Source organism: Dendrobates tinctorius, unplaced genomic scaffold (assembly GCF_039654945.1).
Source record: "Dendrobates tinctorius isolate UK_male_01 unplaced genomic scaffold, ASM3965494v1 ptg000160l, whole genome shotgun sequence".
In the NCBI taxonomy this organism is placed as follows: Eukaryota; Metazoa; Chordata; class Amphibia; order Anura; family Dendrobatidae; genus Dendrobates; species Dendrobates tinctorius.
In genome coordinates this window covers 8,303,768-8,375,535 of record NW_027361827.1, presented here as the reverse complement: position 1 = coordinate 8,375,535, position 71,768 = coordinate 8,303,768, and the positions used below count along the sequence as shown (strand labels likewise).

The 71,768-nt window shown below is 46.6% G+C and overlaps 2 protein-coding genes across 4 annotated transcripts; one reads left to right on the top strand and one right to left on the bottom strand.

Annotated features, from left to right (window-relative positions):
• Positions 1–32,787: 32,787 nt before the first annotated feature.
• On the bottom strand, positions 32,788–35,630 carry LOC141052393 (uncharacterized). Its single transcript, XM_073549627.1, has 3 exons — positions 34,352–35,630; positions 33,989–34,145; positions 32,788–33,873 (listed from the first exon to the last, which is right to left on the bottom strand). Exons 1-3 carry the CDS (start codon positions 34,464–34,466, stop codon positions 33,345–33,347), a joined length of 801 nt encoding a protein of 266 aa, XP_073405728.1. The 5' UTR covers positions 34,467–35,630; the 3' UTR covers positions 32,788–33,344.
• An 838-nt stretch (positions 35,631–36,468) lies between these two features.
• On the top strand, positions 36,469–66,585 carry CLTA (clathrin light chain A). Of its 3 annotated transcripts, XM_073549648.1 has the most exons (7): positions 36,469–36,814; positions 43,118–43,146; positions 44,661–44,778; positions 47,426–47,537; positions 48,290–48,343; positions 62,873–62,908; positions 66,122–66,585. In XM_073549648.1, exons 1-7 carry the CDS (start codon positions 36,640–36,642, stop codon positions 66,291–66,293), a joined length of 696 nt encoding a protein of 231 aa, XP_073405749.1. In that variant the 5' UTR covers positions 36,469–36,639; the 3' UTR covers positions 66,294–66,585. The 3 variants fall into 3 exon arrangements, with proteins under 3 accessions (XP_073405749.1, XP_073405750.1, XP_073405751.1); XM_073549649.1 differs by lacking the exon at positions 62,873–62,908 and having other exon boundaries at positions 36,471–36,814; XM_073549650.1 differs by lacking the exons at positions 48,290–48,343; positions 62,873–62,908 and having other exon boundaries at positions 36,478–36,814.
• The last annotated feature ends 5,183 nt before the right edge of the window (positions 66,586–71,768 follow it).

The following is a 71,768-nucleotide window of genomic DNA, read 5'->3' as shown; positions in this document are numbered from 1 at the left end:
AACCAAGGTAGGCAGAAGAGCATCTCTGAACGCACAGTGCGTCGAACTTTGAGGCAGATGGGCTACAGCAGCAGAAGACCACACTGGGTACCACTCCTCTCAGCTAAGAACAGGAAACTGAGGCTACAATTTGCACAAGCTCATCGAAATTGGACAGTAGAAGATTGGAAAAACGTTGCCTGGTCTGATGAGTCTCGATTTCTGCTGCGACATTCGGATGGTAGGGTCAGAATTTGGCGTAAACAACATGAAAGCATGGATCCATCCTGCCTTGTATCAACGGTTCAGGCTGGTGGTGGTGGTGTCATGGTGTGGGGAATTTTTTCTGGGCACTCTTTGGGCCCCTTGGTACCAATTGAGCATCGTTGCAACGCCACAGCCTACCTGAGTATTGTTGCTGACCATGTCCATCCCTTTATGACCACAATGTACCCAACATCTGATGGCTACTTTCAGCAGGATAATGCGCCATGTCATAAAGCTCGAATCATCTCAGATTGGTTTCTTGAACATGACAATGAGTTTACTGTACTCAAATGGCCTCCTCAGTCACCAGATCTCAATCCAATAGAGCATCTTTGGGATGTGGTGGAACGGGAGATTCGCATCAGGGATGTGCAGCCGACAAATCTGCGCCAACTGTGTGATGCCATCATGTCAATATGGTCCAAAATCTCTGAGGAATGCTTCCAGCACCTTGTTGAATCTCTGCCACGAAGAATTGAGGCAGTTCTGAAGGCAAAAGGGGGTCCAACCCCTTACTAGCATGGTGTACCTAATAAAGTGGCCAGTGAGTGTACATCTTCAATTCTTTATTCAAATCTCTCATCTCTGTATCAAAACATTTCTAATTCTATATAAAAGCCATTTCCTAGTTACCAATACTCTTATAAAACACATCATCATCAAATACTTCACATTAAAACTTTTCAATAATTCTTGTAAGTGCTGGACACCGCTCCCAGTCGGGATTTCTTGCAGTGTCCTTTAATTGGAGTCATGCTCCAAATGAGGTAGACGTTATCTTCGCAAAGTGTCTATATGTAAAACCAAGAGAGGGCACCTAAAGAGGTGCAACTATTTACAAACACAGTTTTTGGATCACTCCAAGTTCATGATCGCTCAGTTCAAATGTAAAGGCTGCCAACAACACAGGGCAACTCTGAAAAAACAAAACCAAACCATGATGGTCAAAAATAGAACAAAAAGGCACAACGGTGCAAATAAACCCTCCTGGATAACGAGAGTTAGTGTAGGTTACTAGTGCTAGTCCCCTCCTGGGGTTCTGGAAGCTGCTGATTGGGAACTGCTACCAGATGAAAGGAACGCACGGGCAGTCTTTAGGTACTCCTCTTCCAGTGGGGTGAAACCTGTGGCTTTCTGTACCTTTGGCACATCTTGGCACATGGGGGCAGTAGGTGGTCTCTGCCTGCAGGTCTGGATGAGATCCTCTGGGATTCGCCTGAAGTTCATGGCATAACAGCCTCGAAGACCTTCATGTCTGGTGAAGGTCACATGGTCTCCCGGGCTCAGGTTCTTGGCAGGGTGTCCTTTCCTTAAGTGAGGCTCCACGTCTCTCCGATTGAAAAACAGAGATCGGAGATTTGGCTAGGGTCATGAATAAAGCCAAACCCCCTCTCATGGTTCACGTTTAGGACGTGGCCCCAACCTGCCGCATCTTTGGGACCATAATGACCGGCACGGACCCGCTCCTTCCGGTCCAAATCTGGGCCTAGTACCGCTTGCCGGCGCTGATCCCTCTCCCGGTGTTCAGCTGCCAGTTGCCGGATGGTAGCTTGACAACTAGCCCAGTTCTCATCATCCTCCTGCTCTTCCCGGGACCGATCCAGACGAGTTTGGTACTGTGCCGCCACTTTCAGGGGTTCCGGTGTTCCCCATCGGGGACTGGTATCCCGGTCCCAGAACAGATCTAGCATGACCTGGCCAGCCGCTGCGACCGTGGTGCACCCTAGGGCCTTCCCAGGTGTCGGGGCATCGGACAAACCTGGAGCCTCCTGGCGGTGAGATCTCTGCTCCGGTGCCGGTGGAAGCAGGCCGGTGGCAGCGGGTGGTGGATCCGGGTCTGCGGGGGCCACCGGTGGGACCTGCGTGGCCGCGTCAGGTCCAGGCGGGAGCTCCTCTTCCTCTGCCTCAGCTCCCGGGGGCTCATAAAACTCTTCCTGCGGTGGCAGCAAAGGGGCTTCGGGTGCTGTCGGCGATGCGACAGTGGCAGGCTCTACTGAATCTGCCTGGGGAAGCTCCGATGCAGCGGCGGCGGTCACCGCAGATGTAGGCCCCTCCTGGGCATGCTGCCAGTTAAGCCTCCACAAGGCCTCCTGCCTCAGCCGCAAACATTGGAACAGCCGGGCGATTTCATCCTCCAGCTGCTGACGGTTCATCTCCACTACAGGGTTGGAGCCTTCAGCCATGGCGCCGGGGAGATCCACTTCCCCGCGCTGCGCAGGCCTCCTTCCCTCTCTCTCCAAGATGGCGTTCTGGCGCTCTTCTCCCTCCTCTCTCGGCCCCTTTCACGCCACTGGCTTCTGCCCCTCCTTCTTGGGGCGGTGTCTTCTTCCAGCGCCTCCATACCAAGCCAGTATACAAACCCCTCGGGGGGTGGGCCATGGTGCTGTCACATAGTAATTCAGGCAGGGGAGGCCCAAGACTGTTCGCGGTCTTTTCCTAGGACCTCCCATCTCGTCACACCCTTCTTCTCCACGCCAACGGCCATTTTTGATGTTCATTTTACAGTCTATTAAATTGGGTCTTCTGCACATTCTCAAAAGTTTTAAGTCAACAAATCTTAGGCGCACAGAACCCGGTGGCATCGGGTCTCGTCATCCTGTTCGTGACGCCAAGTTGGGTCACCCTCCCAGGGCTGTGGGGTACTTGGTACCGGGCCGGTATCAGTGGGATGTGTCAAAGCAGCGGTGACCCGGACCATGGCCCTGGGCGCCCAAGTAATAGGAAGATGTGAATGGTGGAATGTAGTTAAATGAATAGTTCGTGACGCCACCTGTGGCGCTCGGCAAGGGAGGTGTTAAGCCGACGCTGCATGCAGATCCTCCGGGACAGATCGTGGGGTGCAACAATGACGTTATAGCCCTCCACAGGCAGGGCTATTGTCCCAGGGCAGTGTAGATGAGGAGACACTTAGATGGTGTAGTGTTTGGCGCAGGGGATGTAGCAGTGCCAAGCGGACGGACGCAGGAAGGAATGGAGGATACCAGGGCATGTAGTTCCAAAGCTTTACTCACAGTCCGTAGTGCCCGCTTCTGTGCCGTGTCCTCCGGGTCAGGGACTCAGTCAACCTCTAGGCAAGATGGAATGCTCCCTTCCACACTCCGCCAACTTATGTGCCTTTTCCTGAACGTCTCCTCTATAGCGCCTTTAAGTGTGAAGATCTCCTAGTACTGTGTTACACTGGAGTTCCTCCTGACAGATGTTGCCAAGAACTCTACTTGCACAGCAGACAGCTGTAGCCTGCTTCGGGGACTCTCTACTCCCAGTCCCGGCTGTCTATCCGTGTTGCTGCTGTGCCCTCAAGTCTTAGATGGGAGTAGTGCATTTACAGCCCACTACTCCACCGGTGTCCGCTGCAGAACCACTAGCATCCACACAACCTCGGGGACCGGGCCCCGGCCCTGCGCCTAGAACCTCTAGGCAGGGTTCTTCCTCTAACCCACGTCCTCAGTGTTCCCTTTTATTCCCATGTTCCGTACTTGTCTTTTCCCTTCTATGGAAGCGCAGGCTTCAGTTCAATGTCCTTCTCCTTCTTTCCTTTCCCGTGCCAGCTGGCTCAGATCACTGAGGCAGCTGCAGCACTCCTTCCTCCATCCCTCTTCCAGGGATCCCCACTCCTCTCAGAGTGGCTTTCTCTCTCACTGACCTCCTGTCAGACTGACCTGTAATCCTAAACCATCCCGCTCATATATATATTCTGAACTCCACCCACCTCCCAGCACGTCTAGTGTTCCAAGCAGGGAACCACCAAAGGTGCTCTGCTTCTCTCTAAGCAAGGAGCCGCAATGTGGTTTTGCTGAACTACTCTATTGTGTGGGGTGCGAGTGTTGGAGCGTGGTCAGGAGCCTCGAACTTACCTGGATGGTGGGGCACCACACCTTAGGAGAAGGTGCAGTACCTCTGTGGCGACTGAGCCTCAGGGGCGCCACATAATGCGTTGGTTCGTGTCTGTCTTTGTTCTTTTTTTGTACTTACTTCCCTTGTTCCTTTTTCTTTTTTTCTTTATTATTCTTTAGTCTGTAATTTAAATGAAATTATATGGTATACTTATTTAACAATAATGTTTTTTCATATAAGTGAACACGATCTTTGAAAATCATGTAAAATATCATAGGTCATTTGTATGAACTTTGACTTTTCTTTGACTTTTTTTGGTGCCAGATTCAAATGTTGAATGTATTTAACCAGCATGTAACTGTATCGTATATCTATATCATTTCCTGAGGAAGAAGTCTTGTACTTCGAAACGCATTGAGATTGTGAATATACCATCAAACCTTTTATGAATTGTTTGCTCCTTAATCCTATACGGCAGCGCAGGAAATTATACCACGAAATCACCACTAATTTAACTACGATTATGGTCACTAGTTTGAACTGTGGATCTGCGGCAGCTGTTAGATGACTCTATGTGCCTCTAATTCTCATATATCATGTGAGTGCAATCTGACTACTATTTGTAACATATCTGTTGTATAAGACCCTAATTGGCGCTTCTTTCTCCTACAATGTGAATTATCTACTATATAATCGTCCAATTCTGTCTGTCTGTAACGGAAATCCCGCATCGCTGATTGGTCGTGGCCGGACTGCGCCTGTCGCGACAGGCGCAGTCCGGCCGTGAATTGGTGCGACATTCGAAAGACGCATGCCACCGCTACCGCCGGGAGATCTGCGGCTCTAGCCACTGATCTCCCGACGGTTGCCACGGGTCATCTCCTGCCAGACAGAGGTCAGCGGCAACGCAGCTGGGAAATGACCGGCGCAGCGCTCAATGTGCAGATGGTACCCAGGGTCCGGAGGAGATTCTCCTCCAGGCCCTGGGTACCATAAACCTGTAAAAAATAGAATCAAAATAAAAAATAGTGATATACTCACCTTCCGACGGCCCCCGGACTCTTTCCTTCCTCTCACCACACGCCCGGCATCTTCCGGTCCCAGTAATGCTTTGCGCGAAAGACAGCTGATGACGTCACGCTCTCGCGAGAGTGACGTCATCTCCCGTCCTTCGCGCTAAGCATTACTGGGACTGGAAGATGCCGGGAGCGTGGAGAGGAGATCGGGGGCCATCGGAAGGTGAGTATATCTCTCTGTTTGTAACGGAAATCCTGCAGGGCACTGTGCCCTCGCATCGGGCCTCCATCTAGTTCCTTTATAACAACTAAGCATACTCATTGATATGCTAAAGGGCACATGCCTATATTATATATTTGAATCCTATTTCCTTGGTTCTATGGATCTTATCATACCCCTGAAATTGACTATACTGCTGGATATACAGTATATTCCTAAGTGTTATGAAGAGGGGCATGTAGCACGTTATTATTAATAATTATTCATAAATGTTGGGGTTTAGTTGGTTATTAATAGCTTTTATTTCTGTATCCTACAACCCTTTGCGCTTTACCATTGCATCTCTTTATATATCTAAGTATCTTAGATAAGGACTTTTTACTTTGGTACATCTATTATTAATAATTGTTAAAAACACATGTGGCATGCCCAAATGTGAACAGGTCAGTCGGACAGTGTTCACACCACCCACTGACTGAAACACAGAATGACAAACATGCAAAAATACTCTGCAATAAAAAATATAACAGTAGTCAGCTAGTGCTGGTAAAAAGATGATAACAAATACAGGGTATTTAGTCAATACTTTTTTTGCAAAAAATGTATACCAAGCTACTCCACCTCGTCACGGTAATCCTTAACGGAGCAGTCCCTATCTAATGTATTTAAAACCTGAACATGTGAACAGTACCTAAATGAGCAGGACTCAGACAGGCGCTTCCTAGTATGGGCACGTGGTGTAAGATAGCTCTTTATGTGCATGCCACACAAGAGAGGGGCGGGGATCTCCCAAACCAAGGAAATAATGGATTAAAAACATGTGGTATGCACAAATGTGAACAGGTCAGTCGGACAGTGTTCACACCACCCACTGACTGAAACACAAAAAGAAAACACAGAATGACAAACGTGCAAAAATACTCTGTAATAAAAGATATAGTCAGCTAGTGATGGTAAAAGGATGATAACAAATACAGGGTATTTAGTCAATATGTTGATACGAGTCCTGCTCATTTAGGTACTGTTCACATGTTCAGGTTTTAAATACATTAGATAGGGACTGCTCCATTAAGGGTTACCGTGACGAGGTGGAGTAGCTTGGTATACATTTGTTGCAAAAAATCTATCAACTAAATACACTGTATTTGTTATCATCCTTTTACCAGCACTATCTGACTACTGATATATTTTTTATTACAGAGTATTTTTGCACGTTTGTCATTCTTTTTGTGTTTTATTAATAATTGTTGTTGCAAATTCCTTTACGCAAAGTAATATCTTTTCATGACGATAATTTAGATCTATCATTTGGTAGGAGTTTTCACTGCAATAAATGAGTCAATAATGTGCAACTTCAAACTATGATTTCTTTTTTTATACCACTGTGCTGGTGCATATTATCCATATCCGCATGCGTCTTGATCATCAGATTCTGTGTTGCATTGTTGTGGTGCCAACGTTTTATATACCTAGACTCTACCGTACCTACTACGCATGTGCTACCTCTTATTCTTTCACGTTTAACAGTGAGCACGTATTGCGCAAGCGCAATCTTCATCTTTATCACAACGTTCAATAAATTGTTATTGAAAATTCCTTAATGTTAAGTAACATCTTCTTATCCATATAATTCAAGTTCTTTCATTGGGTGGGAATTTTCACCACAACAAATGAGTCAATAATGTGTAACTATGACTTCTTTTATCATACCACCATGCTGGTTCCTATTATTCACCTTGGCATGCGTCTTCATTATCAGGTTCCGTGTTGTGTTGTTGCGGTGACAACACTCCACACACATAGACTCTACCGTACCTACCACGCATGCGCTACCTTTCATTCCTTCATGTGTAACAGCGAGCACGTAATGCGCAAGCGCAATCCTCACCTTTACCACGCCGTTTCCATGACAATGTCTGTCGTCACTGCAGTTGGAGACTTGTGAGCTGCGCACAAGCAGTATTTGATTCCAGATGCTGTTTCCATGGACACATTCGTCGGGGTGTCATTTAGTTATGATTATTAGGTGTATATATAAGATATGCATTCGGTCAACGAGTCCACTCTTTCTTTCTTGCCCAAGAGGAAGCCACGCAAAAGGTGGCGATACGCGTGGGGTCCTGCCCACCCGAAGCATCACAATGGTAGCAGGTTATAACATTTTTATTATACCATCATGACGCCTCACGTGCCTCCACACAGGTTTTCCTTCCACTGCATTAAGTCTTTCATAAGCGTGTTCATTTTAAATGCTTCTATCTATAGAGCATATCCTACTTTATTTATTTACCTTGAAAAAATTATTCTAACCATGTTTCTGTGGTCAGGTGTATAGATTTTTTTCATTAGTTCTGACTTTTTGTCATATGGAACTTTTTATATCAGGTTCCATATAGCTTTATCGCAGAGTGTTTCTGTGGAGTCGGCAGGTGTAGCCATATGTAATCATACGCTTCAGTCTTAGGAATATTACCATATTAACAGCACAATATTTGGCACATTTGCTAATTGGTTTGGTTTACCAGTGTGTATGAATACCATTCTAACATTTAGGCTGGAGTCACACACAACGAATAAAAAATCGGTCCCATTTTAACGGTCCAAAATCGCACAAAGTTATCTTAACCAGTGATGCGTTTTTTATGCGATTTTTCTTCATTGATGCGATTTTAATCGCATGTAAGGATCCTTTTGACATCCGTCTGGCGAGATTTTCTCGCAGGGTAGCTAAATGTACAAATAATAGAGCCCAAGGACAGGTTTCCCCACACAAACGAATTAATAGATCTAGACACATATATATATATATATATATATATTTTATACATGTCATAGAGACACATTTATACATATATTTGTAATTCATACAGTTCATCAAAGCAGAATAGCCGCAGAAACATTTGCCGGCTTTTGGATATTTATTCTCCTGCCCGACATGAAATGACACATGGTTTACATATAGTTAACCATTTCATTTCATGTTTTTTTTGGTATGTCTATCACTATTAATTAGATGAGTGTTTGTGGGTAAAATTATGGAGTTGTAGGGGTTAATTTAAGGGGTTAATTTGTTGTATTAAATTGCAGGGACTCCTGCTGACGTCACTGAGGCTGCAGGGAGTCCCCGTAATTTAATACAACGAATTAACCCCTTAAATTAACCCCTACAACTCCATAATTTTACCCACAAACACTCATCTAATTAATAGTGATAGACATACCAAAAAAAACATGAAATTAAATGGTTAACTATGTGTAAACCATGTGTCATTTCATGTCGGGTAGGGGAATGATTATACAAAAGCCGGAAAATGTTTCTGCGGCTATTCTGCAATTAGCAACTGTATGAATTAGAAATATATATATAAATGTGTCATGTGTCTTTATGACATGTATAAAATATATATATATATATATATATATATATTGTGTCTAGATATTTTCTTTATTTAACCGGTCTCTGTGATTTTACTGTATTGGAATAAAGAATTGCCGGCTTTTGCTAAAGGACACCGGGTGCGATTTTATCGGAACTCACACATCGGGTCCGTTTTTAGTCCCATTTTTTTTCGCCCCCATAGATTTGTATTGTCGAATCCGATCCGAAAATCGGTGACAATCGCAGCATGCTGCGATTGTCTCGGTCAGAGGATCAGATGCGATAAAAAAATCGCATGATGTGAGCTGCCCCATAGAATAACATTGGGACGAATGCAATGCGATTTTTTATCGCATTGCATTCGTCCGTTTTATTCGCCAGTGTGACCCCGGCCTTATTCACAAATTACTATAAAAGCATTTAGTCTCTTTGTTCAGATGTATATAACCTGAAACCAGCACATGGGAGGAGGTCACAGATCAGTCCCTACACGGACTCTCAGTAGTGTGTGTTTTTTGTACAGCTGTTTTGGCTATTTTAATTGTTTTTATGTCAGTGTTGTCCGGCATGTTTTTTTCATTGATAAAACTTATACATTTATGTATCTGAGTTTATTCTATTTGGGTGATCCTGGCCATCATATACAAGCTACATTTTGTCACTTGTTCCTCTACAGTTTGCTTATTGTGTGGTTAGTGATCCCCTCAGTAATTCTAGTGCCCTCAAGGGACTTTCATATGTGTGGTTGTGTACCATGTGACTATTCCTCCTGCTGCCCGGGGTATGGCAGCCAGTCACTGTGTAACATGTTACTATTAGTGATGGGCGAGCACTAAAACGCTTGAATGCTCGTTGCTCGGATTGAGCAAATTGGAATACTCAGGTACTCGGCAGAACAACGAGCCCAATGTAAGTCTATGGGAGACCCGAGCATTTTTACAGCGATTTCCCCCGGGGGTCCTTTAAAGGTCTAAAAACGTCTGAAAATGATGGAAACACTGCTCAAATGACACAGGGACATCATGGGGATCACCTCTGGAAGCATTCCTGACTCCCAGTTCACGGTTTTAACCAATGTTGTCAGAGTTTCATGCCATTTTTACCAGTGCACCAAAAACCATACCAAAGTGAAACCAAAACGGATTTTGCTGGGAAATATGTAAAGGTACATCCTTTCCAGGTTAATGACTTGTGTATAAGGCGAAATAAATAACCCCAGACAAAAATGTTCCTCCCCAACTTGGGCTATGTTCAGACGCAGCGTATTTGAAGCGTTTTTCAACTTTAGCAGAGTTTTCAACCCATACAAATGCATTCACTGGGAAATGTCATTGTAACATTTAACAACCCTAGCTGGACATGTGGTGTGTGTGACACATAAGCAGACACATCTTGTTTTATTTATGAAGGAGGGGCTCTTAAAGTCGCAGAGCCTATTTTTACCGGGGCATCAGGCGGCATTAATCTTCTTAGAGGGCCATTATTAAACAGTGGGTCTCCTAAACTGTTATTGCCTATGCAGTGAGTGGATGGGCGGCCAAGAATTACGATGCTCCCCAATACCCCTTTCACAAGAGGTCCAGGAGGGCTTCCAGAAAAAATGTTGCATTGAATGCAAGGTCTGGCTTGCCCCAAAGTTACTTGCACAACAATAAGCTTTTCAAGACACTGGATGGGCCCAGGAAAATCTATTTCACATTATTCATTTTGGACTCCCATTCTGTTTTCCTATGCAATGACTGCAAGGCCTGCCCTGCTACCAAGTCATATGTGTAGGGAAGCGGACTGACCCATGGACCTGTCTGCAGAGGAAAAATGAATGTAAGATGGGCAGTAAATATACTTGACGTGAATTTGTATATACATATGGGAAATAGGTTGAATTAGGAAGAGATGGTGTAGGACAGGGTTTTGTCCACTAGGGGGAGACTTAAAATAGCAGGAAAATGAGACGGTGCAGTACTGAGGTTTGGCCACTGGAGGGAGACAAAAGAAAGCAGGGAATGGACTTAACAGCAGCTAATGCTTATGTGGCGCCCTGCGTCTTTATCGCCACAAAAGGGCTAAATATGTACTGTTCTGTATGTGTTTTGTGAGCAATGGGAGTTATGCTTTCTCTGCTAGACACACACATACAATTTGCCTCACTCCCCCACTTGTCTGAAGCTGAGGGCTTTGCAGACATGCCCTAACTGGGAGGGGGAGGGGCCGACTTGTTGTTCTTAGTGTGAAGATGGAGCAAGTACGCTGGGATGCCATGATGACATGTGACTGATCCAGGAGTGAGAGCTAAAAAAACAGGGAACTAGCCCCTAGATCATCCATGCTTTCAGAGCAGGGTGGTAAGCTGAGAGACTGCGTGGGATTACACAACCAGCAGACAAGTGTTTTCCCTCAGAAATACTGCAATAACCTGGAATCAGTGAAGGACAGTGCAAGTGGGAGCTTGAGCTGTGTCACAAAGGATTCAAGCTGCAAGTTGCTGAAGGCGAAATACACAATGAATAGAGGCAAAACTGGGAAGTTCTAAACTTCAGAAAGCCTTGGTCCCAAAAGGGATTAGAATAGCAGGAGGTTACACTGAGTCACAGCAGAGAGAAGGATAACTCCCATTCTCCACAGCAGACTGCAATCTGGTGAGAGTTGTAATATCTCCTCTGAACTGCACCTGAACTACAGTAAATGATAAAGTGACTTTCCTTGTCTCCTGCCTTATTACTCCGTGCCTTCTACTTGCATCACAATCTCTGGGGGTCCTGCCCTGGTTGGAGAGGGTTTTAGCATCTGCACTGCCATCACCATCTACTCCCCCAGGGATCATCTGCAGAGCCGGCTATACTACAATCGAACACTCCAACTGGCGTCACAAATCACTACATAAACTTTATCCTCATTCAATTCTACCCCTTTTACATGACCGCCTGGGGCCATGGGCGGGTCACCGCTGCTGTGACATCTCCCATTGAAGTTAACGGGTTCGGTACCGAGTACCCCACGGCCCCTCGAGTGCATCATTTTTGGCATCTACAAATAAGATTCGAACAGTATTACCATGCGTGCCTAAAGTCTTACAGGAGCAACGACCCGCAGCAACTGTAACAGTGAGTCGCACCCCTGCAAAGGTTAACTAGGGGGAGATGTCTAATCCCAGCGACGCTCAGGGTGCAGCAGCTGCAGCTCTCATATTGCCTCTCACCATGCCTTATATACCGGGTGCGACATGGCTGCCACAGTACAATGGTGAATCGCACACCTTAAGTGACTTCAAAGGGAAGCTGCGCAGCATGTTTGAAATTTACCCTCTGTCAGAGGAGCAGAACTAGTCAGTATACTTACAAGTCAGCTCAGTGGCGCTGCCCAGAGAGAAGTTAATCTTGGCCAGCGACTGATAAAAAGACTGTAAAAGACATTTTTGCTAAGCTAAAGGATACTTTTGACACCCGTACTGCTTCAGAAATAAAGATGCGATTTTTCAGCTGCAGACAAAAACCACAGGACACTGTTAGAGACAAAGGCCTCTTTCACACTTCCGTTTTTTACAATCAGTCAAAATCCGCCAGGTTTTGAAAAAAATGGATCCACAATTTTTTTTTTGCGGATCCGTTTTTTTCCCCATTGACTTTCATTATTGGCGGATCTTGACGGACTGCCGTCCGTTGCATCCGTTTTTGTGCGGATCCGCCGTAATGTTGCTGTCTGTCAACATCCTCAAAGATTTCCAAACGGAGATTGCAACGCTTTTTTGGCCGGCGGATCCTCCAGACACTGAATGAACCCGAAATTCTGTCTGGGTGCCGGACAAAAAAAAAAAAAATTCTCTCTCTCTCTCTCAGCGGTTCCTTTAAATTTCCTCATTTTGCGGATCCATCCAAAAACGGATCCGGTGGCATCCGTTCACATCAGTTAAGAACGGATCCGCTTGTCCGCCTTTTTGGCGGATTTTAACTGACACAAAAAATTGAAGTGTGAAAGAGGCCTAAGCCCTTAACCTGCAGGAGGCACTGCAAGCCATTAAACAAATTGATCCAGACAGTGTAAGAGATGAGAACAAAATGCTGAAAGAACAGTTTATTGAAGGTCTTCTGTCTGACTCCAGTAAGGCACAACTGTGCATGATGTCATTACAGAACCCTGACATGGACTTTGTTCAGTTTAAGGACAGATCCATCCGGATCTTAAAGGTACTGTCACACTTAGCGATGCACCAGCGATTCCGACCAGCGATATGACGCGGTCAGGATCGCTGGTGCATCGCTAAGTGGTCGCTAGTGAGCTGATAACTGATAACCAGCGGGGGAGCGGGTCGTAGGTAAGTATCACACACAGTGATATCGCTAGCAATATCGCTATAACGTCACAAGTTATAGCGATATTGCTAGCAATATCGCTTAGTGTGACAGGCCCTTAAGAGAGTCTACCCATGTCTGCACTGAGCCAGTTAAACATCGAGCAGTTACATACCACCAGGGGGCAGTATCCTCACCCCAGGTGCCTGCAGTACAGCACATGCAGACTCCAGTTGATAATTCCATTGCAGATTTACAGCTGCAAGTACAGGAACTGACTAAAAATATGGCTAGTCTATGTAAAACTGTTGAGACTCTCCAGACTTATTCCCCCACAAAGAGGATCCAACTAGCATTAAGCCTGGATGATCTCCCATGGTGACGGCCAAAGAGGATGCCACAACATCAGCGGCGACTGACTCACACCGGCCGGAGAACAACAGACCGATTTGAGTCTTCTGGGAGACCCATCTGCAGACGGTGTAATAAGGTGGATCACATTGAAAGAGAATGTCCTTTAAATGGGTGACCCCTGGGGCCGAGGACCAACCCCCAGGAGTAAGACAATCTGGTCCAACTAACTGGAGAAACAGGTTTGTTGGAGGACGTCCACTTATACCCGTGGTAGTGGATGGTATCCCCTTCACCGCCCTCGTGGAAACTGGATCACAGGTAACCACAATGCCTCACACACTGTACCAAAGGTATTGGACTGAGACTGATTTCACCCAACTTCCTGATGGTAACTTGTCTTTAATAGCAAGTAATGGTCAACCTCTGACACAGGTGGGGTACAAAGAGGTTGTCATTAGAGGTGAGCGACTTTGCCTTTTTTATGGTCGAGTCGGGTTTCATGAAACCTGACTTTCTCAAAAGTCGGGTCGAACGAAATCGGCCGACTATAGGGAAAAGACGGAGGCCGACTGAAACACGAAACGAAATGCAAGTCAATGGGGAAGCAAAGTCGGCAGGGAGTGGAGGACAGTAAACACACCTACAGTGCCCATTTCAATGCCAAAAACATCAATTCTTATTACTGAAGCTTTTCAACCTTAATTTACTTCATAATAATAGTTATGCATTGAAAACTGGGGGTCATTTGGCTAAAGTTGTAGGGGGGGGGTAGGGCTGGCTCCAGGTTTTCGTGTGCCCTGGGCCAAAGAGAGTCAGTGCGCCCCTTTAACACACCACAACTCATGATGCTCCGATACGGCACAGATATATACGTAGGTATAGTACACTGCTTACATGACATGACTGATATATTTTAAATTGTACAATAGCGCAAAAAAAGGACAGTATATTACTCCATACAGTATTATGGCCACCACATTGTGCGCCAAACAGAATAATGAGCCCCATATATTTCTCCATACAGAATAATTGGCTACATATAATGTTATAATGTTCCATACAGTATATGATGAGCTCCACATAATGCTACAATATATGGTGGTCCCCATGGACGATACTCCAGTGTGTTATGGGCCCAAATAATGCTCCATATATAAAGGGCTCCATTTCTAATGCTCCAGTGTATAATGGGCCCCGTAAATGCTGCTCCAGTGTCTGATGTCCCCCATTTGGAATGCTCCAGTATATGATGGGCCTCATGGATGATGCTCCAGTGTCTTATGGGCCCTAATAATGTTCCATACATAATGGGCCCCATTTTGTAATGCTCCAGTGTATCATGTACCCCATAGATGCTGCTCCAGTGTCTGATCTGCCCCATTTAGAATGCTCTAGTATATGATGGGCCTCATGGATGATGCTCCAGTGTCTAATGTCTCCCATTTGCAATGCTCCAGTATATGATGGGCCCCATTTTTAATTAACCCAGGCATGGTATGTGAAAAGAGATCCATGGAGTAATCTGAAGTGTGTGCTGCCGCATCCTTCACTTTTGGTGTGGGTGAAGGACACAAGGAAAGTGGTTGCTCCTGACCAGAAGCCCACACTTACAACTCAGTGCTTGCATTTTTTTAAACTTCAGAAGAGGAGGCGATAGAGCTGGAGGCTGTTTCAGCAATGTAAGCCAAAAACAGTTACTGATGCTCCAGCTTTAAAAGCAGTCTACCTACTCCCAGAGCCTTACAGGCCTTCCAGAGCTACACCATGACGCAGGCTCAACACCTCCTGACTTAGCTGCTATTGAGTTTTTGGCACTACCAGCAGAGGCACCACCACCGTCAGTACCAGGTGGCCCCCACGCGAACGTCCACGTCCTCTTCCACCATACTTCCTCATGCTTTAGAAAATTGACCCAAAATACCAGCAGATATATGGTACCGTATCAGAAGCGTACAGCTCTATACAGTCTGGGGATAACACTTAATCTCCGAATATATTTCATGAGTCATACACAGACGCTCACGGGCTCTGTATGGATTACCCAATAAAATAAAAAGGTGAAAAAGGGTACAGTATCACCAGATACAAAGTATATATAGTATAGTGTCAACATTCTGAATGTCCGTATACATTTCAGGAGGCAGACACAAACACTCTCAGGTCCAGTATTGATTACACAAGAATATGAAAAGCTGTAAATGGGTAATGTAACACAAGCATACAGCTGTATACAGTGTTGGCCAAATTTGAAATCTCGGTATATATATTTCCGGAGTCACCCTCAGACGCTCACTCAGTCTGGGTTTGACCATAATAAAAAATGTTGTAAAAAAGGTACTGGATAACAAGAAAGCAAGTATATATATTATAGGGTACAACTGAAATCTCCATATACATAGTCCCGTAGTCAGTCTCAGACGCTTACTCAGTATGGATTTGACCGTAATACTAACTGTCGAGCAAAGGTTCTGTATAACAAGATACAAGCTGTATCGAGTATAGGGTAAAAATTGGTATCTCCGATTCACCGTATATAGAAGGCGTAAACCACACACGCTCACTCACAATGGATGATACCGTAATACAAACTTTTGAACAAAGGTACTGTATCAGCACATACCAGGTGTATCCAGTCTAGGGGTAATTTTAAATTTCTGTCTATACTTCCAGAGTCAGACACAGACACTCACAGGCTCAGTATGTATTACACCAGAATTTAACAAGTAGAAAAAGGGAAATGTAGTCGAAGCATACAAAAGTATACAGTGTTGTGGTACTTAATCTTCGTATATATTTCAATCTCAGTAAGCCAGTCCAGACTCTCCACTACTGGAAACTACTTTTTGGTCCTCACTGCCTATCATGATGTGTCTGGTCATTTTGGAGTGCAAAAGACAGAAGCCACAGACCGTAGACGATTCTATTGGATTGGCATGAGAGGAAACACTGAAAAATGGTGGCAGGAATGTCACACGTCTGTGACTATCACAACTGTGAAAGGTGATCATAAAGCACCACTGCATCCACTTGTAAGTTGATGTCCATTACAAAAGGTAGCCATTGATCATCTGAAGGTAGAGGCCAGCAGGAAAGGCCATAGCTACATCTTACCCATCATCGATCAATAAACCAAATTTCTAGTGGCCGTCCCTGTGAAGGATTTAACTGCCCAGACTACACAGCGGTGGAGCAGGGAGGGGTAAGTATTGCAACTTGCAAGTGCTGTGGCCATGAGCAAGCAGGGGGGCACACTCGTGGTCGACGGTACTGGCACAGGGCCCCTCATAGTACACTGGTGTGTCTGACGGCAAGTGGACCCCCAACCATCAGAGACACTGTATTGTACTATGAGGGGCCCTGTGCCAGTGCCGTCGGCCATCTGTGGGCCCATCCACCTGTTCAGAGCAACGGCACTTGCCCGGGTGCGCCAGGTGTTGACCTGAGCCATTGGGGGGTGGGCAGTCCACTTAGGGAGGTTTAAAAAATGGCATATGTTGATGTGTTGGCTGGACATTCAGTTGCTGCAAAGGGCGGAATTGGGCAAGTCCGAGGAAGAGGAGGACAAAAGCAAGGCAGTTTTCTGGCAACCTATGTGTCATCAGGGGAAAGTGGGACAAAATCCTTTGAAACCCATGCATGGTTCATTTTAATGAAGGTTAGATCATTAACATTTTGGGTAGACCGACGGGTCCTTTTTTCTATCAGGATTGATCCAGCAGCACTGAAGACTCTTTCAGATAACACACTAGCAGCAGGGCAAGCGAACTCCTGTAAGGCATACTGTGTCAATTCAGGCCAGGCGTCCAGTTTAGAGGCCCAATAGTCAAGGGGGAATGACCTGTGAGGGAGAACATTGATATGGGAGGAGAAGTAGTTTGTAACCATAGTTGACAACTGCTGTCTCCTGTCACTTTTAATCGATGCAGTATTAGCAGTCGTGTGAGCGGTACTTGAGAAATCATTCCACAACATGGTCAATAAACCCCTGTCTCCAACGCCACTTTGACTGTGTGCAACACGAACACCTCTTCCATTGTGCCCACTATGGCTCGTGGGAGAACCAGCACCGCTGCTGTGTGCTGGAAAAGCCTCAAACGGTTTACCAGAGTTGCTTGTTTGTTAGCCAATATTATCTCTAGGTTCTCCTGTGGCATGATGTTGTGTAATTTGCCTTTGTAGCGTGGATCGAGGATGCTGGCCAGCCAGTAGACATCATCCCTCATCATTTTGGCAATACGGGGGTCCCTTTTTTGGATCCGCAAGGCATAATCGCACATGTGGGCCAATTTTCCAGGTGTCAATGTTGCACTGCCAGTGGTGGGTGGAGGAGAACTTTCTGACAAATCCACATCCTTACAGTCATGCACAAACACTGTACCTGACCTTGGAACGCCAACATTTTCTCTTGCCCCCTGAGAAGCATCCTCCTGCCCAAAATAATCATCCCCCTCATCCTCCTTCTCTTCCTCTTCTTCCTCCACCTCATCCAAGACAGTTCCCTGACCAGACAATGGCTGACTGCCATCAAGGCTTCCCTCCTCCTCCTCCGCTGCAGACACCAGATCCTTAATGTGCGTCAAACTTTGCATGAGCAGACGCATAAGTGGGATGCTCATGCTTATGATGGCCTCGTCTGCGCTTACCAGCCGTGTGCATTCCTCAAAACACTGAAGGACTTTACGGAGGTCTTTCAACTCTGACAACTGCACACCCGACAATTCCATGTCTTCCCTCAAACTGCCTGTCCGTGTATACTCCCACAAATGCATTACAGCCTGCCTCTGTTCGCACAGCCTCTCAACCATGTGCAGGGCGGAGTTCCACCTTGTTGCAACGTCTATGATTAGGCGGTGCTTGGGGAGGTGGAGCAATCGCTGCAGCTTCTGCATACGAGTGGAGTGGACATTTGAGCGACGGATGTGCGAGCACAGTCTTCGCACCTTATGGAGCAGGGATGTTAACTCCGGATAATTATTAAGGAAGCACTGCACCACCAAGTTCAAAGTGTGAGCCAGGCAAGGTATGTGTGTGAGTTTTGCACGGGCTATGGCTGCCACAAAATTACGGCCGTTATCACTGACTACCTTGCCTGCCTCAAGATGTAGACTGCCCAGCCATGACTCAGTTTGTCGCTACAAGTAGTCGGCCAGTACCTCCGCGGTGTGTCTGTTGTCGCCCAAAGACATCATCTTTAACACAGCCTGCTGACGCTTACCACTAGCTGTTCGATAGTGGGACACCTCGTGTGCAACACTGCCAGCTGCGGATGGAGTGCTCGTGCAACTGCGCTCTGTGGACGAGCTTTCGCTGATAGAGGAGGAGGATCGAAAGCCTACAGCCAACTGTTTCCTATACTGTGGGCTAGGCAGCACTGTTCCTCCACCGCTGTGCCCAGTGGAGCCTGCATCCACCACATTATCCCAGTGCGCAGTGATGGACACGTCACGGATGGCTTTTCGAGAAAAGAAGTGCCGACTGGGTGGGTCATAGCGTGGGACAGCGTAGGCCATGAGGTCGCGGAAAGCTTCGCTTACAGCCAAACGGTAGGACATCATCTCTAATGAGATTAGTTTGGCAATGTAGGCATTCAAATAAAGTGTACGCGGATGAGAGGATGAGTAATATCTTGTCCTACTCAGAGTGTCTGGTAGGGTAAGCTGGACTGGAGGGCTGCATATTGGGGAAGTAGCGGTGATGGGGGTTGGTGATGGTATTGGTGCTGATGGCCTAGATTCAGTGTTGTGTTGCAAAACCATTGTGATTCCCTGAGTGCTTTGGCCTTGCGACAACACCTCCACAGTTAGTGCTAGTGGTGTGCTTAACGGTGGCGGTGGTCTTACAGTGGGGGAAGCGATGGAGCGTTGCTGGCTACCTTCAGTCGGAGCAGGTGCACATGTGCTACCTGAGGTTTTGTAGTCCGTTCACGCTTGCAAGTGCATGCTGATTAAATGTCTAAGCATGCAACTGGTATTCAAATTTCTGAGCGCTTTACCTTGGCTAAAGGTCCTTCCGCACTTCTTACAGGTAACCTTTGCCTCATCAGTAGGATTTTGGACAAAGAAGTGCCACACTGCACTCTTTCTATGGTATACATTTTCTGGCCTTTCACGCTGTGCTAAGTTCACCATCTGGCCAAGCTGTCCTGCAACTCTTTTAGTTTTTGTTCCACGTTTTTAGACAGCTATGGGCCTGGCAGATAACCGCTGCTGTGATGTCAATGCCTGCTGCGGATCCTTCGTTTTATCTGAACTATTGCCAGCGCCACCCTCCTCCCCCAATGGATGCCAATCTGGGTCAAGAACTGGGTCATCCATCACCTCCTCTTCAAAGTCATCTGCACCTTCCTCTTTACCTTCCTCTCTGTCACCGTGTAAGGTGGTATAGTATGCGGGAAGGGGAACCGGAGTTTCATCAGGGTCAGATTCTGACTCAATAGACTGCGAGGGCAATGTAGTGCTCTGGGTCGATGTACCAGCAGAATCATCTAGCAGTGGCTGTGCATCAGTGCACTCCATGTCAGATTCGTCTTGGACTGGGGAATTCTGGATTTGACTGGATAACCCAGGCATGGTATGTGAAAAGAGCACTACCGACTGTGAGTAAAGCATTGGAACTACATGCCCTGGTGTCCTCCATTCCTTCCTGCGTCCGTCTGCCTGACAGTGCTACATCCCCTGCGCCAGACACTACACCACCTAAGTGTCCCCACATCTTCACCACCCTGGGACAACAGCCCTGCCTATGGTGGGCTATACCATCATTGCTGCACCACACCATCTGTCCCGGATGATCTGTTTGCAGCTTCGGCTTAACATCTCCCTTACCGAGCACCACAGGTGGCGTCACGAACTATTCCATTCCATTAACTACATTCCCCCATTACTTGGGTGCCCAGGGCCACGGTCCGGGTCACCGCTGCTGTGACACATTCCCCTGACCCCCGGCCCGGTACCGAGTACCCCACGGCCCTGGGAGGGTGACCCAACTTGGCGTCACGAACAGGATGATGAGACCCGATGCCATCGTGTTCTGTGTGCCTGAGATTTGTTGGACTTTGAACTTTTGAGGGTGTGCAGAAGACCCAATTTAATAGACTGTGACATGAATATTAAAAATGGCCGCTGGCGCGGAGAAGAAGGGCGTGAAGAGCTAGGAGGTCCTAGGAAAAAACCGCGAAGAGTCTTGGGCTTCCCCTGCCTGAATTACTATGTAACAGCAACATGGCCCACCCCCCGAGGGGTCCGTATACTGGCTTGGTATGGAGGCGTTGGAAGACGCCGCCCCCTGAAGGAGGGGCGGAAGAAGCCAGTGGCGGGAAAGGGGCCGAGGCGGGGAGAAGAACGCAAGAACGCCATGATGAAAACAGAGAAGTCAGAAGAACCGGGGGAGGAGAGGCCACTCACTCCCAGGCCGCCCCTGCGGAGGCTGCGACCGCTGATACACCCTCTGCAGCGACCGCCACCACCTCACACCCGATACTGTCATTGGGTGAGCCCCGTTCGGAGAAGATATATGAGGGCACTAGAGCAGAATGGAGGCCCAGGACAGTGTCCCCGCCTGGACCAGGCGCGGCTGTACAGACGACCCCCGGCCGAGACCGGTCTGGCCCCGGCACGGATCCAACTGCGGTCCATCCCATCAGTCACTCCAGGAGTTGCGGCTGCAGCCATCTACCACCAGGTACCGGAGCCGGAACCGCGGCAGGAAACGCCAGGTACGATTACTGCCACGGGGTTGACCCTAGCTCTGGGAGCGGAACCCATGGATAGGAATGGCCCAGTTGACCTCTGCCGATGATCCCCGACTGCGGTACCACTGACTGAAGTCCCAATGGATACTGAGGAATCAGACCCTGAGGAATTAGTGACGGCGCCGGCTGACTCGCCAACAGCAGCAGCAGTGCTGTCAGCGGATGCGCCATCCCCGCAGGCAATTGATGTTTCAATGGCCCTTTCCATTACCCCGACCAGTCCCTATCTCACCCTGTGGGAGGCAGAATACATGCGTTTAGCAAGAAACCAGAATCAAGATGAAGATATCACATCTGGTAGCAGTTCTATCTCAGCTTCTAGAACCCCAGGAGGGGACCAGCACTAATAACTTGCAGTAACTCTCGTGACCCAGGAGGGTTTGTTTGCACCGTTGTGCTTCTTGTTTTATTATTGACCATCATGGTTAGTTTTGTTTTCCCAGTGTTGCCCTGTGTTGTTGGCAGCCTCTACAATTGAACTAGCGATCATGAACTTGGAGTGATCTAAAAACTTTTACTTGTAAATAGTTGCGCCACTTAAGGTGCCCTCTCTTGGTTTTACATATGGACACTTTGCGAAGATCATGTCTACCTCAAGGACACTGCAAGAAATCCCGGCTGGGAGCAGTGTCCAGCACTTACAAGAATAATTGTTGAAAGTTTTAATGTGAAGTATTTCATAATGTGTCTTATGACAGCTTTTATATAGAATTAGGAATGTTTTTGATACAGAGATGAGAGATTGGAATAAAGAGTTGAAAATGTAAATGGTGTTTGAAAGAAAGTAGAAAATGTGCACTAGAAAGAGAAGAAGAAATGTGTACTAGAGAAAGAAAGATGAAGAATATTGAAGTGATAGTGAGTCACAGATAATAGCACTTAGAATTACGTAAAGTATGAAAAATTGCACTTTTGGACTCAGAATTGTAGGTAGTTAATTGATAACTGTTTGCAACATTCAAGAATGAGTGCCTCTCACATTGGGAGGTATAGTATAAGAAATGTTTATTCAGCATTGCAAAAATTTGTATGTTCCTGTACTGTCAACTTTGTTTACCTTGCAGCCCGCTGATGTGCTGTGTTTAACGGGGGGTATGTGGCGCCACTGAGGCTCAGTCGCCACAGAGGTACTGCACCTTCCTCTCTCTCTTTAGAGGTGCGGTACCCAACCATCCGGGTAGGGTGGGAACTCCTTTCCACACTCCAACACTCGCACCCCACACAACAGGGTAGTTCTGCACAACCACATTGCGGCTCCTTGCTCAGAGGGTAGCAGAGCACCTTTGGTGGTTCCCTGCTTGGAACACTGGATGTGCTGGGAGGTGGGTGGAGTTAAGATACATAAAAGAGTGGAAAAGTGTAGGATGACAGGTTCAGTCTGACAGAAGGTCAGTCGGGTAGGAAGTCACTCAGACAGGAGTGAGGATCCCTGGAAGAAGGGATGGAGGAAGGAGTGCTGCAGCTGCCTCAGTGATCTGAGCCAGCTGGTACAGGAAAGGAACAGAAGGAGAAAGACGTAGAACTGAAACCTAAGCTTCAATAAGAAAAAGGACAAGTACGGAACGAAGGAGTAGAGAGAACAGAGAGGACGTGGGTTAGAAGAGGAACCCTACCTATAGGTTCTCAGCGCAAGGCCGGGGCCCGGACCCCGAGGTTGTATGGACACTTATGGTTCTGCAGCAGACACCGGTGGAGTAGTTGGCTGTAAATGCACTACTCCCATCTAAGACTTGGGGCACAACAGCAATTGAATAGAGAGCCGTGGCTCAGGAGAAGGGAGTCCCCGAAGCAGGCTACAGCTGTCTGCCGTACAAGAAGAGTTCTTGGGAACATCTGTCAGGAGGAACTCCAGCGTACCACGGTACTGGAGCTCTTCACACTTAAAGGCGCTATAGAGGAGACGTTCAGGAAAGGCACATAAGTTGGCGGAGTGTGGAGGGGAGCTTTGCATCTTGCCTGGGGGTTTGGCTGGGTCCCTGACCCGGAGGACACGGCACAGAAGCGGGCACTACCGACTGTGAGTAAAGCATTGGAACTACATGCCCTGGTGTCCTCCATTCCTTCCTGCATCCATCTGCCTGACACTGCTACATCCCCTGCGCCGGACACTACACCACCTAAGTGTCCCCACATCTACACCGCCCTGGGACAACAGCCCTGCCTGTGGAGGGCTATACCATAATTGCTGCACCACACCATCTGTCCCGAAGGATATGTTTGCAGCATCGGCTTAACATCTCCCTTGCCGAACACCACAGGTGGCGTCATGAACTATTCCATTAACTACATTCCCCCATTACTTGGACGCCCAGGGCCACGGTCCGGGTCACCGCTGCTGTGACACATTCCCCTGACCCCAGGGCCCTGGAAGAGCGACCCAAGAAGGGCGGGGATCTCCCAAACCTTGTGTGAGCAAGAAACTAATAGATTAAAAACACACGACATGCATAAAAGTGAACAGGTCGGTTGGACAGTTTTCACACCACCCAAAGACTGAAACACAAAGAAGAAACACAGTATGACAAACGTGCAAAAATACTCTACTGTAAAAAATATATAACAATAGACAGCAAGTGCTAGTATGAACTAAATACCCTGTTTTTGTTATCATTTTTATACTAGCACTTGCTGTCTATTGTTATATATTTTTTACAGCAGAGTAGTTTTGCACGTTTGCCATACTGTATTTCTTCTTTGTGTTTCAGTCTTTGGGTGGTGTGAACACTGTCCAACTGACCTGTTCACTTTTATGCATGTCACGTGTTTTTAATCTATTTATTTTCTTGCTCACGCAAGGTTTGGGAGATCCCTGCCCTTCTCTTGTGTGACATGCATATAAAGAGCCGTCTACACAGCGTGCCCACATCAGGAAGCGTCTTTCTGAATCCTGCTCATATACAGTAGGCACTGTTCACATGATCAGGTTTTAATACATTAGATAGGACTGCTCCGAGATGGGTATACCGTCACATTGGTGAAGTGGCTTAGTATACATTTTTTGCAAAAAACGTATCAACTAAATACCGTTTTTGTTATCATTTTTATACTAGCACTTGCTGTCTATTGTTATATATTTTTTACAGCAGAGTATTTTTGCACGTTTGTCATACTGTGTTTCTTCTTTGTGTTACCACCACCAGCATGCAGCAGCAGCATCCTGACCCTGCCAGGACATCCTTCACCACCACCAGCATTCAGCAGCAGCACCCGAACTCTGCTTGGACATCCTCCACCAGCATGCAGCAGCACCCGGACCCTACCAGGCCGTCCACCAGGACCAGGCAGCAGGAACAGGACACACCCAGGCTCCCCAGAAGCCAGCGCAGATCACAAAAAAAGGCAAACAAACCAAGGACTCTTGAACTCCCTCCCCCCTCCCCTCCCAATGTGTCTGTGATGTCAGGTTTGTCACTCCCTTTAAAGGGAATCTGTCACTCTTTTTTTGGCCTTTCACCTGCCGGCATAGACAGACAGAGTCCTGCAGTGCGCAGGCGTCGGGAGAGGTCTGGCGCCTGCGCACTGCAGAATTCTGCTCTGCCCTCAACAGGGCAGAGCAATGCGCCGGAGCCATTTCAGGACGGGAGAAGAGGACGTCATCGCATGAAGAAGGGAGGCGCCGGGCCGGACCGCAACACCCATCGGACCAGACCGCCCACCTCCGTTTGTATAATATAACGTGTTTTTCTTCTCTTTCAGGTTACATCGGAGGCTTATCTACAGCATTTACTTGAGTGTTGGGGAGAGGTCGTGGCAGGGGTAAATTAAATTTTTTTCCATACAAGCCTCAGCCCATATCAGAATTTTTAAACGTCTGGGACCCCCACGGCCAAAAGCTCCAATGTCCCCTGCGAGAAAGCAACAGTTCACATCTGCTATGGCCATAAGCACTACAGAAAAATACTTTTTGTAGTTAAAGTACTCCGATCCAGATCTGGTGGGTTTGGTAATCCAAATGTGCTTTCCATCCACTGCTCCCACACAGTTGGGGAAATTACACACTCGCCACAATTTGTCGGCAATTTCCATCCACATTTCCGTGGTGGGTAGGGGGATAAATTCATCCTGGAGAACGTTCCACAAAGCCCAGCAGGTGTCCGCAACAATTCCAGAGAGGGTGGAAATTCCTAGCTGGTACTGAAAATGGAGCGATGATAGTGTCTCTCCGGTAGCCAGTAATCTGCCAAACAGAGAAAGAAAAAAATTAAGAAGCTAAACAGATAAAGTTGAAAAAAATGTATTCAAGGCAGAAGAATAATAATTATGACTGGCGTTTGTTTAGAATTATTACGTACCTTAATGTGACCAGGAGACGTTCCTCAGCAGGAATCGCTCTATGGAGCTGGGTGTCCTGTCTCCGGATGGCTCCTTGGACATGACCAAGCAAATCCCGGAAGGTCTCTTGAGACATCCTGGTATATTCCGGAAATTTCTCCAGGTTGGCAATGAGCTCGCTATATAGGGTGTGGTAGGCTCCACGGCTCTCCCGGACTTCAATAATGGGGTGTCTCCAATAACGCTGAAGCCGTCTTCTCCGTCTTTCTCTTTTTCTTTGTTGCTCACAAGCAAATGCATAGGCAAGAAACAGCTTTATACTTAAATCCAGGTTGAAATAAAAGCTCTCCATGCGAAGATCCATCATGACACACGATACAGGAGCAAAATCTGAAGATTTCAGCTGTCCCAGGGTCTTTATAAAGATGAGAAGAGGGAAAAGTTGGGCAAATAGCCCTTACCAGCTCACTAACCACCACCGAAGCACGGAACTGAAGTCCAGACTTGAACATGCAGCAACGAAGAGATGAAGGTGTTTTACCCTATGCTGTGATAACGCATCCATTATACTATTGAGGAGTTAATCTGCCTGTCAAGTTTTTTTTTTCTACTAATAAAGGAATACTTTTAGAAGCTGGAACGCCTTCATCTCTTCTTTATAAAGCTATCCCATAAGGGTAAGTGTCCTGCGGATTTTTCCGCGCGGATTTGGCAAAATCCGCAGGGCAAAAGACCTGCGGTTTCACACCTGATCATGGAGCAGGTGCCAAACCGCTGCTGAATCCGCACAAAGAAGTGACATGCTACGGATTTAAAACCGCGCGGAAAAATCTGCAGCATGTGCACAGTGTTTTTCATTTTCCATTGACTAACATGGTACTATACACAGAAACTGTTGCGGGTCCGCAAGGCCAAAACTGCTGCTGATCCGCAGCAAAATCCGCAGCGTGTGCACAGACCCTAACAAACATCCACTGTTGTCCCATTGGTGGCGTCTGTTTATCTAGATTTTTCTCCTGTGAAATTTTCCACCATGCGCATAAAAAACGCATAAAAAAGCATGCAAACGCTGTGGTTTTATGACCGCATGCGTATACTAATGCGTAAAAAAACCGCTGCGTTTATATGCGATTTTAAGTGCGTTTTAGCTTGTGTAAGGCTACTTTCACACATCAGTTTTTCGTTGTCAGGCGCGATCCGGTATCGCGCCGGATCTGGCTAATGTTATGTAAAACTGGATGTGACGGATCCGGTTTTCTGCCGGATCCGTCTTGGTCATCAGACCAAAAACCGGATCCGTCTCATCCGTTTTCCATCCATTTTCTGCCGGATTACGCTGGATCCGGTTTTTAAAAACGCCCCTTGGTGGCTTCGAAACGGGATTGGCTGCTGAAATCTATATCTACCGTGTTCCTACAGCCCATCTTTGACAGGTTGTAGAGGAGAAACTGCAGGTTGGAGAGAAGAGCAAGTGACTGGCGAAGATGGATGTTGTGATTGCAAATATTTTGAAGAATTTAGTGGATTTTACAGCGGAGGTGAACCGTTTGAGGGTGATTGTTCTGGAGAAGGAGAGAGCGAGACAGCAGCGCATCAGCCATCAGTGACGCCGTTTGTGGATCCACCCCATCACAGCCAAGAGAATGACGCGTGGGGTCTATTCTACACTCTGCATGGACCTTAGACGAAACCCAGAGAAATTTTTTGGATATGTTCGGATGAAAATGGAGAATTTTGATTACTTGGTGGAGCGCATTGCACACCTCATAAGAAAAGCGGACACCTATTGCCGCTTCTCCGTTTCAACCGTAGAGCGTCTGATGGTGACTTTAAGGTAAGCCACATTTATTGGATATGCTCGCATCAGAGCACACTTTCACTGCAATCTTGTTGGTGGTAGTTTGTATCTCCAAGTGTTATAGCTGAGTTTTGGTATGTAATGCTGTGATTTTAAACTAATTGATTGTTTTTTAATTCCCCACAGATTTCTTGCAACTGGAGAATCACTGTCGTCACTCCATTTCCAGTACAGACTCGGAATTTCCACTATATCTGGAATAGTGAAGCACACATGCCGTGCACTATGGGAATCCTTAGTTGATGAGTTTTTACCAGAGCCCACAACAGAGAGGTGGATTGAAATTTCTGAAAAGTTTCAACAGATACTCGTATGTCAGTTTCCGCACTGCTTGGGCGCTGTGGACGGAAAACATATCCGCATTGTAAAGCCAGCCGGATCGGGATCGGAATATTTCAATTACAAGAAATATTTCTCCATTGTCCTCATGGCCATCGCTGACGCGGAATACAAATTTATTGCTGTTGATATTGGGGCCTATGTTCGCTCCAATGACTCTCAAGTTTTCAAACTGTCTGCCATGGGGCGTAAACTGTATGGAAACACCTTTCAGTTCCCATCCCCTAGACCGCTGCCGCAAACATCTGATCCACGTATGCCTTTTGTCTGTGTACGGGATGAAGCATTCCAGCTCTCCGAACACCTTTTGAAACCCTACTGTAGCAGAGGATTGACAAGAACAAAACGCATTTTTAATTACCGCCTCACAAGAGCAAGAAGAATGGTGGAATGCTCCTTTGGTATTCTGACAGCCAAATGGCGTGTCCTATTGACTGCGATCAACCTCAAGACAGAAACTGTGGACGAGGTGATCAAAGCTTGCGTGGTACTCCACAATTTTGTTATGTGCAAGGAACCCATTTCCATTGAGGACACCTCTGAAGAAACAACCTTGCAAGAAACCAGGGGAAGAGTCTTGAGGAGATCATTTGCATATTGCGAGTGCCTTCTGGGATAAGTGAAGAGTCTCCGCGAGCTCAACGATCACTGGGTTTTGGCCGTTGCAGCTGAAAAGAGGAAATCGGAAAACCGCGCGCCGTAGGCGCGCAAATTTTGGATCATCTTTCATCGTCTTTAAGAAATCTCAATATGGAAGAGGCCAGGAGCCATTTGGTGAGCTGCATTTCTTGCTACATGTTCACAGACTTACCAGTGGAAAAGCCAAACTTCACATGCCACAAATGCAAGCTTGTGTCCCTGTTGGAGGAAAAGTTGCAAAGTCTCGAAGAGAGGTTAGCTACGTTGATGATCATTAAGGAAGGTGAAGAGTTCTTAGACAGAGCCGAATTATCTCTTCATGTTACAGAAAGAGAAGAAATTCGAAGTGCACCTGAAGAAACAGAGGAATGGAGACATGTGACCCAGAGAAGCAGGAGAATCAGGAGGCAGTCAGCACCCATACTTCTCAGGAACTAGTACCAGGCTCTCACGCAGGAAAACGATGAAGAAATACATCAGGATAAGACTTTGCCCACAAACAGCAACCTTGTACGCCTTCAGAGTCCTCCTGGATGGAGAAAGAAAAATGTTGTGAAGAAGAAACGGAGAGTGGTGGTCATGGGGGATTCCCTGTTGAGAGGAACAGAAGCTGCTATCTGCAGACCGGATATAACTTCAAGAGAAATGTGCTGTCTTCCAGGTGCAAAAATTAAAGATGTGTCTGACAGGATATCAGGACTCTTCAGACCTACAGATGACTACCCATTCCTGCTACTACATGTGGGAACAAATGACACGGCAAGAAACGACCTGGGAACCATCTGCAGAGACTTTGAAAACTTAGGCAAGAAAGTGAAAGAACTGGGAGCGCAGGTGGTCTTCTCTTCCATCCTCCCAGTGGATGGCCATGGAACAAGGAGGTGGAATAAGATTCTGCAGGTGAACAACTGGCTACGTTGATGTTGCCGTCAGCAACGATTTGGATTTCTGGATCACGGAGTGAATTACCTTTACTATGGACTACTTGCTAGAGATGGGGTGCACCTTACAAAGACTGGAAAACATGTATTTGGAAGTCGCCTTGCTACAGTTGTAAGGAGAGCTTTAAACTAGAACATGGGAAGGGAAGCAAAAGACCAGAAAAAGCCATACACCTGGCAAATGCTATTGAGAACTCTGCTATTAGAAGTGGAAAGGAAGAACAAAGACGAAAGAATCGAATTAATAAAAATATTGGAGAAAGAGAAACCAGTCACAAACTAAAATGTTTCTATACTAATGCACAAAGCATGGGCAACAAACAAGGAGAATTGGAACTACTAACACAGGAAAAGAAATATGATGTCATTGGAATCACTGAAACTTGGTGGGACAATACACATGATTGGAATACAAGGCTAGAAGGATACAACTTATTTGCAAGAAACAGACTTGATAAACGAGGAGGAGGTGTCGCATTGTATGTTAGAAACGCGTATATCTGCACAGAGATTGAAGCTTCAGAGACTGGGAGTTCTGTGGAAACTGTTTGGGTAACAATACAAGGACAGAACAATGGAAAGGACACCATTGTAGGCATTTACTACAGGCCACCTGTGCAAACTGAAGATATGGATGAACTCTTTATGCATCAAATGGCCAAGTTCTCCAAAAAATATGACATAGTGGTCATGGGAGATTTCAACTATCCAGACATTTGTTGGGAATCTCTCTCAGGCAAAACTAACAGGTCAAGGAAATTCTTATACTCTCTTGCTGACAACTTTATCTTCCAAAAGGTAGGGGAGAAAACAAGGGGAACTGCTACCTTGGATCAAATCCTTATAAACAGGGAGGAAATGGTTGAGGAGGTAAAAGTGGCTGGGACCCTAGGAGGTAGCGACCATGCTATTTTAGAATTTTGGATAACTAGAGGCGGAAGACCTGTGAAGACTCAGACGTCAAGGTTAGATTTCAGAAAGGCAGATTTTAAGGGATTCAGAAAGAGAATTGGAGGGATCCAATGGCTGGATATCCTTAAAGACAAAAATGTCCAGGAAGGATGGGAAATCTTGAAAAATGAAATTCTTAAAGCACAATTGTTAACAATTCCAATTCCGAAAAGAGGGAAGAATAGGAAGCATTTAAGGAAGCCAGGATGGATGAACACAGAACTTAAGCACATGCTAAAAAGGAAGAAAAAAATGTTTATAAAATGGAAAGAGGGAGGCATATCTAAAGAAGAATATAATGCTGTCTGCAGAACCTGCAGGGCACAAATCAGATTATCTAAAGCTGACAATGAATTGAGGCTTGCAAGAGATGTCAAAAGCAATAATAAAGGATTTTGGGGATATGTCAAAAGTAAAAGAAAAGTCAAAGATGCTATAGGATTTTTACAGGATGAAAATGATGAAATGGTAAGACAGGATGTTGAGAAGGCCGAACTTTTAAATTCCTATTTTGCATCTGTTTTCTCTCAGAAAGGAAATGTAACATCAACTGTTCTTCACTGTCCTATTAAGGGAATAGAAGAATCCAGGATATCTATAAACAGAAAGATAGTGAGGAAACACTTAGCTAACCTAAATGAATTCAAGTCTCCAGGTCCAGATGAATTACACCCCAGAGTACTGAAGGAGATAGCAGAAGAAATTTTTGAACCCCTCTCCATAATCTTTGAAAATTCTTGGAGAACAGGAGAAGTCCCAGAAGACTGGAGAAGAGCAAATGTTGATCCTATCTTCAAAAATGGGAAGAAGGTGGACCCAGGCAACTATAGGCCGGTGAGTCTGACTTCTATACCAGGAAAGATCTCTGTACAAATTATTAAACAACATGTATGTCAATACCTGGATAAGAATGAAGTGATTAAACAGAGTCAGCATGGGTTTGTAACTAATAAGTCATGTCAGACTAACTTAATTTCCTTCTATGACGGTATTACTGATTGGGTGGATCAAGGAAATGCTGTAGATATAGTATATCTTGACTTCAGCAAAGCATTTGACAAAGAATCTCATACAATCCTTATTGAAAAAATGACTAAGTATGGAATGGACAAGGCAACTGTTAGATGGATTCATAACTGGCTTAGTGATCGGACCCAAAGAGTGGTCGTAAATGGCTGCACATCCAGTTGGAAGAATGTCTCAAGTGGGGTACCACAGGGCTCTGTCCTGGGCCCTGTATTGTTCAACATCTTTATCAACGATTTAGATGAAGGAATTGAGGGTAAACTGATTAAATTTGCTGATGACACAAAGCTAGGAGGGATAGCTAATACTAGAGAAGAGAGAGAGAGAGGATTCAAAAAGATATAAATAAACTGGAGAAGTGGGCAGCAACTAACAGAATGGTTTTTAACAGGGAAAAATGCAAAGTACTACATCTGGGCAATACAAATGAAAAGAGCATATACAGAATCGGAGGAATAGGCCTAAGCAACAGCACATGTGAAAAAGACTTGGGTATACTAATAGATCACAGACTGAATATGAGTCAACAGTGTGATGCAGCAGCAAAAAAGGCAAATGCAATTCTAGGATGTATTAACAGAAGCATACAGTCTAGATCACATGACGTCATTATTTCCCTCTACTCCTCTTTGGTCAGACCTCATCTGGAATATTGTGTCCAGTTTTGGGCACCACATTTTAAAAAAGACATCAACAAACTGGAGCAAGTTCAGAAAAGGGCAACCAGAATGGTGACCGGTCTGCAAACCCTGTCTTATGAGGAAAGGTTGCAGGATTTGGGATTGTTTAGTTTGCAAAAGAGAAGACTGAGAGGAGACTTAATAGCTGTCTACAAATATCTAAAGGGCTGTCACATTGTAGAAGGATCAACTTTATTCTTATTTGCACAAGGAAAGACTAGAAGCAATGGGATGAAACTGAATCGGAGGAGACATAGATTAGATATTAGAAAAAACTTTTTGACAGTTAGAGTGATCAATGAGTGGAACAAGCTGCCACGAGAAGTGGTGAGTTCTCCTTCAATGGAAGTCTTCAAACAGAGGCTGGACAGACATCTGACTGGGATGATTTAGCGAATCCTGCTTTGAGCAGGGGGTTGGACCAGATGGCCCAGGAGGTCCCTTCCAACTCTACAATTCTATGATTCTAAGATTACCAGAACATTACCAATAGAAGTTCTGTGATGGTGTCACGAATGAGGGACAATTTTGCACAATACTTTATGTCACCTCAAGGCAGAATAGACTGGCAGGATGACAGCGTTTGAGAAATTTCTGCCCTTAACCAAAGTTGTGTACCTTCTGTACCAACAGTATATACCTTTGCCAAACAAAGTTGGCTATCTTGTCGTCTATCTTGTCGTGGCTTAACTATTTTTACCTTTTGACCACAGTTGTGTGCCTGGTTGTGTTTTAGGCAAAGTCTTTCACCTTTTAACAAAAGTTGTGTACATTGTTAGGAAATCCCCAACAAGATACACAACTTTTGGTAAAAGTTGAAATACTTTGTCTAAAACACAACCAGGAACACAACCGTGGCCAAAAGGTAAAATTTATTTACCTTTTACCCACAGTTATGTACCTGGTTTTGTATACCTTTTTACCTTTTGTCTACCCTGTACTTAACCTTTTTTTATACCATAGTTCACCGCAGAAATAAAAGACAGACAACCAGTGGAAAACAATAATTTAACTTTTATTGAAAAAATTTCTTTCTTAATAAACTGTTAATTTCAAACAAAATTTTGTCATTTTTATTTAAATACACAAATTTATAAATTTGTGTAGTGTGGGGTGGAAATACTGCTGGAGGGGCTGCGGGACACTTCGACAGTGGGAGTGTGGAGAGAGGACTGGGATCGTGGTGGGGATGGAATAGTTAGAGGTGAAGAGGTGGAAAAAGCAAGAGAATGGGTGGACATGTGGGTGGCAGAACAGGTAGTGGGTGGTGGACTGGAGGGTTGGGCAGGGACTGGAGTAGCAGATGATGTGGTTGAGAAGTGGTAGGGGGAAGGAGTTTGGTACGGGGCAGGTTGCTGGAAGTGGGGAGGTTGCTGGTAATGGGGAGGTTGCTTGTACTGGTGAGGTGGCTGGTACTGAGGAGGTGGCTGGTACTGAGGTGGCTGGTATTGAATAGGAGGGGGAGTAGGGACAGTGGCTGGAGGGGGTGCAGGTGGAGGAACTACTGTGGTGGGAGGTGGAGGTTGGGAGGTAACCTGCAGTAGAGCACCGTGTCACGAATGCATTACATGCATATGCTGGGTAGGAGAGAGCGTTTCCATGCGCTCCACAACAGACCTGAAAAAGGTGTGGTTTGGAGAAGATCTTGCTTCTGAATGCATGGTTTGCAGAAGTGTCTTCAACTCCAGAATGCCGGAGTTGATCTGCTGAAAGCCTGCGGAGATTTGCTCTGACAAGACTTTGAGACAGTTCTGGAAAGATGCATTCAGATGCAAGAACTCTGGCGCATAAGTCTTTTCCTGACCCCTCTGCCGCTGCCGCCCAGTACCCGCAGGTGTACTAGAGGTGGCAGGGGCAGAAGGGTGGGGTAAAGGGAAATCGATCTCCTCACCAGCAGCTTCATGTAATGTAGGCGGCCACGATGCTCCTGTGCTGGTGGATGGGACAGATGGGTCGAATGTGAGGGAAGGTTGGGAAGGTGCAGATGTGCCGGGGTGCTCGAAGTGTCCCTCGGTGCCGGTCTCCTCAGGGATCGCCGCAGAAGGGTCCAACCGTGCAGGCTCCCGAGTGCTGGTCACCGTGCTGTGGAACAAAGAGAAAAAATACAATTAATATACTGACATGCCATTGGCCCTGGCTGAAAAAAAATGTAGACATGTAAAAAATTTTTTTTTAAAGTGGGATGTTTCATATTTACCTTCTCGTGACCATTGTTGCCCGGAGGAACGACAGGGCTCGGGCGTACTTGTACCTGCTCCTGCGTCCTCCAGATCCACTCGGGGCCCGCATGTCTTTGTTGAATTCCTTCTTGAAACAATCCCTCACAGACCGCCACCGCTTCACAATTCTCTCCCCTGAAACGAGAAAGCACAAAGTGGTTAGTATACAACATCAGTGTTTCACAAACTCCAGTCCTCGTGGTTCCCAACAGGTCATGTTTTCAGGATTCCCATAGTGTTGCTCAAAAGGAAATCCTGAACACATGATCCGTGGGGACCACGAGGACTGGAGTTCGGGAAACACTGCTTGACATCAAGCAACGGGAACTGTATATACTTACGCTCTTTAATCTGGGCCTGAGCTTCAAGGTCCTCCCAGCGGTCCACAAGGAGCGAACAGATTTCCTCCCAGAGCCGTTGGGTCACAATTAGATCAGCGTGGCGGCGGTCAGCCATATTCCAAAGCGGCTCCCTTTCTCTAACAAGATCGATGAGGTGGTCGACATCAATCCCTCCATCCTCACCGTCAGAGTCGGGAGCACACTGTGAAGGCTGTTAAAGAAAAAGAGAAAATTAACATAATTAGCCTCCACACTTAAAGAAATTAAATAAAAAGTGCAAAAATATTATACTTACACGCTGGTGACCGCCACGTTGCTGTCGCCGACGACCCTGGGAGGCACTGCGAGGACCTCTTGGCCGAGCACCAGATTGGGAAGACTAGAAAAGAAAACAAAAAAAATTATGTGGTTGGATGTAGGCATTTGTTTGCTGTGTGATATCTGCGCTACATTGTTTTCTATGTGTTGTGTGTAGTGTGATGTTGTGTTTCTGCGTTTGATGCAGGAAACTTACCAATTGTGAGCCCACTCCAGGTGTCTGTCCACCCCTTCCTTCTTCTTCTGGGAGCTCCTCTTCAGCTTGTGATTCCTGTTTTGAAATAAAAGCCAATGAATAGACATATATTCCAGAGATGATGGGTTTTGGAAATAAAAAACTTACTGTCAAACGCTGACGATGTGAGGGAGGGCTCCCAGAAGAAGATGTGCTGTCCTCCTGCTGGCCAGTCTCCACTCCTGCTGGTGCTGCTGTTGCTGCTGCTGCCGGTGCTGCTGCATCTATAGGGCGTCTCTTCTACTGGTGAATAAAGAGAAACAAAGGGCCACTGAAAATATTTATATACCATGGCCCTATTTTTGAGAAATGGGGAATTTGATAATTACCATATGTCATCTGCTGGTAGACTCCCCTCCGCATGGTCACCATGGTCCCTTCGCTCCATTTGGGGTGGTGGTGCTGGTGGTGCAGTGGTCTCCTGAGGCTGTCGACTCTCTTGGGTGGCATGTTGGGTGTGGCTGAGGGTCCCACTGTCATGGTTTTATATATGTTTGCTGTGGGCAGGGCTACTGAGCATGCTCAGACCAAAAAAAACGGATCCGGCCACCGGATCCGGCTTTTGCCAGATCCGGCGTATTGCGGCGCTCATAGACTTTCATTGTATGAAAAAACCTGGAAGCGCCGGATCCGGCTTTTCCGCCGGAGACAAAAAAAGTTACAGTTGCCGTTTTTTCCAGACGCCGGATTGCGACACATTGCCGGATCCGGCCAAAACCGGATGAAACGCATGACCATCCGGCGCTAATGCAAGTCAAAGGGGAAAAACCGGATCCGACATTGCATTACGCCGGATCCGGTTTTCGTAAAAATAGCCGGATTGCGCCTGACGGCGAAAAACTGATGTGTGAAAGAAGCCTAAGATATGCTGTGGATTCAACCGCTAATGTGAAAATAGCATAAGGCTGGTTTCACATTTGCGTTTGGAGGCGCAGCGGACGCTCGCCGTGAAGCTCCGCCCCCTGCCGTGCCTCCTCTCGGCCGCTCCACCTGTGGGCGCATGATGCTGCATGCGGCCTGCGTACGCTATCTTTAGCATTGGGTACGCAGGCCGTGCGCAGGTATGCGTTTGCTGCCGCATGCGTCGATTTGACAGTGCAGTGACCGCACCAAAATGCAACACGGTGAGTTTGGCACAGGTCGGCGCACCTTCAAAACGATGCATGTGGCAGCAACGCATACCTGCGCACGGCCTGCGTACCCAATGCTAAAGATAGCGTACGCAGGCCGCATGCAGCATCATGCGCCCATAGGCGGAGCAGACCGGAGGGACGGCAGGGGGCGGAGATTCACGGCTAGCGTCCGCTTCGCCTCCAAACGCAAATGTGAATCCAGCCTTACATGTGCCTATAAGGCCTGCTGCCCGGGGGATGGTGGCCTGTCTTTGTGTAACATGCGATTTTTACTGTATGACCACATTGGGCAATATAATACTATTTCCACTCCACATAGACCACAAGGACAAGCAGTGTGCCCTCATCTACTATAGGGCTCTGTTCACACCGCATCTCTGCAGCGTATTCCAGGGGCTCGGCCTCCCACACCGCTCACTGCCCGCCCATAAGCGCCGCTGCAGCCCGGGTGCCGCCTGTTCCTGGGCACGTCACTTCCGCGCTAATCCCCTGGCGATCGCCGGTGGCAGGACAGTGATCGGGAGGGATCTGCCGGAAGTAACGAGCAGCATTACTGCCCCGATCGCCTGATCACACGTCACCTCTTCCTCTGATTTGCCGTTATGTCCGAGTTCGACGCTTTCGGTTCTGTTGGTAACGGAGTGTCCGCCGAGGAGGACCCGGCCGCCGCGTTCCTGGCTCAGCAGGAGAGCGAGATCGCCGGCATCGAGAATGATGAAGGCTTCAGTATCCTGGACGGCGGGGAAGTGCCCAGCGCCATGCTGGACGGGGCAGCAGGTGAGGAGGCTGGTGATGGGGCAGCTAGTGTGAGAGGTGGGGATATGGTGGCACCCGGGGATTGGGGGCAGCAGAGAGGTGGAGATATGGTGGCACCAGGCAGGACCCGGGGATTGGGGGCAGCAGAGTGGTGGAGATATGGTGGCACCCGGGGATTGGGGGCAGCAGAGAGGTGGGGATATGGTGGCACCAGGCAGGACCCGGGGATTGGGGGCAGCTGAGTGGTGGAGATATGGTGGCACCAGGCAGGACCCGAGGATTGGGGGCAGCTGAGTGGTGGAGATATGGTGGCACCAGGCAGGACCCGAGGATTGGGGGCAGCTGAGTGGTGGAGATATGGTGGCACCAGGCAGGACCCGAGGATTGGGGGCAGCTGAGTGGTGGAGATATGGTGGCACCCGGGGATTGGGGGCAGCAGAGAGGTGGGGATATGGTGGCACCAGGCAGGACCCGGGGATTGGGGGCAGCTGAGTGGTGGAGATATGGTGGCACCAGGCAGGACCCGAGGATTGGGGGCAGCTGAGTGGTGGAGATATGGTGGCACCAGGCAGGACCCGAGGATTGGGGGCAGCTGAGTGGTGGAGATATGGTGGCACCAGGCAGGACCCGGGGATTGGGGGCAGCTGAGAGGTGGGGATATGGTGGCACCAGGCAGGACCCGAGGATTGGGGGCAGCTGAGAGGTGGGGATATGGTGGCACCAGGCAGGACCCCGGGATTGGGGGCAGCTGAGTGGTGGGGATATGGTGGCACCAGGCAGGACCCGAGGATTGGGGGCAGCTGAGAGGTGGGGATATGATGGCACCAGGCAGGACCCGGGGATATGGTGGCACCCGGGGAGAGGGGGCAGCTGAGAGGTGGGGATATGGTGGCACCAGGCAGGACCCGGGGATTGGGGGCAGCTGAGAGGTGGGGATATGATGGCACCAGGCAGGACCCAGGGAGAGGGGGCGGCTGAGCGGTGGGGATATGATGGCACCAGGCAGGACCTGGGGAGAGGGGGCAGCTGAGAGGTGGGGATATGGTGGCACCAGGCAGGACCTGGGGAGAGGGGGCAGCTGAGAGGTGGGGATATGGTGGCACCAGGCAGGACCCGGGGAGAGGGGGCGGCTGAGCGGTGGGGATATGGTGGCACCAGGCAGGACCCGGGGAGAGGGGTCAGCTGAGAGGTGGGGATATGGTGGCACCAGGCAGGACCCGGGGAGAGGGGTCAGCTGAGAGGTGGGGATATGGTGGCACCAGGCAGGACCCGGGGAGAGGGGGCAGCTGAGCGGTGGGCATATGGTGGCACCAGGCAGGACCCGGGGAGAGGGGTCAGCTGAGAGGTGGGGATATGGTGGCACCAGGCAGGACCCGGGGAGAGGGGGCAGCTGAGAGGTGGGGATATGGTGGCACCAGGCAGGACCCGGGGAGAGGGGGCAGCTGAGAGGTGGGGATATGGTGGCACCAGGCAGGACCCGGGGATTGGGGGCGGCTGAGAGGTGGGGATATGGTGGCACCAGGCAGGACCCAGGGAGAGGGGGCAGCTGAGTGGTGGGGATATGGTGGCACCAGGCGGGACCTGGGGAGAGGGGGCAGCTGAGTGGTGGGGATATGGTGGCACCAGGCGGGACCTGGGGAGAGGGGGCAGCTGAGCGGTGGGGATATGGTGGCACCAGACAGGACCCGGGGAGAGGAGCAGAGTTTCCATCAGTCTTTCTGTCTAATTGTGACCGCCATCAGCTACAGTATCGCAGGACAGCACTACAGCAGACATGTGCACGGTGTTGTCTTTTCCAGAAGGTTGTGTCACTATAGGGTCTCACTGAAATCTGGAGACTGTCGTGTGTGTATATATAATGTATATTATAGCGCCTGTGTATGTTCTCTGCTCAATAGTGAAATTACAAAGCCAAGAAGAACAAGTAATGAAGTCGGGGAAATCACAGGGTGGATAGATGTGATGTATAAATGATAACAAAAGGGTAAAAAAAAATTCAAAACCTTCTCAATTTGAGTCGGTTGATTACTGGCTGTCTGAGTAATGTTCTGCCACACTGAATACTCTTGGGCACGAAAATCTTCAAGATCCTCTGCTGGCAGCGTCTTGTTCAATTGCTGCCCTAGATGTGTGAGGTGGGGAGGTGAGTCCAGAGACGCAGCAGGCCATGGTATTATGTTTAGGCTGCCTTGTCTCCAGACTAATCTCTGGCTGTTGCATCCAGGGTAATAACCTCCAATGCATCTTGCTCTGCACCATGGAGGCCTTTAAGAGCAGTTGTGTGAGATCAGTGGACATCTGATTCATAGCACAATGTTAAGGAAACTCCTCGTGACGGTGTGCACCTGAGGTGATATGGCCACGATCTGGAACTGGCAGCACTTAGGACCCAGCACATGTTCACTGCGTCCAAAGTGCTGCTAGCAATTGAACGCGCATGTAATATGGGTCTTCGCAAGAAAAATTGACATGCTGCGGTCTGGAAAGACGCACCACATGTCCGTCTCTGTGGGTGAGCTGTGGGCATGGGATTTCATGAAATCTATGCTGTAGTGTTTGGACGCTGCTCAAGTACATAGTGTCCAACCCGCAGCGTTTACTGATCGTGGGCACATACCTTTTGGGCTTGGTATGTAACATCCAATTTCACTTGCATTTCTGGATGCATGTTCCGTGGAACCAGTGATACAGACGTCTGACCAAGGAGCTGTCTTTCAACACAAAATCAGGCTGCATGTTGCTCCTGTGTGGCCTGCAACATCTCCAGACTTGTCCCCCATTGAGCACACCTTGGATACCCTTGGCCAGCAGTTGCAGATGGAGCTGCCAGCAGTGAATCTTGATGATTTGCCCAAGTGTATTCAGCATGGCAGAACATTCCTCAGACAATCACTAGTGACCTCATTAATGGCAGCCAAGGAGTGCAAGTAAGGCTACTTTCACACATCAGTTTTTTGCTGTCAGGCAGGATCCGGCTATTTTTAGAAAAAACGGATCCGGCATAAATTTTGGAGAATTGTAGAAACGGATCCGTTTTTCTGCTGGATCCGTCTAGCAGGTTATATCTGTTTCCTGGGGGCTGGCCAATTGGATCTGAGCATGCGCAGGCTTAAAAAAACGGATCCGGTGGCTGGATCCATCTTTTTCTGGATCCGGCGCCCATAGACTTTCATTGTGGCAAAAAGCCGGAAGCGTCGGATCCGGCGCTTCCGGCTTTGTCGCCGGAGACAAAAAACGTTACAGTAGCCGTTTTTTCCAGACTCCGGAATGAGACAAGTAGCCGGATCCGGCAAAAAACGGATGAAGCGCAATGCCCTCCGGCGCTAATGCAAGTCAATGGGGAAAAACTGGATCCGGCATTGCATTTCGCCGGATCCGGTTTTACAAAAAAAAGCCGGATCGCGCCTGACGGCACAAAACAGATGTGTGAAAGAGGCCTAATCCTGCAGGCGGCACTCATACTCGTTGCTGAATTAATCAAGATGTTTTGACGACTTTTCCATGTGTTTCATTGTTTGCCTATCAGTAACATGTCTCTCCATCCTGTGATTTCCATAATGCAGTGTGTTTTCCTTTTTTGTGCTGCAATGTTGAGTAGTGCATAAGACCTCTGACCTCCATTCATGTGGGTGGTCTGGCGCCCTCCCCTCCTGCACACTGTAGCCATACTGTACAATGGTGGCTTCATGTTTCTCTGGTAAGAGTGTTATCTACCTAGTGCGTAGGAGGTAATGGCAGAGCAGTGTGGTGGCACTCGCTGGCCGTGTCTGGCGTCTGTGCTGTGACTTCCACTACCAGCAGTTAATAATTCAGTGGTCGGCCTGTTCTACTTGGATTAACCTGTAAATTAACACTCTAGTTGCCATCGCTGCAGATTACTGGATGTTATGCTGGGTGATGTTCTAAGAGGATTATGTGCTGGCGCTACTGTTCAGTGTGGGGTGTAAGCCTTCATGCAGAATTTGCCTTTCTCATTAATGAGATTGTGTGTGTGTGTGTGTGTGTGTGTGTGTGTATATATATTACTTTATTTTTTTTCTGAAGGATTATACAATGTGCATAGTCAACATTAATATTGTGACCCGTGAGCTGTACATGAGGCAATTCACTTTCCTGTGCATCATCCTGCTTTTACATTGGAAAGGAAGTCTGCCGAAAAAGTGCTGATACAAGTGTTCATGATGTGCAGATCCTCCCCGAGCTGTCGCTCTTTTAGGCTCTGTTAAGCAATTGTCCACATTTCATCCAAAAACTAAGGCCAAATGCCGTTTCCAGTGTTAAGGCCCCGTCACACACAGCGACTCACCAGCAATCCCGACAACGATATCAACCTGTCAGGATCGCTGGTGAATCGCTATGTGATCGCTGGTGAGCTGTCAGACAGACAGCTTCACCAGCGATCAGCACAGCGACGCCGAGCGCGCGGCGTCCCTGTGTTCGTTAGTTACCAGCGCGCTGATGGAGGGAGCTGGTAACTAACGTACACATCGGGTATCTAAGGGATGCACGTCCCTTGGATACCCGATGTGTACGTTAGTTACCAGCTGATCGCTGGTCTCCCGCCTGTCACACGCAGCGATGTGTGCTGGCCAGCGGGAGACCAGCGACCAAAGAAAAGTCCAGAGATTTCTAAGAGTGATCAGCGATACCGGCAGGGGGGCCGGTCGCTGATCGCTGTCACACACAGCGATCTCGCTGGTGAGATCGCTGTTGTGTCACAAAACTTGTGACTCAGCAGCGATCTCGCTATGTGTGACGGGTCCCTTAGAGTTGTTGTATCTGTAACAATAGAATGCAATATATTGTGGCCCCGTATGGATACAATTTTTTTTTTTTTTTTTTACATGCAAATTCAGTATTTAAAAAAACTCTCATCAGCGCTGCCTCCTAATTTGGATCTGTGTGCTGTCCGTGGTGTGCGTTTTTTCTTCTCTTCATGAGCATCACTCTAACTGAAAATCCGCTGGTGTGAACCTACCTTGATAGGTGTACATGGCCGGCCATACTGCCAGTTTATGGAGTGATGAACTACTAGTCACCCACAGTTAGTTTGGTTATGGTCACAGGGGTTTATGTTGCCATGCATGACAAAATGCTGGTTTCTGTATAGGCCTATGAAAAAGGTGGGAAGAAGCTGATGACACTAATGATCCCTCCATGGCAGAAAGAGATGGCCTAAAACTGGCATTACAGATGCCAAAAACCATGTTCTTTAGGCCAGATTCAAACGCGTGAAAAATAGTCCAATTTTCCTGCTGAAAACTCAGAAAAATTTTCATCTGTTTTTTTTTTTTTTGTTTTTTTTTTTTATTCCGTATTTATATAGTTTCCATTGGTAATGATGGGATCCCATTATTCAATTTTTTTTTTCTCCATATCTGAGAAAATCGGATCCCACGCTGATCAGAATAATTGGCCTGATTTTCTGGGATGGAGAGAAGACGTGTAACCCTACCCTCTCGGTGAGGGATACCTAGTGTTGTCCTCTCTATGGCATTACAGGAACTGTGTTTTGCTGCGCAGGTCGGAAGGAAGGAAATTCCTGTGGATAACAGATCAAATGGTCATTGTAAAGAGCTGATGCAGCACATGGTACAAGTCCTGCAATCTGTTTCTTCCCCAGCAGACCACCTCTTTGCTTTCCCCCTTTCTCTGTACTTTGTTCATTTAAGTTTTCCACGTGTAATGTAATATTACTGATTGCAGTGTGTGAAGAGGAGGCTGAAGGTCAGTAGTCTGGGGTCTATCTTCTCCCGTATTAGAGTAGTCCTCTCCATAGACTAGGAAACTCCCAAAAGCCAAGTTAGACCCTTCCCTTTTTCTCCCAGTACCTGACTTTATGGTTTGATAACGGAAAACATCCTAACTTCTGTTGTGTCCCTTACTCAGTGCTGGACTAGTCCCAGACCCCAGGTAGCCATTCCCCTGGTCGCTCACTTCTTGAGTGGATTTCCACTCGTGTAGGAGTCTTTTTAATGTCTGGTTGATACATTGGCTCTGGCGTAGTCAAATAGTAATTTTCCTTGTAACTCTCACATTTCCATAGCTCTTTACCTTAGATCGCAGCCCATGGTGTTAGAGACCCTCAAAATACTTGTGTAGGGCAAGGTCCGGGGATTTGGTTAATATGTACTATGTGGGGTGTGAGCATAATGTAGCCGTCAGAATAATCCCGTTATTTCTGGCCTATAGGTAAGTTGGATTTGTGCCTTGAAGACGGTGCAGGAAGGATGAACTCATTATACAGGTCTCTGTTAGTATAGGCTGCATTATTTCCTTCAAATGTATTTATTCCTTTTTTTTTTATTCTCGTTTATCATACAGATGGTGTATTGAATGGCGACTTCTACCAGGTAATATGACCGTTTTTGAAGGTTTTTCTTCCAATACTTTTCTATGGCCTGGCCATCGGAGCTCACAATCTAAATTCCCTATCGGTATGTCTTTGGAGTGTGGGAGGAAACCGGAGCACCCCGAGGAAACCCACACCAACACGGGGAGAACGTACAAACTCCTTGCAGATGATGTCCTTGGTGTAACCCACTACATTGAGTTTTTTTTCTGTTGCATATTTTTGTACACAAGGCACAGTGGATAGGATTTCTATAAATCTCATGGTAAAGCAATGAGCGAGAATAGGGGAAAAAAGCTTTTTTTGGTTCATGCAACTATCTTTATTAATTAAACAGGTATGTTCGAGAAGCACACAAATAATCCGCACCTAGATAATGCTGCAAGACCTGCATCATGCATGCAGGTTTGGCTGCAAAAATAAAAAGGGACCAAAATGTTACTCCGTTTAATGCCACTTGTGCTCATATGTCTCGGCAGATCCCAGAGCATAATAAATGTAATATGTAAAAAAAAACTTTCTATCTTGCCACTTGCATTTCTGGCCCCTCTGTTACTCGCCGCCACCACCACCACCCATCTGATCCGCACGGCATCTCCTGATTCTCTCCCCCCTTTCTCGCTCTGGAATCACCGGGACTTCTGGCTTTCACGAGGTGTTGGCAGGTTCTGCTCGAGAGCGCGGAACCCTCCCAAGATTCATGAAAGCTGGAAATCCAAATTGTGCGCGAGCGGACGATCCGATTTACACAATTGCAGGTATACTGCTTAGGACTTTGCTCCATAAATCATTGATACTTTTACACAGTGATATATTTTTGGGGCTATAAAATCCCTGTTTTTTTCTTTGTTTTGTTTTTTTTTTTTTTTCTATTTTTAAATGTTTTTTATTTTTCTTTTTTGCACTTAGCGAATGCCTGTAGATATTCAGTCTTTCTCACTCTTGCCGCCTTCTTATCAACACTTTCTAGAAGTCTGTTACTTGGGCCAACACAGCGCATCTTTACAGTGCATAGTGTTTAAATAATAATGTTGTTTGATTTTCTTTTTGCTGACAGCATTCTTGGGTTTAGATACAGTATTTTGTTTTGGGTTTTGTTCGTAATTAGTGATGAGCGAGTATACTCGTTGCTCAGGTTTTCCTGAGCATGCTCGGGTGTCCTCCGGGTATTTTGGCGTGCTCGGAGATTGTTTTCGTCACCGTAGCTACATGATTTGCGGCTGATAGACAACCTGAATACATGTGGAGATTCCCTAACAAACAGCAATCCTCACATGTATTCAGGCTGTCTAGCAGCCACAAACCAAGCAGCTGTGTCGACACAAACTAAATCTCCGAGCACGCCAAAATACTCGGAGGACACCCGAGCATGCTCGGGAAAACCTGAGCAACGAGTATACTCTCTCATCTCTTTTTGTAATGCAATGACTGGGTGGCATAACAGATATAGTTTCTTTATTCTGAGAGACAGTTTACATATACATGGTGATATAATATTATTTACTTTTTGAACAGGAGTCTAATGGCCCAACAGACAGCTATTCAGCAATTTCCCATGCCGACCGTCTACAAGCAGAGCCAGAGAGCATCCGCAAATGGAGGGAGGAACAAAGGAGTCGTTTAGAAGTGCTTGGTGAGAACCCGATCGCTTTAAAGCTAATCTGTCACCTCATTTTTGGCCTATGAGCTGTGGCCCCCACCATCTGGGGCTTATCTACAGCATTCTGTAATGCTGTAGATAAGCCCCCGATGTAACCTGCAAGATGAGAAAAACGAGTTACATTCTACTCATCTCGGCGTCCGGTCCGATGGGTGTCGCCGTCCGGTCAGGCACCTCCCATCTTCATACGATGACATCCTCCTCCTTACTTCTCTCTCGTCTCCTGCGCAGGCGTACTTTATCGGCCCTGTTGAGGGCAGAGTACTACAGTGCGCAGGTGCTGGACCTCTCTGACCTTTCCCTGTGCACTGCAATACTCTGTTCTGCCCTCAACAGGGCCGATAAAGTACGCCTGCGCAGGAGCCGAGGGAGAAGTAAGGAGGAGGACGTCATCGCTAGAAGATGGGGAGGCACCGGACCGCCGCCACACCCTTCGGACCGGATCCCCGGGTGAGTATAATCTAACTCATTTTTCTTATCTTTCAGGTTACATCGGGGGCTTATCTACAGCATTATAGAATGCTGTAGATAAGCCCCTGATGGCGGTGGCCGCATTTCATAGGCCAAAAATGAGGTGACAGATTCCCTTTAACTTTACAAAATTCTGTGCCAAAATCTGCTCTTTCTCATCTATCATCTGCTTCCATTCAGGAGAATAACAATTAGGGTTACTGAAGATAGGACCATCATCAGTCCCATGGTCTTATCTATAGCACTGATTTGGCGATCAGGAAGGGAGGGACTTTTAGTAACCACTAGAGTTGGTGAGAGTCATTTGGCTCGACCTGGTCCATCGGGCACATAAGTAATGCGTGGTAGGTGGATGGGAGCCCTTACAGCCACCTGTTACAGCTCCTTTGTCTAGCTAGCTTGGCGCAATGTCATCATTGTGATGTGACATCATGCCAGGCTGGCTGATTCCAGAGGAGCCGAGAATGTGCTTGGGTAGAAGGCGGTTCACAGGGCTACTGTTCGACAGCCAGCGATTAATGTCCAATGGACCAGGTGCTGCAATTGGAATCGTACCAACTCCTATTAACCAAATCTGCCCACTCCATGGTCAGTCTGGCTTCCTGACGGCGGTCTTTCCTGACCGTCTAATATAGATTCCGCGCACACTGTGAACATCTTGGCAGCTGGACGTTTTATGGTGGTTAGTGGTTTGCCGTGAGCTCATCACCATCTAGTAAAGTACACCAACTTTCCAGTTTTTAGTCCAGTTTGTATCTGCCATAATCTGCTACAAAAAAGGCTTTTTTTTTTCCTGTTGCGTCTCTTTTTAGGGATGACTTTGTGTATGGGTCGTTTCTCTGCTTTCAATTTCATTCAGTGTCTGAATTTTGAGCCCTCTTCAAGACAGAATTACATCAAACAGGTTGACTTCCCCAATTCTGAGAAGAAAGGGTGGTGGGGTGGGTTTCTGCACTTGTTCTATTCTTATAGAGGCAATCAGTGATGGCAGTTGTTTTCCAGCAATCCCACCAATGAGTTTAACGTGAAGGGAACCTGTCACCATGAAATTGCAAGTACCAAGTTATAGAGCAGAATAGATTAATTTATGACTTTGTGAGAGAAGATTTCGTGTAACTTGTATTTTACTCATTTAATCATCTGCTTTTTCTGGGATTTTGTTTGTCCAGTGGGCGGTCCTATCAGTGACTGACAGCTACCTCTGCACACACACTTGTAGAAAGAAAGCTGTCAGTCACTGATAGGACCACTCACTTGACCGAAAATCCCAGAAAGAGCAGATGGTATAGAGGTAAGACAAGTTCCATGAAATCTTTTCTCACAAAGCTGTCTAACCATCTACTCAGCTCCTCCTGCCCTATAAGGCCTGTTTCACACTTCCGTTTTTGTGTCCGCCAAACGGATCCGTTTCCGTTTTTTTGACGGAAACTGATGCAAACGGATCCGTTTTTTAAAAACGGATCCGTTTTTTTGACGGATCCGCGGTAACCACTAATGGAAGTCTATGGGACAAAAAAAACGGATCCTGCAAAAAATGGCGGATCCGTTTTTTTACGGAAACCAACGGATTTTGACGGATTTGAAAAAACGGAAGTGTGAAACAGGCCTAACATGGTGCCTGCAGATTAGACTCCATTTTCCTGGTGATGGGTTCCCTTTAATGGACTGCAGTGCTCCGGTGAACGCTGTTTGCCATTAATTCGCCACTTACACCTCATAGTGGCTGTCTGGAATAATAGTTCTCTGCAGCACTTGAGGATGGAGAAGCTGTGCCTGGTCAATACTTCTGGTCCTCTCGTAGGTACTTCTACAGGTACCTTGTTTTGGATATAAGTGAAGCCCAATCTTTTCTGTGAACCTCTCCTCACTTTACGATCTGCTCCTCGAACTTGCTACAATACCGCATGCAAACAGCAACCTGAAGGGACCTCTGCACTCTCTAACATTGCCCCTTTCGTCAGCTGCTTGTGGGGGACCCCTGCTGAATTTCTGTATACCAATATCTATGTCCTCAAAAATAAAAAAACCTTTCCCCGGTATTTGGTGTACTATTAGGAACCTTTTCTCCTTACGTAATATATGGTGACCTGAAAATCAATGCATTCTGCACTTTGTTCTCTCGATTGAAGGGTTTCTGTCTTTTACACAGATGCTAACTCTAAAAAGCAAGAGTCTGAATGGAAGGAGAAGGCTGCAAAGGAGTTGGAGGAATGGTATGCCAGGCAGGATGAATTGTTACTGAAGACAAAGGCGAATAATCGGTAATTCCTGAAAATTTAGAATTTAATTTTGGTTCAGTAAGAAAACACTAATATTGTTCCCATGATTGGGCACAGGATTAAGGTGTATGTATTTTTACCGGTCAGCAGTTGTTTAATCGCAAGGGAACCTGTTTCGGAAATGCTACCTGATCTCCAGTCAGGATGAGCAGGAGAAGCTGACCAGATTAGTACATTTTTGAGAAGTTTCAGTAAAGGTTTCATATTTTTCATTAAAATCCTTGTTTGTATACATGAGTTTTACTAGTGGCTGACAGGTATCTAGGCACCGTCATACAGGGGAGACTGCACAAAAAAATGCACACCTCTAGTATTAAGTTAATGCACTAATATGCTATGTGGCAGACGTACAGTACTTCTTCTTTCGTATACCATGCTGGCCACAGATTGGACTGCATGTATAATGCACACAGGACGATCTGTAATGGTGCGTACCGTGCACAATGGCTGCCAACGTCCTCTGCAGCGCAGGTACTACTTGTAGTGGACAAAGTGCTGGCGGGAAAAATTACCTTTTGTGAAAACCAAAACTCCATCACACACGACCATTTTAATTGACAGTCTGCCATGTTTTGCTTTGGTGGTGGTCTTTAGTCATGCATGATGTTACTAAATCTCCTTTTATTTTCCATGCTTATTTAACACTGTCTCTCATGTTCTCCACTTCTCAATGCTCTCTCCTTCTTTTCTTCTTTGCCTGCTTGCCTTCTCTTCGGACTTCTTGCTGTCTGTAGGGTGGCAGATGAAGCTTTCTACAAACAACCCTTCGCTGACGTGATTGGTTATGTGTATGTTGCAAAAATTACTAACTCTAATCTCGCTAAACTATGTCCTTTTTTTGTGCTTAATATGTGTGCTTCTCTGTTAGGTGAGAAAAATGAGAACTTTTAGTTTTAGATTTGTAGATATGGCTATGAAACTGTTTTTAAACAAATTATTTTAGTATAAGATGCAGACAGCCCAAGGGGTCCTAGAATAGTGCCTAAAAATGGGCTATGGGCTTCGAGAACAGTGGTATGTCCTCCTCCTGGATTGTGTGTTAGCACTGCAATGAGTACTGGGGGAGGAAGGACCATGTTAGTAGCTAGAACTGCTGTGATGTGAGTACCCTTGGCCATACACATGAGAACTGTTCTGCTGACCTTGTGCTCTCCTGTTGGCCCCCGCACCCTTCTATACACGAGCACTTAGCTTGCTGAGTGTTCATTTTTCTTCAGTGGGAAGAGAGGACAAATCTGATGCCATAGCCCTCTTTCGGAGGCTTGTCTCGCCTGAAAACAAAACGATTGGCCATTGAAATTCCAACTGGTCTAGCTTTCTCTCCCTCGACATAATCCGTAGGGAGAGACATCAGGATCCCCTCATACATGTCAGATGGTCAACCAGCCCTTCCAAAAAATGGCATGTTCTGCCAGTTTTAATCTAGTCTGTGTGGAGTTCTTGAAGGCAACCTGGCGGCATGTTTCTGTTCCCTCAAATTAATATCTACTGTAATGCTAACTAAACTCTTGCTTTTAGAAATCCTTCTTTTTAATTTCAGAAAAATTAATTGTACAGTGTTTATGCTAATGAGCCACAAGTAGAAGGGGCTTAGCCTTGCACTTATAGCTCTCCTGCCTCCCACCCCACCCTGCACTGACTAACCAGTCACTCTTTTCTTCAACTTGCTTCCTCACCAGAGATCTCGCAGAAGCGCCTTCTGCTCCTGTATACGTTGCAAGAACTGGACTATTGATCTGTGTATGCACTACCACACAAGAATGCCATCGATCGCAGGGTAGCAGTTCACTGAAAAGAGTGATCTGTCAGTGGCGGGTGGGGATAGTGGTCGTAGAACTGTAGTTGTAGGGCAAATCCTCTTCCACCTGGACAATGGATTTCTCTGAAATGGAAAAGTGGATTGCCAAATCGGATTTATTTAGTATTTCAGTAACTTAACATAGATGTTGTCCTCTATAGAGGATGCTTTGCTCAGCCCTAATATTAGTCATCAGTCTCAAAACTATGCTAGATCACAACCACTACCCGTTTCCCATGGCATTAGTCTGAAGTGATGGTAACTAGTGATGACTGAATGTGCTCGGATAAGGTGTTATACGAGCGTGCTCGAAAAATATATGGTTGAGTCCCCGCACCTGCATCTCTCTGTACACACACGTTGATTGCAGTGGCTTGTGCTTAGAAATGACAAAGTACCCTATGTGCTCTTATCATATACTACGTTGGGCGTTTTTCACGTCACCCTTTAAATGCACTTTTTATTTCTAAACTCTAAATGAATGCTTAATAAGCAATCGGGTGGTTACAATGGCATAATGTCACAATCGGTACCACATGGTATGTTAGGGTAATTTACTTTTTATGTATTTTTATTTTTTTTCTTGGAATTCTATTGTCAGTATTATTTATTGAAGCCAAGTAACAAGTATATATTTCACCGCATTTTGTCAGCTGCTTATTAAATGTTCGCTGGAAGTCTATGTTCCTGTGTTGTGTTTTACAATGGATACACTCAATTCAGACTTGGATACACGTAGAAAAGTAGTATTTTTGTGTGCGCCCCCTGCTGAATGGGATTTTTTTTTCTTTTCCTTTTACTAAATAATGCACGCGCTATAAAACTGACAAGTAGCTGGAGAGCAGTATTTCCGGCTGTTTCATGTATGTGATTAAATATATAGTGAAGTATTTAATGATGGCTTATTTCACTTCTTTGTGTATGAAGGAGAAAGGGTTCTTTTTTCCCATGTAACTGTATTATATACCCTTCTAACTCCCAATGTGACAAAGGCATGGTGTGTACAGAGCCTCATGTAATGGTCTTCATAATGGAAGCCACACCGCTGGGATGGATGAGTGATCCCAAAGATACGGAACATAAAGAGAATCTGTCAGCAGCATTCACACCCCAAATTATTTTATAATCACTTTTAGGGAAATGAAATAAGAAGAAATGCAACATAATGAAGTCATACGTACTACACAATGATGCAAATTAAAACTATATCTTGTTTTGAAAAAAAAAAAAACAAGGGTTATTTGCTTTAAAAGGGGTGATCCAAGTTAACAGGCACTTAGGAGGAAAATTAGGGCCCCGTCACACATAGCAACTCTCCAGCAATCCCGACAACGATATCACCTTGTCAGGATCGCTGGTGTGTCGCTACATGATCGCTGGTGAGCTGTCAAACAGGCAGCTTCACCAGCAATCAGGACCAGCGACACGCAGGTAACTTGGTTACCAGCACGCTGATGCAGGGAGCTGGTAACCAAGGTACACATCAGGTTTCTAAGGGGCACGCAGCACTTAGAAACCCGATGTGTACTTTGGTTACCAGCTCCCTGCATCAGCGCGCTGGTAACTAAGGTACACATCGGGTTTCTAGGCACCGTGCGCCCCTTACAAACCCGATGTGTACCTTGGTTACTAGCTCCTGGTCGCTGGTCTCCCGCCTGTCACACGCAGCGATGCGTGCTGGCCAGCGGGAGACCAGCGACCCCAACAATGTCCAGATGTTTCAACAACGATCAGCGATACCCGGCAGGGGGGCCGGTCGCTGATAGCTGTCACACAGCGATCTCGCTGGTGAGATCGCTTTTGCGTCACAAAACTTGTGACTCAGCAGTGATCTCGCTAGCGAGATCGCTGTGTGTGACGGGGGCTTTAGTCTTAGGTTATGGCACTAAATAATCTTATATACTTGAGTTACAAATTCCCTACCATTCCTTAACCAGATTTTTTTTTTTTTTCACATATACACTCTTTTGATGACTCTTCCCTTGAGAATGTTGGGGAAACTCCATCGAAGTGTCATCCGAGGGCAGCGGCCGTGGTCACTGCCGTAGAGTCTGCCACCTCCCTTAACCCCTTCACGACCTTTGACGCCACATAGGCGTCATGAAAAGTCGTGCCAGAACGACCCATGACGCCTATGTGGCGTCATGACTTTAAAGCCCCCCTGCGGGTCGGGTGACCTAGGTCACTGAAAGGTCACCCGACCCGCAGATACAGGGGGCTTTGTTCTTCGCCACAGGGGGCGTGGCTTCGCCCCCACGTGGCTACGATCGTTCTGATTGGCTGTTTCACTTTTAACAGCCAATCAGAGCGATAGTAATATTTCATCAATGAAAATTGATGAAATATTACAATCCAGCCATGGCCGATGCTGCTGTAGCATCGGACATGGCTGGAGACACCGATTCCGCCCCCCCCCCCCCCCCGCAACTGAATGACAGTGGCGATCTGCCGCCGCTGTCATCATCTGCCCCCCTCCCATTCCCTCTGCTCCCCGCCAGATTCCGATAACCCCCTCTCACCTCCCCCGGCACCTTCAAAGTCCCCCTGTCGCTCCCGGTGTCCGGCGGGTCCGGTTCATCTTAGAAAATGGCGGGCGCATGCGCAGTGCGCCCACCCGAATCTGCCGGCTGCAGATTCCATTTTTTCATTTTGATCACTCTCACAGTGATCAAAATGAAAGAAAAAGTAAATAAACCCCCCGATTATCACCCCCATAGGTTAGGCACAACTAATAAAATAAAGAAAATATTTTTATTTTTCCATTAGGGTTAGGGTTGAAAAGAGGGGTTAGGGTTAGGGTTGGAAAGAGGGTTAGGGTTGGAAAGAGGGTTAGGGTTGGAATTAGGGTTAGGCTTGTGGTTAGGGATGTGTTAGGGTTAGGGCTGTGGTTAGGGGTGTGTTAGGGTTAGGGTTGGAGTTAGAATTGAGGGGTTTCCACTGTTTAGGCACATCAGGGGGTCGCCAAACGCGACATGGTGCAACCATTGATTCCAGCCAATTTTGCGTTCAAAAAGTCAAACGGTGCTCCCTCCCTTCCAAGCCCTGACGTGTGCCCAAACAGTGGTTTACCCCAACATATGAGGTATCAGCGTACTCAGGAAAAATTGCACAACAACTTTTGGGGACTAATTTCTCGTGTTACCCTTGGGAAAATAAAAAATTGGGGGCTAAAAAATTATTTTTGTGGAAAAAAATGATTTTTTTCATTTTCACGTCTCTGCATTATAAACTTCTGTGAAGCACTTGGGGGTTCAAAGTGCTCACAGCACATCTTACATGCGTTCCTTGGAAGGTCTAGTTTCCAAAATGGGGTCACTTGTGGGGGGTTTCCACTGTTTAGGCACATCAGGGGCTCAGCAAACGTAATGACGACCGCAGACTATTCCATCAAAGTCTGCATTTCAAAACGTCACTACTTCCATTCCGAGCCTTGACGTGTGCCCAAACAATGGTTTCCCCCCCACATATGGGGTACCAGCGTACTCAGGACAAACTGAACAACTTTTGGGGTCCAATTTCTCCTGTTACCCTTGTGAAAATAAAAAATTGCGAGCTAAAAAATCATTTTTTGAGGAAAAAAAAGATTTTTTATTTTCACGGTTCTGCGTTATAAACTTCTGTGAAGCACTTGGGGGTTCAAAGTGCTGCTCACCACACATCTAGATAAGTTCCTTGGTGGTCTAGTTTCCAAAATGGGGTCACTTGTGGGGGGTTTCCACTGTTTAGGCACATCAGAGGCTCTGCAAACGTAACATGATGCCCGCAGACCATTCGATCAAGTCGGTATTTCAAAACGTCACTACTTCCCTTCCGAGCCCCGACGTGTGCCCAAACAATGGTCCCTCCCCACATATGGGGTATCAGCGTACTCAGGACAAACTGGACAACAACTTTTGGGGTCCAATTTCTCCTGTTACCCTTGTGAAAATAAAAAATTGCGAGCTAAAAATTCATTTTTTGAGGGGAAAAAAAAAGATTTTTTATTTTCATGGCTCTGCGTTACAATCTTCTGTGAAGCACTTCGGGGTTCAAGGTGCTCACCACACATCTAGATAAGTTCCTTGGGGGGTCTAGTTTCCAAAATGGGGTCACTTGTGGGGGGATTCCACAGTTTAGGTACATCAAGGGCTCTGCAAATGTAACATGATGCCCGCAGACCTTTCCATCAAAGTCTGCATACCAAAACGTCACTACTTCCCTTCCGAGCCCTGACGTGTGCCCATACAGTGGTCATCCCTCACATATGGGGTATCAGCGTACTCGGGACAAACTGGACAACAACTTTTGGGCTCCAATTGCTCCTGTTACCCTTGTGAAAAAAAAATTGCGTGATAAAATTCATTTTTTTTTTGAGGGAAAAAAAATGATTTTTTATTTTCACGGCTCTGCATGATAAACTTCTGTGAAGCACTTGGGGGTTCAAGGTGCTCACCACACATCTAGATAAGTTCCTTGGGGGGTCTAGTTTCCAAAATGGGGTCACTTGTGGGGGGTTTCTACTGTTTAGGCACACAGGGGCTCAGCAAATGTAACATGACGCCCGCAGACCCATTCCATCAAAGTCAGCATTTCAAAATGTCACTACTTCCCTGCTGAGCCCCAACGTGTGCCCAAACAGTGGTTCCCCCCCACATATGGGGTACCAACGTACTCAGGACAAACTGGACAACAACTTTTGGGGTCCAATTTATCCTAGTACCCTTGTGAAAATAAAAAATTGCCAACTAAAAAAATTTTTTTAGGAAAAAAAAAAAGATTTTTTATTTTCACTGCTCTGCATTATAAACTTCTGTGAATCACCTGGGGGTTCAAAGTGCTCACTATGCATCTAGATAAGTTCCTTAGGGGGTCTAGTTTCCAAAATGGGGTCGTTTGTGGGGGAGCTCCAAAGTTTAGGCACACGGGCTCTCCAAACACGACATGGTGTCCGCTAACGATTGGAGCTAATTTTCATTCCAAAAAGTCAAATGGCGCTCATTCCCTTCTGAGCCCTGCCGTGCGCCCAAACAGTGGTTTTTGACCACATATGAGGTATCGGTGTACTCGGGAAATTGCCCAACAAATTGTAGGATCCATTTTATCCTGTTGCCCATGTGAAAATGAAAAAATTGATGCTGAAAGAAAATTTTTGTTGGAAAAATTAAAATGTACTTTTTTTCCTTCCATGTTGCTTTAGTTCCTGTGAAACACCTAAAGGGTTAATAATCTTCTTGAATGTAGTTTTGAGTAGCTTGAGGGGTGCAGTTTTTAGAATGGTGTCACTTTTGGGTATTTTCTGCCATATAGACCCCTCAAAGTGACTTCAAATGTGAGGTGGTCCCTAAAAAAAATGGTTTTGTAAATTTTGTTGTAAAAATGAGAAATCACTGGTCAACTTTTAACCCTTCTAACTTCCTAACAAAAAAATATTTTGCTTCCAAAATTGTGCTGATGTAAAGTAGACATGTGGGAAATGTTATTTAGTAACTATTTTGTGTCACATAACTCTCTAGTTTAACAGAATAAAAATTCAAAATTTGAAAATTGCGAAATTTTCAAAATTTTCGACAAATTTCTGATTTTTTCACAAACGCAAAAATTATCGATCTAAATTTACCACTAACATGAAGCCCAATATGTCACAAAAAAACAATCTCAGAATCGCTAGGATGCGTTGAAGCGTTCCAGAGTTATTACCTCATAAAGGGACACTGGTCAGAATTGCAAAAAATGGCCAGGTCATTAAGGTCAAAATAGGCTGGGTCATGAAGGGGTTAAGCTACACTTGTTTCAAGGTCTGGGTTAGTCCCTGTGCTATGTATACAATGACCTGTTGCCGGCTCAGATCAGCGTTAATGAGCCATAAACAGAGCGCGTTATCAAAATACCCGGCATACAGAGAACAAAGCTGCCCCCGCACTAACGTCACTGGTCTCTGCACATCGGGTATTGTGACGACGTGCTCTGTTGTCGGCTTGTTACTGCAGATCTTTGTTGGCAAGAGAGCGCACGGTCTTTTATGCATAATGGGACTAGCCCAGCCCCTCAAACAAGCGTCACTGATAACACTTCATTTCAGGTAGGGGGCCCAGGCTGTGGCAGCCTCTGCCCCCGGATGATGATGCTTTTTGGTATCCCAGCATGCACTAGGATTTTCAAATGATGTCATCCTAAAGGCGATTCGGCATGGGAGAGGGGGGAAACAGATAATGTAGTTGGGGATTTTTTTTTTATTTGAGTTTATTAGAAAATAGTTTGATTATGGAACTAAATAGATGTGGATTTAGGATGAAATCGCTTTGGACTTCAGACCACATCTTTTAATGCAATGAGAACATCTGTCTTTCATAGTGTTGTGGTTTCCGTAAAGCTTGAACACTGTCCCTTTATGAGGTTACAGCTCTGGAACACCTCAACGAATCCCAATGACTGAGATTTTTCATGACATATTGTACTTCATGTTAGTGGTAAAATTTCTTCGATATGACTTGCGTTTATTTATGAAAAAAAAAAAAAAACAGAAATGTGGCAAATTTTGAAAATATAGCAGTGTTCACTTTTTTTTTTAATTTTTGTGCCCTTAAATCAGTCATATCGCACAAAATAGTTAATAAGTAACATTTCCCACGTCTACTTCACATCAGCACAATTTTGGAAGCATATAATTTTTTTTGTTAGAAGTTGACCAGCAATTTCTCGATTTTTCCAACAATTTACAAAACTTATTGCTGCTAGGTGCGGGCCGGCAGATGTCAGCGGGCACACTGCTCATGTGCCGTCATTTCTTTCTGGAAGAAGATGACGGGGGACATCACCGGGGGTTGCAGGAAGGTCCAGAGACACCGGAGGCACATGGGGACACCATTTTTCTGTCCTCTGATGGGCTAGATCACATCAGAGGAGAGAAAAATTAAATAAGAAATCAGACTTTTCTCTAATCCCCTCCACGACAGCACATAGGAGGTTGCCTCCCCATCCTGATTAGGGACAGGAAACAAGAGGTTAAATGTGCTCCGTGGATGGGGCCGGCGAGATTACGGAGTTCTCCCTTACCGTGAGCTGGGCAGACTGGGTCGATCGTCCCGCACCTTCTTACCGTACGCTGCTCCCGCCGCTGGCGGGACCCGCACCATCCTCCGGCGCTTCGGCAACGCTGGATGGTGAGTGGGGCTGGGGGCCTCCCGTTCCTCCCCAGCCCGGGATTCGCTCCCCCCGCGCGCCGCATGCCCGTCTCTACCAAGCGGCATGCACCAGGAGTGACGCGCACCGCCGGGTCCGAAGACGCGACGTCACTTCCTCCCTGCGTTCCACAGTGGAACGCACCGCCATCTTGGCGGGAAATTTAAAAAAAAAAAAAAAAAAGTGGTGCCAGGAACTTAGGGGGGGGGGGGGGGCGATCTCATCCGATTGGATGAGGTAAAGGAAACTGCATCTCGTTTCCTATTTAAGGACCCTTATGGAAGACGCCATAAGGTAGGACTATCGTCTGCATGATGGATGCGTCTTCCCTGAAAGCGGCTTCTGCAGAGCCCAGCTCAAACCCTGGCCCAGTGAGTACACTCGGAAAAGGGTATATACCGTTTTGGTTTAGGACCCATCCTTAGGGACTTCCCTCCTTTTCTCTCTTTCAGGGAGACAAGGATCCTACACCAAAAAACGGAAGAAAAACCTACAAGCCTAAAATGCGCCATCTGTAGGAAATAAAACTCTCCTCCGATTATAAAAAGACATTGTGCCAGCAATGCACGGCAAAAATCGTACGGGAGGAACAACCATCCCTGATAGAGGAAGTAAGAGGGATGATGCGACAGGAAATCCAGTTGTCCCTGACTACCTTCTCCCAGTCATTCGGGGGGGCCCTCAACCTCAAGGAAGCGGAAATACGCCCCTTAGGATATCAGATTCAGAACCCGAGTCATCAGTTTCAGCGAACGGGAGGGAAGAGGGTGAATTAACCCCAGCCCAATCAGAGGATAAGAAATGGTTCTTTTCCTCAGGTGATATGGAGGAACTACTCTCAGCAGTCAGGAACACAATGGGAGTAGAAGAACATAGACCTCCCCGCTCAGTGCAGGATGACCAATTTGGCGGCCTCAAATCCAGGAAGAAAATGGTTTTCCCTATCCATGATAATATCCAGAGTCTAATCCTGGAAGAATGGGAACACCCGGAAAAGAAACTAAGTATCCCGGGCGAAATGAGGGATCGATTTTTTTTTTTTTTTTTTTTTTTTTTTTTTTTTTTTTTTTTTCCCCTGGACGAAGAAGCCGCGAAACCTTGGACTGAGATTCCAAAAGTAGATATCCAGGTAGCCAGAGTAGCTAAAAAGACTACGCTACCCTTCGAGGACTCCTCGCAGCTTAAAGACCCGCTGGACTGGAGGATGGATAGTCTACTGAGGAAGTCCTGGGAATCCTCAGCAACTTCCTTAAAAGCAAACGTGGCATCGGCCTGTGTAATCAGGACCCTATACCTCTGGCTTCAGCAGCTAGGAGACCATATAAAAAGAGGAACTCCGAGGGAAGATCTCCTAGCTTCTCTACCACTTCTACAAAAGGCAGCCGCCTTTTTGGCAGACTCCTCGGCAGAATCGGTCCTTATTGCGGCAAGAACGTCCGTGCTTTCCAACACCACCCGAAGGGCCCTATGGCTAAAAATGTATTTGGCCCAGCATTGGACGAATTATTAGAGAAGGTGACCGACAAGAAGAAAAACCTTCCCGAGCCGAAACCACCCAAGAAAAAACCCTATTATCCACCCCAGCCTCAAACCCCGCAGAACAGGGGTAAAGGGAATGGGACAATGGAGCTACCCAAAAGGCGGAAGAGGCAGGCATATTTTTCACGACTCCCGTTCAGACCGATTAAAAAATGACGCCAAGCACGTAGGGGGCAGAATCGCAGACTACTTCCCGAGCTGGCAGGAGATAACGAATCAAAGAATCCTGGACTCAGTTGGGGAGAAAAAATAGAATTCTCCTCCAGCCCCCCGCGAAACTTGGAAGTTACACATCTTCCTTCAGCAAGACTTTAAAAAGTTCTACACCCCGAACTCCAAAAGATGCTATCATCAGCCGTAATCTCTCCAGTCCCAGAACTGGAACAGGGTCAGGGCCACTACTCCCGGCTGTTCTTAGTAAAAAAAAAAAAAAAGCAGAGTGGGAAATACCGGGTCATCATCAACCTGAAGAAGCTAAACCAACATGTCCGGTACCAACGCTTCAAGATGGAATCGATAAAGACCACGATACCACTAATTGGATGAGACTTTGCCATGGCCACCATAGATCTCCAAGAGGCCTATTACCATGTTCCCATCCATCCCATTGGCAATATCTAAAGTTCGCAGTCACTCTAGACACAGAAGTACATCACTTCAAAGTTCTACTCTTTGGAATATCTTCGGCACCCCGAACATTTACAAAGATAATGGCAGAAGTGGTAGCATTCCTCAGAGGGAGGGATATATGTGTCATCCCTTACTTAGACGACCTCAAGGTCTTGGCTCCCTCCAACACCATTCTAAGGCAACACCTACAAACAGTCCTGCAGACCCTGGCATCCCTGGGATGGATGTAAACATGGAAAAATCAGACCTGAATCCCTCAACCAGGAAGGTCTTTCTAGGGATCCTCCTAGATTCCCACAACCAAATATCCTTTCTTCCGTCCACCAAGCAGGTAGGCGTGATATCAAAAGTTCGGACTCTAAAAAGTGAAAACAGTGACCATAAGGTTTGCCATGTCAACATTGGGATCAATGACTTCTTGCATCCAAGCGGTCCCCTGGGCCCAGTCCCACTCAAGGATACTCCAGAGATATATCCTATCCCGCTGGAACAAAGACCCGGAGACCCTCAATACGAGAATCTCCCTACCCCAGCACGTAAAGCTGTCTCTCAACTGGTGGCTCAACCAGGGAAACCTAACAAAAGGGACAACCTGGATACAATATCCCATGATGTCGATCACAACAGATGCCAGCAAACGTGGCTGGGGAGCAGTATCTCCTCAGGGAGTCTTCCAGGGACTCTGGCCCAGAGACATGGGAAAACAATCTTCCAACTACAGAGAACTGAGAGCGGTAGAAGAAGCCCTAAAGGCAGCAGAAACATCAGTCCAGGGAACCCATGTCCGGATTTACTCCGACAATATGACTACCGTGGCCCATGTACGTCATCAGGGCAGCACAAAATACTGAAGTCTGCAAAACGTTTCAGCGCGGATATTCGACTGGGCAGAAGAAAACGATCTCCAGTCCCTTTCAGCTCTCCACCTAAAAGGATCCGACAACATCAAGGCAGACTTCTAAGCAGGACAGACTTAGATCCATGGGGATGGAGCCTCAACGTCAGAGTATTCCATACCTTAACCCAAAAATGGGGTCTCCCAGAGGTAGACCTATTTGCAAACCGGGAGAATGCCAAAACAAAGTATTACTTTTCCATAGGTCCAAATGAGAAACACTCAAGGGTTTACGCCTTCGCTCACCTGTGGAACTTCGGACTGGCATACGCCTTTCCACCAATTCCCCTAATACCGAAAACTCTGCAAAAGGTCAGAACAGACGGGGTCAACACTATCCTGATCGCCCCTCTCTGGCCAAAAAGGAGCTGGTTCGGAGCCCTAAATCTGATGAACTCAGAGGGCCCCCTGATCCTGCCCATGAACCACGACCTTCTACATCAAGGTCCCATCCTTCACCCGGCTCCCCACAGCTTAAGCTTGGCAGCCTGGCTTCTGAAACCAAAATCCTGAAAGCCAGAGGCCTCTCGGATGCAGTGATATGTACCTTACAAAAAAGTAGGAAACCAATCACAAATGCCATATGTTCCAAAATATGGAAGACTTTTTCAGCATGGTACGGATCCACTCCCATAGATCCCTTCCACCCCAACTTGACAAAGATCCTAGACTTCTACAAGACGGCTTATCCAAGGGTCTGAATCCAAGCACCTTGAGGGTCCAAGTATCAGCCCTAAGTTCTTTCTTCGATCAAAACCTAGCAGAGCATCGATGGATCAAGAGGTTTATGTCAGCAGCTTCCAGAATCCGTCCAAATAAATCCAACATGGTCCCAGCATGGGACCTGAATATAGGACTAAAGGGTCTAACGAACCCTCCATTTGAACCTATCGACCAGGCCCAGATAGATAAACTATCCTGGAAAACAGCACTACTCGTAGCCCTTACAATGGCAAGAAGAGTGGGTGAAATTCAGGCTCTGTCCATCAGAGAGCCCTATCTAAGAATTCTGGACGATAGAATAATTTTCCAGCTAGACCCTTCCTTTGTGCCAAAAGTGTCTTCGGATTTCCACAGATCCCAGGAAATAATACTGCCCTCCTTTGACAACCCGAGGGATGAGAGGGAAATGGGATTCCATTCACTGGACGTCCGGCGAGCAGTCCTGATCTATTTGGAAGAGACAAAACTCTGGAGGAAAGATCAGAATCTCTTTGTTCAATATGGCGGTCCGAACAAGGGGAAGAAAACATCCAAAAGCTCCCTAGCTAAATGGATCAAAAAAGCAATCACAGCCGCTTATAAAAACCAGGATCTACCTCCTCCGGTATCCCTGAAAGCCCACTCCACTAGAGCTGTCTCCGTATCCTGGGCAGAAAAAGCTAATGTATCCATTGAGCAGATCTGCAAGGCTGCGACCTGGTCTTCAGTCCATACCTTCACTAGGCATTATAGATTAGATCTTATGTCAGTACGAGATCTAGCCTTTGGCAGGAAAGTTCTGCAAGCCGTGGTCCCTCCCTAAACCATTATTCTTTGGTATACCTATAGCCTGTCGTGGAGGGGATTAGAGAAAATAGAACTACACTTACCGGTTGTTGGGTTTCTAAGACCCTCCACGACAGCACGGGTAATTTCCCCCCCCTAACAAAATTTTGTTCATGTGACTTATGTGAATAAATAATATTTCAAGTATTCACTCTATGTGGTCCTTGGAAAACACTGGGGATTAGAGGAAGGGGAGGACTATTTAACCTCTTGTTTCCTGTCCCTAATCAGGATGGGGAGGCAACCTCCTATGTGCTGTCGTGGAGGGTCTTAGAAACCCAACTACCGGTAAGGGTAGTTCTATTTTTTCTTTTTGGTTGCCGTTATTCCATGAATAATGGTGATCGCAACACTGGGGTCGGTAAAAACGGACCCAAATCATGTTCTCCGGGGTCTCGGCTACCCCCAGTAGCCAAGACCCAGAAGAATTTCCGACACTGGGTGGCTCTATACACTTATTTATCAACGGTGTTAAAAAGCGGCATTGAGGAATTGGTACCCTTAACTGACACCGTTGAAAGGTGTATTGGTGGTCATTAAGGGGTTAAAGGTGTTTTCTGGCGTGGTGCTACAAGTCTGAAGTCACTCAGGTGGCGAGCAGTCATGTGACTGCAAGTATTCGATTTGTATATTTTCAGCCACATGCCAACTAGACTGTTTCTGGCCTAGCTCAATAAACTTGCACTGAGAGAGGCCGAGCAAGTGAATGCATGCATGCAAATCGCATTTGTTAGAATAGCGCCAGCATGTTCACCCGCCTTGCCACGCTTCTCCAGTCCCCGTTGTCTGTCTCCACCCAGGGCCTGAGCGAATGCTTGGGGCATGCGCTCTTCCTGCTTCTTAAAAGGGTGAGCGTATGCTTCTGAAAATGTCCCAAGCCAATGGCTGAAAGACATTAGCTAGTTAAGCAAATTCCTTCCTTCCTCAACTGGGAGGTCCCTTGGCAATGTTGGTACCAGGGAGTTTCCTGATGCCTATTAAATCTGGTTACACCTAAGCACAGGTCTACTAGATGGCTGCCTATGAATATTTTTTTTTTTTTTCTTTTAGTCCCCCGGAGGCCCTGAACAGGTGCTTGGGGACCGGCCCAGGGGTATAGTATCCAGTGAATAAATGGTATACCTACCGGTATCATTTCCCAAAATATACCAATCTCTACATGCATGGATGCAGTGTGCACTTAGCCATGTCGTTTTTATTTTTGCAACATTTGCTCATATTTTCCAATTTCCACGTTTAAGATTGGACATGTTTGTCATATTTTTGTGTATTTCTTAGTCCTCTTGATGATCAATACCATGGTTTCAATGATCTACAAAATTGCACCCATAAGATGTTCGTGGGCGCGCTGTGTAACCCTGCCTTGTCACCGTATCTAGTGCACACAGGAGATTTTCTACAGCCTCCACAATCCCCTTTCCGATAGAAGTGAGCTTTGCTCCCGGCTGCACACAATGGCTGCGTCCCCCATGTATTCTTCTGTTGTGTGTGGGTGTTCAGCTGCATCATACACTAATTGTGCTCTACTGCAGATACATGCGCTCTCATCAACAGCCGCCTATTTAGTTCTCCCCTAGATCTTGACTATGATTACTAGTGTACATTTTCTAATTGCCATTGAAGATGAAGTGAATTTGCCGGCTGTGTCGTGGTGCATGTCCTGCTTGTCAGCAACATTGCGTTCATTTTCATCTTCTATATCTGACTTAAACTTTGTTCTTGTTTTTATTTCTTCTCTTCACCTATAAGCACAAACATAAACCATCCTTGCTACAGCCTAGAACAGTTAAGTAAAAATCTTCTCGCTGCCCCCTTTAACATGTCCGTCCCATGGTTAGTGCTAGTGTCGTAGTGCTCTGTCTGCAGTGGTGTATACCCAACGTATGTTCACCCTGCCATGGAAGCTCATCCTCATTGTGGTTCCCTCTTAGTTTTTCCCTTCTTTCCTGCTTTCTCTACATGTTGCATTTGTGTTCTCCTCTCCAGTGGGTTGGCTGTTACTGTAGAAGATGTATGGAGATACTATCAACCATCGTTTAGTCTCCATGGGACATTAGTGGCATTCTTTAGCAAGGCATTCAGATCAGAACTTGATTCCCTTTACCCTATAGTATTAGATTTTTCTGCTCTGTCTAGAGAGAGCCATAAATGGTCTGGGCGCTGAAAGTAGTCCATATTGTCTTGATATGTGTATATAGGTGTAATGGCGTAGTCTGGCTCATTACTTGGGTTTCCAAGCATTGTATGTTATGGCTGCTTCTCCGTAGCTTTCGTTGTATTGTCATGTTAAGTGTTTTATGTGCTGCTGAAAAAATGCTTTACCTTGTTACCAAGTATCTGTAAAGCAGGGATTACCTTTTGAGTGAGGCAGTAACGGCAAGGACTGATGTCCATACAGCAGACCGTTCTAAAATAGCCATATTTCATTTAAAGGGAGCCTCTCTTCCCCCACCCACCCAAAAGTCAGTTTTAACTAATCCGTGTGTCAATATGTTATAAAAGTCATGTTTATAATTTTAGGTTCCTCTGACTTATGCAAGAAATGATCTTGATTCATTTTCCAAACTAAGGGCGTCTTGTCCACCTTTTGCATGACAGTGTCCATTGCACCATTCTGTCCATGAGTTGCCATCGCTTTCCACCACCCAACGTTCCCTTGCACACAGCGACCACTGCGTGAACTGTAGACTTGACCCATGTCTGCACACTAACACTGCTGTAGGAGCTGAGTGGGTACAGCAGACCCTTCCTGTTGTGCCCACTCGGTTCCTGGACTGACACGGTGTGCCCGGCTGCAGCAGTCAGTGCCGGAAGCAATGAGGGCGCAGCAGACGGGAGGGAAGAAAAATGACTTGTGCTGCTTGGCTCCTGGTGTGTTGGTGTTTGCGTGCGCAATGGTAAAGTCTTTAGTTCAGGCGGTGCACACTCTGGGCAAGCAAGTCAATCTACAAGCAAGCGAGGAGACTGCTGGGGCAGGACTGGGCACCCTTATTTGAAAATTAAGCTCATTTTGTGCACAAGGAAGGTAAAGAAAACTAGACTTTGTTTTTGGAGATACATATAATAGCACATATATTTATATTATATATTATGTTAAGTCCACAATTTAAGTATGTGTGTTGGTTTAAATTTAGTCCTTGGAGTGACAGATTCCACTTAATCTGAGCTTGAATTTGTATCAATTATTACTACCTTGTACACTGCTCAAAAAATTAAAGGGAACACTTAAACAACAGAATATAACTCCAAGTAAATCAAACTTCTGTGAAATCAAACTGTCCACTTAGGAAGCAACACTGATTGACAATCAATTTCACATGCTGTTGTGCAAATGGAATAGACAACAGATGGAAATTATTGGCAATTATCAAGACACCCTCAATAAAGGAGTGGTTCTGCAGGTGGGGACCACAGACCACATCTCAGTACCAATGCTTTCTGGCTGATGTTTTGGTCACTTTTGAATGTTGGTTGTGCTTTCACACTCGTGGTAGCATGAGACGGACTCTACAACCCACACAAGTGGATGAGGTAGTGCAGCTCATCCAGGATGGCACATCAATGCGAGCTGTGGCAAGAAGGTTTGCTGTGTCTGTCAGCATAGTGTCCAGAGGCTGGAGGCGCTACTAGAAGACAGGCCAGTACATCAGGAGATGTGGAGGGGGCCGTAGGAGGGCAACAACCCAGCAGCAGGACCTCTACCTCCACCTTTGTGCAAGGAGGAACAGGAGGAGCACTGCCAGAGCCCTGCAAAATTACCTCCAGCAGGCCACAAATGTGCATGTGTCTGCATAAACGGTTAGAAAACGACTACATGAGGATGGTCTGAGGGCCCAACATCCAGAGACGGGGGTTGTGCTTACAGTCCAACACCATGCAGGATGCTTGGCATTTGCCACAGAACACCAAGATTGGCAAATTCGCCACTGGCGCCCTGTGCTCTTCACAGATGAAAGCAGGTTCACACTGAGCACATGTGACAGACGTGACAGAGTCTGGAGACGCCGTGGAGAGCGATCTGCTGCCTGCAACATCCTTCAGCATGAACGGTTTGGCAGTGGGTCAGTAATCGTGTGGGGTGGCATTTCTTTGGAGGGCTACACAGCCCTCCATGTGCTTGCCAGAGGTAGCCTAACTGCCAATAGGTACCGAGATGAGATCCTCAGACCCCTTGTGAGACCATATGCTAGTGTGGTTAGCCCTGGGTTCCTCCTAATGCAGGACAATGCCAGGCCTCATGTGGCTGGAGTGTGTCAACAGTTCCTGCAAGATGAAGACATTGAAGCTATGGACTGGCCCGCCCGTTCCCCAGACCTGAATCCGAATGAGCACATCTGGGACATCATGTCTCGCTCCATCCACCCAATGTCACATTGCACCACAGACTGTCCAGGAGTTGGCGGATGCTTTAGTCCAGGTCTGGGAGTAGATCCCTCAGGAGACCATCCGCCGCCTCATCAGGAGCATGCCCAGGCGTTGTACAGTAGGGAGGTCATACAGGCACGTGGAGGCCACACACAATACTGAGCCTCATTTTAACTTGTTTTAAGGACATTACATTCCACTTTAATTTTGTGTGTGACTCCAAATCCAGGCCTCCACTAGTTAATAAATTTGATTTCCATTGATTTTTGTGTGATTTTTGTGGTCAGCACATTCAACTTTGTACAGAGCAAAGTATTCAATGAGAATATTTCATTCACTTCAGATCTAGGATGTGTTATTTGAGTGTTCCCTTTGTTTTTTGAGCAGTGTATATTACTCCTTGTTATTTTTCTCCTACTTTTAGTTTCCTCATGTGTATACTTGATGATATGATGTAAACTCAGACTGTAGTATGTAAAGATCAAGTCTCCTATCTTGAAACCATTTTGAATACATTTGGGTTTGATACAGTTAAAGAAATGGGAAACTGTGTAATTGAATCTCTGTAACCAGAGGGGAAATGAATACTTTGTCACAGATCTCGTTCTAATTGGTGAATTTGCTGGTTTTCAGGGCTGCCGAAGAAGCCTTTGTAAGCGACGCTGAAGAAACATCCCCAGGAACAGAATGGGAGAGGGTGGCTCGTCTTTGTGACTTTAACCCCAAGTCTAGCAAGCAAGCAAAAGATGTTTCGCGTATGCGCTCAGTCCTGATATCACTCAAGCAAGCGCCACTGGTGCACTGAACAGAAATCACAGCAAAACAATGACACTTCCAATATTTTAATCTCAGAGAAGCTATGTTTGCAAACATTGGTTAAATGTTACTTTTTCCTCCTTTTTTGGGACCAAACCTTTATGAAGTTGATATCAATCATTGTATGTAATTGCTCCCACTTCTCCTTTGTACTTAGGATTGACATTCCATTCCGGAGGAAATCCCCACATCTGATCATTGTCTCAGTGTAATAGATTGTCGTTGGTTTTGTTCAGAAATGTAATAGTGATATTAAAAAGTCTATATATGGTCAAATCTTTCTTTTGTCTAGGTGTTTGGTCTGTTCGTTATTAGTGGCTCTGTAGTAGGGATCGGCAATGACACAAAGTATATATTCTCATAAAGTCTTCAACCCTACAATGTCAAAGCCAAATATTTCAATTGGCAATTGAAAAGTAATCAAGTACACTAATCGACTTCCTTTTCATTAAATGGACTACCTCGACTATTTGCAATAAGCTGATGTTTTCTAATAAGAGTTCTCTGTGATGGATTTTAGAAAATTGCTTCCCGAATAAGAAAATGTATGCCACGTGACTGCCGAGACTGGTAATTGGCTGCAGAAGTCAAATGACAGATGGCATATCCTCACTCTTGGTATTTGAGGGTGCCACGTAAGTGACAAGGGATTCAAGCACTAAGTAATGGTTATTTTAACATTTCCTAGGGCCAAATTTAAAAAAAAAAAATCTTGGAAAATTCATATTCCTATTCATTTTCGTCAATTATCTACTCTCTGGTTGCATAAACCTTGTGTTTCTGTAACCTAAGGTTTTCTATTTATCTCCAGAATTAAAATTTGACTCCATACTTTTAATTCTCCGTTTTCTTTCAGGATCCAAAAAGTCCATAGTCTGCTGAGCTTAATCTTATTCCTTTTAAGACAATAAAAAATGGATTAATGTACACTAATACTTAATATATGTACACACAGCAGGTGAAATAGTTGTTATAAAATTGGTGGTGTTTATTTATATGGTACCATTGATTCCATGGTACTGTACATGGGAAGGGGTTACATACAAATTACAGATATCACTTACAGTAAACAAACGAACAATGACAGACTGATACAGGGGAGAGGACCCTGCCCTTTCAGGCTTACATTCTACAGGATGGTGGGGAAGGAGACAGTAAGTTAGGGGGTTGCAGCAGCTCCGATGTAGGTTGAGGCGGTAGCTCTGGTAGTGGTGAGGATGCAGCGGGGTCTTTGCAGGCTGTAAGCTTTCCTGAAGAGGTGTTTTTTTCAGGTTCCATCTGAAGGATCCAAATGTGGTAGTCGGATGTGTTGGGGCAAAGAATTCCAGAGGATGGGGGATATTTGGGAGAAATCTTGGAGGTGGTTGGGTGAGGAGCGAATAAGTGTGGTGAAGAGAAGGAGGTCTTAGGAGGACCGGAGATTACGTGAGGGAAGATATTGGGAGATTAGTTCAGAGACATATGGAGGAGACAGGTTATAGATGGCCTTGTAGGTCAGTATTAGTAAGTTGAACTGGATACGCTGAGGGAATGGGAGCCAGTGAAAAGATTTTCAGAGGGGAGAAGCAGAGGAGTAGTGAGGAGAGATGAATTAGTTGGGCAGCAGAGTTAAGGATGGACTGGAGAGGTGCGAGGGTGTTAGCAGGAAGGCCACAGAAAAGGATGTTGTAGTAGTCGAGGTGGGAGATTATGAAGGCATGCACAAGCATTTTAGTAGATTGAGGGTTGAGGAAAGGATGGATTCAGGAAATATTTTGGAGCTGGAGGCGACAGGAGGTAGAGCTTAGATGTGCGGTTTGAAGGGCAGGGCAGAGTCGAGGGTTACTCCGAGGCAGTGGACTTCTGGTACGGGGGAAAGCGTGATGTCATTAGTTGTGATAGGTAAGGAAGATCTGTGAGATGGGGGGGAAAGATAAGTTTAGATTTGTCCCTATTGTGTTTAAGGAAGCGAGAGGAGAAGGAGGAGGATGTGTCTGACACTCCGGGATTCTGGACAGCAGATAGGTGACGTCTGGGCCAGAGAGGTAGATCTGAGTGTCATCTGCATACAGGTGGTACTGGAATCCATGGGACTTTGAGTTGCCCCAGGCCAAGCGTATAGATTGAGAAGAGTTGGGGTCCTAGAACAGAGCCTTGGGGGACTCCAACAGAAAGAGGGTGAGATGATGAGGTAGTGTGGTAGACACTGAATGTGTGGTTTGAAAGGTATGAGGAGATCCAGGATATGGCGAGGTCTTTGATGCCAAAGGAGGAGAGGATCTGTAGTAGGAGGCAGGCAGTGGTCAACTGTGTTGAAAGCAGAGGACAGGTCTAGAAGGAGGAGTATAGAGTATTGTCCGTTAGCTTTGGCTTTAAGTAGGTCGTGAGTAATTTTGGTCAGGGCTGTCTCAGTGGAGTGATGGGGCGGAAACCAGATTGTAGATTGTCAAAGAGCAAGTTAGATGAGAGGTGGGACGAAAGTTCAAAGTGGACATGCTGCTCCAGGAGTTTGGAAGCGAATGGGAGCAGTGATATTAGGTGATAGCTGGACATGGCGGATGGGTCGAGGGTTGAGTTTTTAAGGATAGGCGTGATTGTGGCATGTTTGAAAGCAGAAGGGAAGGTACCAGAAGTTAGTGATAGGTTGAAGAGGTGGGTTAGGGATGGGATAAGAGTGGTGGTGAGGTTGGGGAGGGGATGGGGTCAAGTGCACAGGTTGTGAAGTGCGATTTGGAGAGGAGACTATTAAGCTCCCGTTCAGTGATGTTAGATAGGGAGGTTATGGGGTTTGGGCATGGGATAAGAGTGGTGGGGAGGGGATGGGGTCAAGTGCACAGGTTGTGAAGTGCGATTTGGAGAGGAGACTATTAAGCTCTCCATCAGTGATGTTAGATAGGGAGGTTATGGGGTTTGGGCATTGGTCCGGTATACAAAGGGGTTATGGTGGATGAACAATAAAGACTTGCCTTGTTTGGTCGATCTAATTTTTGAAGTGTGTGTCAGCAGAGATGAGGGAGGTTGGAGGGGGCAGTGTTGGGCGGAGGAGGGAGTTAAAAATTTTTAATAACTGTTTGGGATTGTAGGATAGGGAAGATACGAGGGTTGTGAAATAGACTTGTTTAGCAGAGTGAGGGCAGTAGTGATGAGCGAGTATACTCGGAGATTTAGTTTCTGTCCATGCAGCTGCATGATTTGCGGCTGCTGGACAGGCTGAATACATGTGAGGAATGCCTGCCTGTTAGGGAATCTCCACATGTATTCAGGCTGGCCAGCAGCTGCAAATCGTGCAGCTGAGGCGACGAAAACTAAATCTCCGAGCACTCCAAAATACTCGGACACCCGAGCATGCTTGGGAAAACCCGAGCAACGAGTATACTCGCTCATCACAAGAGGGCAGATTTGAAAGCGAGTGTTGTCCGTTTGAATGCAGTGAAGTCGTCTTGCGAATTTGTTTTCCAACGCCGCTCTGCAATCCTGGATACTTGCCGGACCTTTTTAGTGGTGTTATTGTGCCAGGGTTGTCTGTTGATACGTCGCACTCTGCCATGACGAGAGGGGCAACTGCGTCAATAGCTGATGTGAGAGTGGCATTGTAGAAAGCAGTGGCACTGTCTGTGTTGGGGAGTGAGGATATGGATGCCAGTGGTAGAATAGAGTCAGAGTGTATGTGGGTGTCTAGGTGTACGAGGTTTCTGCGTGGGTGCGCATGTTGCTGGACATGGGTGACAGGAGAGGAGGACAGGGATGAGAAAGTGAGTAGATGGAGGTCGGATAGAGGGAGAGGAGAGGTGGTAAAGTTAGGTAGAAAGCAGAGGTGGGTGAAGTCTGTGTGGGTGGCTGAGGACGAGCACTGAGCAAGTCCAAAGGATGTAGTAAGGGACAGGAGTTTGGAGGATGCTGACTGAAGGGTATCAGTGGGGATATTGAAGTCACCCATGATGATAGTGGAGATGTCATTGGAAAGAAAGTGAAGAAGCCAGGAAAAGAATTGGTCAATGAAGGCAGTGGCCAGGCCCAGAGGTCGGTGTGACGGCCACTTGGAGGGAGAGTAGATGTGGACAGAGTGGACTTCAAAAGAGGTGGGATTGGGTTAAAGGTGCAGTTGGAATAAAGAAGACCCACTTCTCCACAGTGTCTGTTGCCAGGGCGAGGAATGTGGGTGAAATGGAGGCCGCCGTACCATAGCGCAGCAGGGGAAGCCGTGTCAGAGGGTGTCAGCCATGTTTCTGTGAGGCCGAGGAAGGCAAGATTGCGATAGAGAAAAAGGTCTTGAATCATGTGAAGCTTATTGCAGATGGAGCGGGCATTCCAGAGTGTCGAAATAACTGCAGCTTCTCGATACTTTAGGTACAGTGATACTTTTGCTGCAGGGAGACATGTGCCAGACCCCACATGTGTGCACTCCTTTGGATGCTACTAAATATATAGGACTGAGTAGAGGATCAGGTAAGAGCAATTGTGGGAACTGGTTTGGGATAAATTAGCAATTGGCTAACACACCAGGGGGAGGATAGATGATCAAAGGCACAGGGCCTGGCTACATCCATATGCTGTAACACCTTGCACCAGATAACAGCTCTACTGACCCCAACATGGATATACAGCAGTACATATTGAGAAAAAAGAGGGGGAGAAGCCAGCGCTGCTTGTGGTCAGAACGTAATACAAGAAGTGTGAAAACACACATACTGTAGGTTTCAATCTGTATTCAAAAATGAGACATTTAGCAAAAAATTGATCAATTGTTTGAGCTACCCCGCCACGTCAAGGCAGTCTCGTATGGGGAGTCCTACTCTACGTTTTTTTATATTCGCTGTGCCATTACGGCCTCCTAAATGTATAAAAGCAAGACCTCATTACATGCACACTGTACCTCAAGCATTTCAGAATCGCTCCTATGGCACCAGAGAGGACAAGCGCAGATAAAGATTAGCCAGGTCCATGCAGACATTTCAGGTCCAACCTCCACACTGCCTGTCCAGCACCACATGATAAAGGACGATCCAGGCCCAGATACAGGTGCGTAATCAAATAAAGCCTAGGGCAGGGCAGGGCTGCCGTTTAATGTGAACAGCAGCCTAGATCAATCACTGAGAAAACAGAAAGAATGGCGTACATGACCCAGCGCGCACGGCTACAGTGGTGGTCAGCCACAAAACCAATATCAAGAAAAAAGAGGGGGAGAAGCCAGCGCTGCTTGTGGTCAGAACGTAATACAAGAAGTGTGAAAACACACATAGGTTTAAACGGCAGCCCTGCCCTGCCCTAGGCTTTATTTGATTACGCACCTGTATCTGGGCCTGGATCGTCCTTTATCTGTGGTGCTGGTCAGGCAGTGTGGAGGTTGGACCTGAAATGTCTGCATGGACCTGGCTAACCTTTATCTGCGCTTGTCCTCTGGTGCCATAGGAACGATTTTGAAATGCTTGAGGTACAGTGTGCATGTAATGAGGTCTTGCTTTTATACATTTAGGAGGCCGCAATG

What these genes read in the sequence shown, in the direction of transcription:
- LOC141052393 (XM_073549627.1), bottom strand. Translation starts at nt 34,466, where the DNA reads ATGGCTGACCGCCGCCACGCTGATCTAATTGTGACCCAACGGCTCTGG. An exon ending in TCAGGCCCAGATTAAAGAGC is followed by an intron (nt 34,146 to 34,351) that starts GTAAGTATATAC and finishes TTCTCGTTTCAG; the next exon opens with GGGAGAGAATTGTGAAGCGG. An exon ending in GCAACAATGGTCACGAGAAG is followed by an intron (nt 33,874 to 33,988) that starts GTAAATATGAAA and finishes TTTGTTCCACAG; the next exon opens with CACGGTGACCAGCACTCGGG.
- CLTA (XM_073549648.1), top strand. Translation starts at nt 36,640, where the DNA reads ATGTCCGAGTTCGACGCTTTCGGTTCTGTTGGTAACGGAGTGTCCGCC. An exon ending in TGAATGGCGACTTCTACCAG is followed by an intron (nt 43,147 to 44,660) that starts GTAATATGACCG and finishes CTTTTTGAACAG; the next exon opens with GAGTCTAATGGCCCAACAGA. An exon ending in AAGACAAAGGCGAATAATCG is followed by an intron (nt 47,538 to 48,289) that starts GTAATTCCTGAA and finishes TGCTGTCTGTAG; the next exon opens with GGTGGCAGATGAAGCTTTCT.